Source organism: Lactuca virosa, chromosome 5 (assembly GCF_052849685.1).
Source record: "Lactuca virosa cultivar CGN04683 chromosome 5, Lactuca_virosa_CGN04683_v6, whole genome shotgun sequence".
NCBI lineage: Eukaryota > Viridiplantae > Streptophyta > Magnoliopsida > Asterales > Asteraceae > Lactuca > Lactuca virosa.
In genome coordinates this window covers 437,945,250-438,017,338 of record NC_136430.1, presented here as the reverse complement: position 1 = coordinate 438,017,338, position 72,089 = coordinate 437,945,250, and the positions used below count along the sequence as shown (strand labels likewise).

At 37.7% G+C, this 72,089-nt stretch overlaps 1 protein-coding gene, 3 long non-coding RNA genes and 2 other non-coding genes across 16 annotated transcripts; 5 read left to right on the top strand and 1 right to left on the bottom strand.

The window, feature by feature from the left end:
* The first annotated feature begins 21,217 nt into the window (after positions 1–21,217).
* On the top strand, positions 21,218–21,324 carry LOC145117907 (small nucleolar RNA R71). The gene has a single exon (XR_013712900.1). It is a non-coding gene; the product is annotated as a small nucleolar RNA R71 (small nucleolar RNA).
* A 5,569-nt stretch (positions 21,325–26,893) lies between these two features.
* On the top strand, positions 26,894–27,000 carry LOC145117897 (small nucleolar RNA R71). The gene has a single exon (XR_013712890.1). It is a non-coding gene; the product is annotated as a small nucleolar RNA R71 (small nucleolar RNA).
* An 8,580-nt stretch (positions 27,001–35,580) lies between these two features.
* LOC145117348 (uncharacterized) lies at positions 35,581–37,004 on the top strand. The gene is made up of 4 exons (XR_013712611.1): positions 35,581–35,659; positions 36,326–36,506; positions 36,628–36,727; positions 36,938–37,004. It is a non-coding gene; the product is annotated as an uncharacterized LOC145117348 (long non-coding RNA).
* Positions 37,005–37,252: 248 nt separating this feature from the next.
* On the top strand, positions 37,253–38,850 carry LOC145117347 (uncharacterized). The gene is made up of 4 exons (XR_013712610.1): positions 37,253–37,360; positions 37,518–37,600; positions 37,802–37,863; positions 38,506–38,850. It is a non-coding gene; the product is annotated as an uncharacterized LOC145117347 (long non-coding RNA).
* Positions 38,851–44,531: 5,681 nt separating this feature from the next.
* LOC145113789 (auxilin-related protein 2-like) lies at positions 44,532–49,751 on the top strand. The gene is made up of 10 exons (XM_079049841.1): positions 44,532–44,730; positions 44,805–45,399; positions 46,919–48,044; positions 48,136–48,280; positions 48,349–48,437; positions 48,523–48,588; positions 48,693–48,782; positions 48,907–49,083; positions 49,294–49,440; positions 49,524–49,751. The coding sequence occupies exons 2-9, from the start codon at positions 44,813–44,815 to the stop codon at positions 49,330–49,332; spliced, it is 2,319 nt and encodes a 772-aa protein (XP_078905967.1). The 5' UTR covers positions 44,532–44,730; positions 44,805–44,812; the 3' UTR covers positions 49,333–49,440; positions 49,524–49,751.
* Positions 49,752–53,109: 3,358 nt separating this feature from the next.
* On the bottom strand, positions 53,110–65,590 carry LOC145113787 (uncharacterized). 11 transcript variants are annotated; one of them, XR_013710856.1, is made up of 19 exons: positions 65,367–65,590; positions 65,193–65,250; positions 64,750–64,811; positions 64,069–64,144; positions 63,533–63,610; positions 62,663–62,746; positions 62,419–62,499; positions 62,240–62,326; positions 61,699–61,765; positions 61,474–61,629; positions 61,004–61,075; positions 60,761–60,873; positions 60,580–60,645; positions 60,437–60,510; positions 59,110–59,643; positions 58,956–59,027; positions 55,078–55,151; positions 54,298–54,414; positions 53,110–53,308 (listed from the first exon to the last, which is right to left on the bottom strand). It is a non-coding gene; the product is annotated as an uncharacterized LOC145113787 (long non-coding RNA). The 11 variants fall into 11 exon arrangements; XR_013710848.1 differs by lacking the exon at positions 53,110–53,308 and having other exon boundaries at positions 54,191–54,414; positions 63,533–63,725; positions 64,501–64,811; XR_013710855.1 differs by lacking the exon at positions 53,110–53,308 and having other exon boundaries at positions 54,191–54,414; positions 62,663–62,765.
* Between the last annotated feature and the right edge of the window lie 6,499 nt (positions 65,591–72,089).

The following is a 72,089-nucleotide window of genomic DNA, read 5'->3' as shown; positions in this document are numbered from 1 at the left end:
AATCCGAGACAACGAACTTCAAGGGATCCGAGTTCCCGCTGATGATTCCGAATCTCTGGATCATGACCTTCCTCTCTCTTGAATGCATCACCAGATACTACCCCTCTATAATTTCTCAATAATAACTTCTCACTATCATCTACTATGCTCTAATAACTTATGCAGGAAACAAACAACTCATAATAACATGAACAAGATATAGAAGGAAAAGACATACCGGCTGTCACCTCTGGCGTTGTCCTGATCTCCTCGGCCACAAGCTGATAAGCACGCCCTGGAGCCTTCGGAGGCTCTGCTCGACCCTGACCCCCGTCAGTAAGTCTCAAAGTGGCTGGTGTTGGGACCTGCACTGGCCTGGCAACCAAGAGAGGACACTGGGCCTTCATATGGCCCACCTGATCACAATGATAACAAAGTCGGACTCCGGCAGCTGTAGCCTGCTGCCTACAATCCCTGGCTATGTGGCCCTCCTTGCCACACTTGTGGCATCCAGAAGAAGATCGACAAACTCCATCATGTACCTTACCGCACTTCCCACAAGTGCGACTCCTTTGGCTTTCCTGACGATAATCAGTGGCCCTCATCCGTTTCGGCGCAGGCTGCGACTGCACCGGGGCCTGCCTCTGCTCCCTTAGCTGGAGCTCAATCTCTAGCTCGCGCCGCCTGGCGGCCTCCTGTAACTCCAACAAAGTATCACATCTCTGCGTGGACACAAACTGTCTGATGTCCCTCTTGAGCATGCTCAGATACCGGGTCATCTGAGCCTGCTCCGAAGCAAACTCAGGGCAGAACATTGCCCTCTCCGTAAACATCCTGGTGATCTCCGTCACCGACTCTGAATCCTGTCTAAGATCCAAAAACTCCTGAGCCAATCTCTCCCGCTCAACCCGCAGAACATAACGGGTACTGAACATGTCTCGGAACTGATCCCAAGTAACCGCAGCCCGCTGCGTGTCAGAATATGATCTCGTAGTCAACCTCCACCAATCCTTCGCCCCGAGCCTCAAAAGGTTCAGAGCACACCTCACCATCTGCTGTGACAACCCTAAACTTTTTCCGTTATCCTTACCCAGTTTCCGTTTATAAAATTTGGGTTTTTATTTAATTACGTTCACGTTAGTATTATTTTTGGTCTAACGGAATATTCTAAACTCAGTTCGATCGAGTTTCGTATTCAAAAACGAGGTTTTTCTAAGTCAAAGCATAGCATTCGGGCCAAATAACTCTTCGAGAGGAATTTACGGCCGCAAACTTGGTTTACGACCGTAAACTCTGTTTACGACCGTAAACCCTATTTACGGTCGTAAACCCTCCACCCTACCCCTTGGCCGTAAACTCACCCCTATATAAGGGATGAGTGGCCTTTATTTTTCACTTTACACACTCCAGAAGCTTTCTCTCTCTACTCTCTCTCTTTCTCTCTCTACAAACTTCGATTTTGCTCAAAGACCCTAAAAAATGTAAGTGATTCTTCACCTTGATTGTGTTTCTATCTCACTCCTAGTGGTAAATCCTTGCTCTTATCTCATGAATCTCATCTTTTTCTAGATTTTCTCTCTCACCAAGAACACCAAGAACACACACTAGTTTTCTTGGACTCTATCCACCCTTTTAAGCTTCCATTACGTAAGTACTCTAACCGTAAACCCAGGGACCGTAAACACCTGGACCGTAAACCCAGGGACCGTAAACACCTGGACCGTAAACCCAAGGACCGTAAACACCTGGACCGTAAACACCTGGACCGTAAACCCATGGACCGTAAACTCCTGATTACGACCGCAAACTCCCCTCTTCAAACAAATGTGATTCTAACACTTAGTTTTAAGTGTTTCCTAGTTCCTAAGGTGGTTTCCTTCCATAACGAATAGTGTTATGCCATCACCTAATGTATATATGTACTTTTACATGCTAAATAGGATCCATTTGTGTCCGAGGCTCTATTTGACACTCAGCAACTCCTAGCAACTTACACTCGAATCCCACGTCAAACAGTGAGTTTATACCCCTTCGCTTTTTCCGAGTTTTTCATGTTTTCAAGGGGGGGAATACAAGCAAAAGTACAAGGAAAATTGTGCTCAAATTATCTCATTTTGCATAGAATGATTTTATGTTCAGTATGCTTTTAACTCAGAAAACCGTTTTACCAATCGATTAAGAAATCAACTCGTAGAAACAGTTTTCAAAACTAAAGCAAGGAACTTGTAAATCTTTTCATAGAATGTGATATTTTCTAAAGGATTTATACAAACCATAAACAGGATTTTCGATACTATTACTTGTAAGTTTGTCATCTTAGGATTGGAGACACGTCCTTGGTAACACTCCACCGGATTCGTGAGTGTAGGACTAGCCCTTATAACCAGAATCTCTTGTAGGGAGAGCGTAACTATTGTGTATAGATCTATACGGGGCTAACTATCCTGCACCTCGCTGCTAGCTACAGTGGGACCGTCAGGTCTACGGGTGACAAAGTGATAAAAGATACTGGCCCCGTTTCGTGCCATATCCAGTTTAATGTATGGTTATAAAACTCGCAACCTAGATAACAGAGACTTACTTTTGTAATAATGAAACAAGTGAACTAACCTCAAAGTAATAACCGATTTGATTACTAGAGGGTATTGATAATACCCTTAGGTTCTAGTTCACTACCTACTTCTTTATTAGTTTTATTTATGTAATAAGGCTAATACGTCTCACAGAGAGTAAACAAGGTTTTTCAAGGAAACTACATCTAACGATACAAGTATGGTAGATACTTGTACACCTCATTTCAGAATCGATAACTAACTATCAACTTTTAAGGAAAATATAGGATTTTCCTGGGATAAATAAATCTTTCGTAAACAGGCTGTTTAACTAATGGATAATAGAACTCCTTTCATAAGAAAATATAGGATTTTCTTGGGAAACACTTTTCAAAGGATCAAAGAAGCATTTCTTTTACCAGAACTAAACGCTAATGAACTCACCAGCTTTATTCTCATATTTTAAAACTGCTTGTATTCTCAGGGCATCAATAGACAGGTACTCCTGCCGACTTCTGGAGAAGACGGAACATTCTGAAGTCACGTCTTTTCCTTTTGCTATATTTACTGATATGTATAAACCATGTTTTGAACAATGTAAATAATCATATTATAATGTAATGGTCGTGTTTACTTCGCTTACTATGATACAACTGTTGTGATACTACACATGACGTCCTCCGCCCCGTAACGTTTCCGCCATCGGTTTCAGGGTGTGACAGATTGGTATCAGAGCTATTGTTTATAGTGAACTAAGTATACTGAACCTTACATGGTATACAACTATAAACACTAAGGGGCTGAAGTGCTCTGAACTAAAAGTATACTTTTTAAAATACAAGTATTTTCTCAAAAAGTATACAAGTATACCTACGTACCAGAATCGGTATCATAAGTAGAACAAAACAAAAGTATTTTGGGTGTTGAACACCGCGGTTAAACTTGGGAGTGACTTTGGTGTTGCAACAGGCCTAAAACTTACCCAGTATCAATACAACTTAAAATACTATAGGAGTATTTTATCCAGAGCCGAATACATTGTAGGAATTCATTCCTAGTGTTGCTACCTATTCGTTTCTTAACGATAACTTACTTGCATTAGTAACCTTTCTTTGCTTATCGCTTGGTAGAACACTTTATTATCAGGATGAGATATATTCTGTTTCATATATCTTGAGGACTTACCATCCTCTTCTTCCTGATTGTTTCTAGAACAAGATGCCTCCCCGAAAAAGACCCATAAGAAGAAATGACGACACTCCACCACCACCACCGCCCCCTCAGTTCGATCATGTTATGTTCCAAGCAGCTGTTACTGCTGCTGTGGCTGCCGCGATGTCATAGATGAATCCTGGTGGATCTGGTGGTCAGGGAGGTGGTACGCATCCCCAAAATCATGAAGGTGGTCAGGGACACCAGAAGGAGTGTTCCTATAAGGACTTCATGGGCGCGAAACCCACATCTTTCGACGGCAAAGGAGGAGTTATTGCCCTGACTCAATGGATCGAGAAAATTGAGTCCATTTTCGAAATATGTTCCTGTTCTGAGGTCAACAAAGTAAAATTCGCCGCTTGCACTTTCGCCAACAGGGCACTGACCTGGTGGAATGGTCAGGTCAAATCCCTAACCCTACCAGTGGCAAATGCTATGGGTTGGGAAAGTTTAAAGGAACTCATGATAGCCGAGTACTGCCCACGAGGCGAGATGCAGAAACTAGAGCACGAACTCTGGAACCTGAGGATGAAAGAATCCTACATTGCTGCCTACACTTCTAGGTTTGAAGACCTAGCGCTTCTTTGTCCGGGAATGGTCACCCCGGATAGCAAAAAGATAGAGAGATACATATGGGGACTGACGCAACCCACCAAAGGAAATGTCCTGGCCGCTAGGCCAAACACCTTTGACAGCGCTAAGTGTCTGGCGCAAACTCTCATAGATCACGGAGTTGATCTTAATAAAGTGGCAACCGCTCCTGAACCAGCAAAAAGGAGTGGTGAGAAAAGAAAGTTTTGGAAGCAGCGAAAGGGCCAGTCTTCTCAAGAGCCCTCGAAGAAACAGCAAACGGTGGCAGTCCACACTGCTACTACTCCTGCTGCTGCTCCTGCCACTCAAGCACCTACCAGTGGATATACTGGTACCCTCCCTTGGTGCAATAAGTGCAGTTATCATCACCGCATCCCTGGTCCATGTCGTGAGATGCTCTGCAACAATTATGGTCAAAAGGTCCACCTGGCTCGAGGCTGCAGAAACCCAGTCCAACCAACCGATCAGGCCTCTGGAGCAGGTGTCGGTAAAGCCTGTTATGGCTGTAGGAAATCGGGAATTTCAAGAGAAACTGCCCCAAGGCAACAACAGCAGGTGGCACAGGGAGAGTGCTAACGATGGGTCAAGAAGAGGCAGTGGATGACCCCACCGTTGTTTCGGGTACGTTCCTCCTCGACAACTCTTATGCATGCATTCTTTTCGATTCTGGTGCGGAGAGAAGTTTTGTTAGCCATGCATTCAAACATTTTCTTAGGCATAAGCCTCAACCATTAACTGAAACATTTACCGTCGAGATGGCTAACGGTGAGAAAGAGAGCACTAATGATATATATGTAGGCTGTACTCTTACCCTAAACGATCATGCTTTTCCCATCGACCTTATGCCAGTCTCCATAAAAAGCTTCGATGTCATCATCGACATGGATTGGTTGAGCCCCAATCATGCTGATATCCTTTGTTACGAAAAAGCTATCGGCCTCAATCTCTCCTCTGATGAAACTCTCATGATTTACGACGATAAACTCAGTTCGAACCTCTGTATCATTTCATGCATCCAAGCCCAGAAACTCCTGCGAAAGGAGTGTTATGCATTCCTAGTCCACGTCAATAACGAGAAACAGGAAGTTAAAGACCTCGAGAGCATCCCCGAAGTCTGCAACTTTCCCGATGTTTTTCCCGCAGATCTCCCGGGAATCCTTCCCGAACGCCAAGTCGAGTTTCGCATCGACTTAGTCCCCGGAGCTACCCCTGTAGCTAAATCACCATACCGACTAGCGCCGGCAGAAATGCAAGAGTTATCCAGTCAGCTTAATGAGCTGCTCAGCAAAGGGTTCATCAGACCGAGTTCCTCACCCTGGGGAGCCCCGATCTTGTTCGTGAAAAAGAAGGATGAATCCTTTCGAATGTGCATCGATTATCGAGAGCTAAACAAACTCACCGTCAAAAATCGTTACCCTCTTCCTCGAATCGACGACCTCTTCGATCAACTTCAAGGAGCCAACTACTTTTCCAAAATAGACCTAAGATCAGGGTACCATCAACTACGATTCCATGAGAGTGATGTTCCTAAGACAACATTTCGGACTCGGTATGGTCACTACGAATTTATAGTGATGCCCTTCGGTCTAACCAACGCAACGGTGGTATTCATGGACCTGATGAATCGGGTGTGCCGTTCTTTCCTGGACAAGTTCGTAATCGTGTTCATCGACGATATACTTGTCTATTACAGAAGTGAGGAAGATCATCGACAGCACTTAAGATCGGTGCTGGAAACCTTAAGGACGGAGAAGCTGTACGCGAAATTCTCCAAGTGCGAATTCTGGATTCGAAAAGTAACCTTCCTAGGTCACGTGGTAAGCGAGGAAGGCATACACGTGGACCCCTCCAAAATCAAGGCGATAGAGAACTGGTCAGCACCGAAGACGCTCACAGAAATCCGTCAATTCTTGGGTCTCGCTGGCTACTATCGCAGATTTATCCAGAATTTCTCCAGAACTGCCAAACCCTTAACCACTCTAACTCAGAAAGGCGTACCCTTTTGTTGGAGTGAGAAGCAAGACACTGCGTTCCAAACATTGAAGCGGGCCCTATGCAGCGCACCTATCTTGTCCCTGCCCGAAGGGACGGAGGACTTCGTTGTCTACTGTGATGCATCCAATCAGGGCCTAGGCTGTGTGCTCATGCAACGGGGAAAAGTCATTGCTTATGCCTCAAGACAGTTGAAAGCACACGAAGTCAACTACACAACGCACAACCTGGAATTGGGAGCAGTGGTCTTCGCATTGAAGATATGGAGACATTATCTCTATGGAACCAAGTGCACTATCTTCACCGACCATAAAAGTTTGCAGCATATCTTCGACCAGAAGGAGCTGAACATGAGGCAACGGCGATGGGTTGAGTTACTCAGCGATTACGAGTGTGAAATCCGCTACCATCCCGGCAAGGCCAATGTGGTGGCAGATGCCCTCATCCGGAAGGAGTACTCAGGTCGTAGAGTGAAGGCACTGACCATGACTATCCATTCCCATTTATCCGCACAAATCAAGGAGGCTCAGTTAGAAGCCTTGAAACCAGAGAACATGTTGGGTGAATCCCTGAGAGGAATGGAAAAGTACCTAGAGATCAAGGGAGACGGAGTCTATTATTTCATGGACCGGATCTGGACCCCAAAGTTCGGTGGTTACAGAGAGGTTATAATGAACGAAGCTCACAAGACTAAATACTCCGTTCACCCAGGTTCGGACAAGATGTACCTCGATCTCAAGAAACTATATTGGTGGCCGAACATGAAAGCAGAGATCGCTACCTTCGTGGGCAAGTACCTGACTTGCGCCAAGGTGAAGGTCGAATATCAGAAGCCCTCAGGTCTACTCCAGCAGCCAGAGATACCTGAGTGGAAGTGGGAAAGAATTACTATGGATTTTATCACCAAACTACCCAAGTCTCTGAATAGGCACGACGCCATTTGGGTAATTGTCGACCGGCTGACTAAATCCGCCCATTTCCTGCCGATCAAGGAAAACTTCAAAATGGAGAAACTCACGAGAATCTACATCCGAGAGATAGTTCGACTGCATGGTGTGCCTGTGTCCATTATCTCCGATCGAGATAGCAGGTTCACTTCGAGGTTCTGGCAGTCACTACAGAAGGCTCTTGGAACTAAGCTGGATATGAGCACAGCTTACCATCCTCAAACAGATGGGCAGAGTGAGAGAACCATCCAGACCTTGGAAGACATGTTGAGAGCATGTGTTATTGACTTCGGTGAGTCGTGGGACACTCATTTGCCCTTGGTCGAGTTTTCCTACAACAACAGTTACCATACCAGCATCAAGGTTGCGCCTTTCGAAGTCCTCTATGGTCGCAAGTGCAGATCCCCTCTGTGCTGGGCTGAGGTGGGCGACACGCAACTAGCCAAGGAGCAAGTCCCTGACGACACTCTCACTGGTCCAGAAATCATCCGCGAAACCACCGAAAAGATAGTACAAATCTGAGAATGACTGAAAGCCTCTCGAGATAGACAAAAGAGCTACGCCGATAAAGGACGAAAACCCTTGGAGTTCCAGGTTGGAGATCGCGTTATGTTGAAGGTCTCACCCTGGAAAGGCATGATACGCTTCGGAAATCGTGGAAAGCTTAATCCAAGATACATAGGACCCTTCGAAACCCTCGCTAGGATCGGTCCCGTAGCCTACAAACTTCGTTTACCGCAAGAACTTAACAACATTCATCCTGTCTTCCACGTTTCGAATCTTAAGAAATGCGTGTCCGACTAAACCCTTACGATTCCTCTCGACGAGATTGAGATCAACGAGAACCTAAACTTTGTGGAAGAACCAGTCGAAATCATGGATAGAGAGATCAAACGAACGAAACAAAGTCGCATCCCGATAGTGCAGGTTCGCTGGAATGCCAAGCGAGGACCTGAATTCACTTGGGAGCGCGAAGACCAAATGAAACAGAAGTATCCGCATCTCTTTTCTAATCCATGATTTGTATTCTATGTTCGAATTTCAGGACGAAATTCCCTCTAACGGGAGGATGATGTGACAACCTGAAACTTTTTCCGTTATCCTTACCCAGTTTCCGTTTATAAAATTTGGGTTTTTATTTAACTCCGCTCACGTTAGTATTATTTTTGGTCTAACGGAATATTCTAAACTCAGTTCGATCGAGTTTCGTATTCGAAAACGAGGTTTTTCTAAGTCAAAGCATAGCATTCGGGCCAAATAACTCTTCGAGAGGAGTTTACGGCCGCAAACTTGGTTTATGACCGTAAACTCTGTTTACGACCGTAAACCCTATTTACGGCCGTAAACCCTCCACCCTACCCCTTGGTCGTAAACTCACCCCTATATAAGGGATGAGTGGCCTTCATTTTTCACTTTACACACTCCAAAAGCTTTCTCTCTCTACTCTCTCTCTCTTTCTCTCTCTACAAACTTCGATTTTGCTCAAAGACCCTCAAAAATGTAAGTGATTCTTCACCTTGATTGTGTTTCTATCTCACTCCTAGTTGTAAATCCATGCTCTTATCTCATGAATCTCATCTTTTTCTAGATTTTCTCTCTCACCAAGAACACCAAGAACAGACACTAATGTTTTTGGACTCTAACCACCCTTTCAAGCTTCCATTACGTAAGCACTCTACCCTTAGCTTGTTGGATACAAGAATCTCTTGCTGGACATCTAGAAATCATGACCAAAAGAGTGTTTACGGTCAAAGGCAATCTCCCTTGACCGTAAAATCTATTTATAGGGTGCAAAGTTGCCACAACACCCTCCTAAGCTTAGAAACGAGGCTTAGAACACTTCCAGAAGGCTAGAAAGGACCTTGAAACACCGAAAATCGCATCTTTTTCGTCAAGTGTTTACAGCCGTAAACACCTGGACCGTAAACCCAGGGACCGTAAACACCTGGACCGTAAACCCAGGGACCGTTAACACCTGGACCGCAAACACCTGGACCGTAAACACCTGGACCGTAAACCCAGGGACCGTAAACACCTGGACCGTAAACACCTGGACCGTAAACCCATGGACCGTAAACTCCTAATTACGGACGCAAACTCCCCTCTTCAAACAAATGTGATTCTAACACTTAGTTTTAAGTGTTTCCTAGTTCCTAAGGTGGTTTCCTTCCATAACGACTAGTGTTATGCCCACACCTAATGTATATATGTACTTTTACATGCTAAATAGGATCCGTTTGTGTCCGAGGCTCTATTTGACACTCAGCAACTCCTAGCAACTTACACTCGAATCCCACATCAAACAGTGAGTTCATACCCCTTCGCTTTTTCCGAGTTTTTCATGTTTTCAAGGGGGGGAATACAAGCAAAAGTACAAGGAAACTTGTGCTCAAATTATCTCATTTTGCATAGAATGATTTTATGTTAAGTATGCTTTTAACTCAGAAAACCGTTTTACCAATCGATTAAGAAATCAACTCGTAGAAACAGTTTTCAAAACTAAAGCAAGGAACTTGTAAATCTTTTCATAGAATGTGATATTTTCTAAAGGATTTATACAAACCATAAACAGGATTTTCGATACTATTACTTGTAAGTTTGTCATCTTAGGATTGGAGACACGTCCTTGGTAACACTCCACCGGATTCGTGAGTGTAGGACTAGCCCTTATAACCAGAATCTCTTGTAGGGAGAGCGTGACTATTGTGTATAGATCTATACGGGACTGACTATCCCGCACCTCGCTGCTAGCTACAGTGGGACCGTCAGGTCTACGGGTGACAAAGTCATAAAAGATATTGGCCCCGTTTCGTGCCATATCCAGTTTAATGTATGGTTATAAAACTCGCAACCTAGATAACAGAGACTTACTTTTGTAATAATGAAACAAGTGAACTAACCTCAAATTAATAACCGATTTGATTACTAGAGGGTATTGATAATACCCTTAGGATCTAGTTCACTACCTATTTCTTTATTAGTTTTATTTATGTAATAAGGCTAATACGTCTCACAGAGAGTAAACAGGGTTTTTCAAGGAAACTACATCTAACGATACAAGTATGGTAGATACTTGTACACCTCATTTCAGAATCGATAACCAACTATCAACTTTTAAGGAAAATATAGGATTTTCCTGGGATAACTAAATCTTTCGTAAACAGGCTGTTTAACTAATGGATAATCGAACTCCTTTCATAAGAAAATATAGGATTTTCTTGGAAAACACTTTTCAAAGGATCAAAGAAGCATTTCTTTTACCAGAACTAAACGCTTATGAACTCACCAGCTTTATGCTGATATTTTAAAACTGCTTGTATTCTCAGGGCATCAATAGACAGGTACTCCTGCCGACTTCTGGAGAAGACGGAACATTTTGAAGTCACGTCTTTTACTTTTGCTATATTTACTGATATGTATAAACCATGTTTTGAACAATGTAAATACTCATATTATAATGTAATGGTTGTGTTTACTTCGCTTACTATGATACAACTGTTGTGATACTACACATGACGTCCTCCGCCCCGTAACGTTTCCGCCATCGGTTTCGGGGTGTGACAGATTGGTATCAGAGCTATTGTTTATAGTGAACTAAGTATACTGAACCTTACATGGTATACAACTATAAACACTAAGGGGCTGAAGTGCTCTAAACTAAAAGTATACTTTTAAAATACAAGTATTTTCCCAAAAAGTATACAAGTATACCTACGTACCAGAATCAGTATCATAAGTAGAACAAAACAAAAGTATTTTGGGTGTTTAACACCGCGGTTAAACCTGGGCAGTTATGTAATCATGTCTAGGGTCAATATAGCCTGATCAACTATATTTATTCGAGACATGACCAACATGTGCTTGGGAGTGACTTTGGTGTTGCAACAGGCCTAAAACTTACCCAGTATCAATACAACTTAAAATATTATAGGAGTATTTTAGCCAGAGCCGAATACATTATAGGAATTCATTCCTAGTGTTGCTACCTATTCGTTTCTTAACGATAACTTATTTGCGTTAGTAACCTTTCTTTGCTTATCGCTTGGTAGAACACTTTATTATCAGGATGAGATATATTCTGTTTAATATATCTTGAGGACTTACCATCCTCTTCTTCCTGATTGTTTCTAGAACAAGATGCCTCCCCGAAAAAGACCCATCAGAAGAAATGACGACACTCCACCACCACCACCGCCCCCTCAGTTCGATCATGTTATGTTCCAAGCAGCTGTTACTGCTGCTGTGGCTGCCGCGATGTCACAGATGAATCCTGGTGGATCTGGTGGTCAGGGAGGTGGTACGCATCCCCAAAATCATGAAGGTGGTCAGGGACACTAGAAGGAGTGTTCCTATAAGGACTTTATGGGCGCGAAACCCACATCTTTCGACGACAAAGGAGGAGTTATTGCCCTGACTCAATGGATCGAGAAAATTGAGTCCATTTTCGAAATCTGTTCCTGTTCTGAGGTCAACAAAGTAAAATTCGCCGCTTGCACTTTCGCCAACAGGGCACTGACCTGGTGGAATGGTCGGGTCAAATCCCTAACCCTACCAGTGGCAAATGCTATGGGTTGGGAAAGTTTAAAGGAACTCATGATAGCCGAGTACTGCCCACGAGGCGAGATGCAGAAACTAGAGCACGAACTCTGGAACCTGAGGATGAAAGAATCCTACATTGCTGCCTACACTTCTAGGTTTGAAGACCTAGCGCTTCTTTGTCCGGGAATGGTCACCCCGGAAAGCAAAAAGATAGAGAGATACATATGGGGACTAACGCAACCCACCAAAGGAAATGTTTTGGCCGCTAGGCCAAACACCTTTGACAGCACTAAGTGTCTGGCGCAAACTCTCATAGATCACAGAGTTGATCTTAATAAAGTGGCAACCGCTCCTGAACCAGCAAAAGGGAGTGGTGAGAAAAGAAAGTTTTGGAAGCAGCGAAAGGGCCAGTCTTCTCAAGAGCCCTCGAAGAAACAGCAAACGGTGGCAGTCCACGCGCCGCTGCTCCTGCCACTCAAGCACCTACCAGTGGATATACTGGTACCCTCCCTTGGTGCAATAAGTGCAGTTATCATCACCGCATCCCTGGTCCATGTCGTGAGATGCTCTGCAACAATTGTGGTCAAAAGGTCCACCTGGCTCGAGGCTGCAGAAACCCAGTCCAACCAACCGATCAGGCCTCTGGAGCAGGTGTCGGTAAAGCCTGTTATGGCTGTGGGGAAGTCGGGCATTTCAAGAGAAACTGCCCCAAGGCAACAACAGCAGGTGGCACAGGGAGAGTGCTAACGATGGGTCAAGAAGAGGCAGTGGCTGACCCCACCGTTGTTTCGGGAACGTTCCTCCTCGACAACTCTTATGCATGCATTCTTTTCGATTCTGGTGCGGAGAGAAGTTTTGTTAGCCATGCATTCAAACATTTTCTTAGGCATAAGCCTCAACCATTAACTGAAACATTTACCGTCGAGATGGCTAACGGTGAGAAAGAGAGCACTAATGATATATACGTAGGCTGTACTCTTACCCTAAACGATCATTCTTTTCCCATCGACCTTATGCCAGTCTCCATAAAAAGCTTCGATGTCATCTGCTCAGCAGGGCACGAACACGTGAAGAAACATCCCTCCACGTCCGACAACCATCTCATTGCAACAATCGGATCCTGAACTCCGTCGAAGGTAGGGGGCTTCGTATTATCGAAGTCCCGGTACTAGAAGCCCCGACCGGCTCCTCCCCCTGCCGCTGTAGCTGCCGCGGCAGCCGTCTCAGTAAGAGCTGCATAACGATCATCGAAGTACTCCCTCATAGCGGACTTAATAGTCCCAAACAACTCCGGAATCTGACCCCGGACAATCTCGACCACCTCCTCGCGGATGATCTCCCTGACCCGATCCTCTGTTAACATTGGCCCCTCCTGACCGATAATCTCAGGTGCCGTTGGGGCCCCCTGATCACCCTGACCTGATCCCGATCCGGATCCAGTCACAACACGCCTCGTAACCACCATACTGAAAATAGAAGAGGAAAAAATATCAGACAATCCGCCTAGATAACCGGGGACCAAATCCCTTCTAAACCCTAGGGGTTGTGACTTCCTTGCTACGCGTATGGGTCCTGTGCTTTCAGTAGTACATACAATGTAAAACACAATATAGTGAGAAAACTCACCTGACTTACGCAAACTTAACCTCACTAGCATTCTCCTCAAATAAACAACTGTCATGAACTACCTAATGACAAAAAGAGGTCCAATTTCAGTCTAAATCCCTTATCTATCAACTTTGACCAAAAGTTAACGACTAATTGTTCAAAAATTCAACGAGATCAACTGTCAGGCCACCTACACGTCGTGTAGGGCATAGGGTACGAACCACGTACTCTTGAATCAACTACATTCCAAAATAGTCAGGTTCCAGAAAAACAGACAGAAAACGTTTTCTTGTAAGCGACGTGTAGACCAAGGGCTTCGTGTTGCATACACTGACATAATGATTTCCTTTAGTCTAGCTTTAAACCTTTAAGTCAGAGACTAACTTTTAGAATATTGTCCAAACATGTTATTAATGGATAAAGTGTCCAACTCTATCTATGTACTAGATTCTAATATGTCCACACTAATCCTAGATCAATAATAAGCTCAAAATGATTAGATATATATATATATATATATATATATATATATAGGTATATTACATTATAATTACAAGAGAAATTAATGTTATATATATATATATATATATATATATATATATATATACACATACGAATACAATCAATCTATCAATCTAAATCTTTTGCCCATCAAAAACATAACAAGTGGTTGTGCCAAAAGATGGCCAAGTTTACATACTCTTATGTGTTATTCTTTATTGTTGTTTTTGCAGGTTTGTTAATTCAATTCCTTCAAAATGATTTGCGAAATTTTTACTTTAAATTTTATAATCCACTAATATAATATCTTATATTTCAACAATAACTTTATATTTATTTATTTTTATTTTAGTTGTAGCTTCGATGGTCAGTGGAGAGGAAACCTGTAATTACATCATGGATCCAAAAGTTGTGACTCTTGTGATCAACGATGTTATCAACAATTTCATAAAGTAACTGCAAAGTGTTTGTATAATGATGTAGAAAAACATGGATATTGTGTTTGTTACTTCACATGTACTTTACCTTAAAGGTTTATGACTCTCCTCAGTAAGATTTGGAGAAACAATTACTAATAGTTATGAACTTCTAGATCTTTTTAACTATATCGAATAAAATCATCTATGAGTGGTTAGATTATAAATCGACAAGTATTTATATGAACAAAACATTTTTGGATTATTTTGATTTGTGTGTCTCATCTTTGCACGGAGATGATGCTAATACTTCCAATGGCTATTTGATTTTATCTTCTCTTGTTATTTTATAATTTCACATATCATTACTATATCCAATAATAAAGTTGACATTCAAAATTCATTTAGACTTAATTCATTCAAATAGGTTTTTACATAGGGGTTTGTAACATCCAAAATTTTCAAATAAAATTTTTATTTTTAAAATCAGGATAAAACAACAAAACACCATTTTTCAAAAGAAGTAAAACATCCATTGTTTTAAACCATAAAACGTCCTATCAAATAAGAGTCGTATCAAAGCATTATATTAGCAAAAATCTCAAAACAAAAACAACAACGATGCACTTGGTCACGCCATGCTTTTCTCTTTATCTCTGAAATTGCCTGAAAACATTTAACAACTGGTAAACACAAAGCATAGCGAGTTATCCAAAATATCACCCATCCACTTTACCCCCCTCCCCCCCCCCCCGGTAATAAATTGAAATCTAGTCTCCAAGCCATCAACCCGACCTCTACTCACACAACTATCAACCATAGTAAATCGGTATCTGGGTTTCAAGCCATCAACCGGGCCTCTACACATACAACTATCAATTAATATATATCAACATCTTCGCACACATCCATCAACCACAATACATACAATGTATAACACAATATAGTGAGAAAACTCACATGAATTACACAAACTTAACCTCACTAGCATTCTCCTCAAATAAAAAACGTTCATGAACTAGCTAATGACAAAAAGAGGTCCAATTTCAGTCTAAATCCCTTATCTATCAACTTTGACCAAAAGTTAACGACTAATTGTTCAAAAATTCAACGATCAACTGTCAGGCCACCTACACGTCATGTAGGGCATAGGGTATGAACCACGTACTCTTGAATCCACTACATTCCAAAATATTCAGGTTCCAGAAAAACAGACAAATCGTTTTCTTGTAAGCGTCGCGTAGACCAAGGGCTTCGTGTTGTATACACTGACATAATAATTTCCTTTAGTCTAGCTCTTAAACCTTTAAGTTAGAGTCTAACTTTTAGAATATTGTCCAAACATGTTATTGATGCATAAAGTGTCCAACTCTATCTATGTACTAGATTCTAATATGCCCACACTAATCCTAGATCAATAATAAGCTCAAAATGATTAGATATATTGAATGGTTCAAAGAGATTCATGCATGTTCTCATTTCCTTTACCAATTGACAATCTCGATGAAATCTGTCTCAAACAAAACTGATATTTTTTTTCTTTCATCCTCGAATACCATTCTGTCATCAGATGCTAAAAATTGTTCTCTAGTAAAATTCTTAGTTGTAACTATTCAAGAGGCTGAATCAATCATCGATCAATTGTTAAGATCCTTATTTTATATTTAAGGAAGTTTGGGAGTAGCTTTAATTTATTTGGTTGCATGATAAACTTTCCCCTTCGTCATGTACTAATGTTCATTTCTATGACAAATTGTGATGCCATTAAGGGTTGGATTCAAAACATCTATATAGAAAATTCGTATTGAGGACTCTAAGCCTACTAGAACCTACCAGGGAGTGTCAATGGAGGAAGAACAAGAGAAAGTTTTTGTAAATTCAAATAAAAATATGAAATCTAAAAGTAAGTTGATGACGAACACAAAGTGGTCGATGAAATGTTTAAATGAACTAATACACTTCCTTCCTCTATGTTAATGTATGAAACCTTGTTGTACTTTGTAACCAGCAAATTTCTTTTTCTATAAAAACTTAATTTAGCTAAAAAAAACCAATCAATTCTTAGGAACATAGTTTTCTATCCGTCATCGTTACCATTTTGTAACACAAAAAAGGAAAAACTTACATTTTAACAAGTGACTTTAGATAATTTCTTATTCTTTTTTTTTATGCTATGAACTATAACCAAGATGGCTAGTTTTAGGTTGGTAAATTTTTTATATCCACCCCTGTAACTTTCATTTTATGTTAAATATACCCCTATTCTTTCTCCAAGATATGTAAAATATCAGTTTGTTTTTCTTATAGACGTTATATTTAGCTTTGAGAAATGTATGTCTGTGATTTAAGATTTCAACCTATATCTCTCGACTTTCCAGTTCTTAGTAAGTGCTCAATCTATAATTTTGTCCTATAATCTTCGATTGTCTTTTCTGTAAAACAGTACATGGGAATTTTATTTTAAGATTATGTTCATATATATTTAATTTGAAATTTATCTTATATTCCACCCAACCTCGTGAGGTGAGTGATGTTGAGTTTAAATCTACTATAAATCAAATAAACATGGCAGCAGAAACACATAACTTCAACTCTTGTTACCAATCACATCATGACCAAACACTTTTACAATTATAAAAGGTCTGTGCCATCGAGATCAAAATTTTCCCGGTAATATCTTTAAGTGTGAATGATAAAGGTAAGCCTTTTGACCTAGAACAAAGTGTTTTTTGGTTATGTGTTTGTCATGAAACGCCTTTGTCTTCTCTTTGTACCTTTTAAACATTTTGATTATCTCCTTAATGACCACTTCCATCATAGGAGGTTTCAATTTTCTTTTAGCTTCTCTCCTAGGTTTGCAATCATCTTCCATGATAATCTTGTGCATTCATATATTAGGGCTTATCCCATTTATGCTTGCTATTTTCCACCCTATGGCCTCTATGTGATCTTCTAAAACTTGACGAATTGGTCTTCTTCAAAATCTTGCAATCGAGAGGAGATGATCACCAAAAGAGAATCGTCTTTACCTAGGTACGCATACTTTACATGGCTAGATAATACTTTAAACTCAAGTGTGGGTGGGTGGATAATGGAAAAGGGCATCTTGTTGGGAGAATGAGACAAGGCAACTTGAGACACATCTTTCTTTATCAACTTACTAACTTTCAAAGTGTTCACAATCTTTTAACTACGAATGCCAATGTATACATGTCCAACTTTTCCTTCAAACTCTCACAATCAAGGCCCATGTTGAGTACCATCTCCAAAATATCCCCATGAGATAAATCAAACACTTATTAGGTTATTGCTTCTATCACATCAACCTAATACAATGGAGAAATGTAGCTAGGGTACTTCATTGCTTTAAAGATGTTGAATTCAATGGTCTATCCATCAAATTCCATGGTGATCTTACATTTATGGACATCAATTATCGTGTAAGCGGTATTCATGAAAGGTCTTCCAAGGAGAATTATAGATGATTTGGAATGTGTATTATCTTCAAGATCAATAACATAGAAATTGGCGAGAAAAACAAGTTGATTTACTTGTACTAACACATCTTCCAAGACTCCTCTTGCAAAACACGCTTGACTTGTCCAATTAGATGATTACTCTGATTTCTTCCATGGATCCAACATTAAGAGTGTGAAAGACCGAATATGGCATCAAACCGATCGAGGCCCCAACGTCTAACATGGAACCTTCAACATGCAAATCGCCAATAGTGCAAGGGATAGCAAACATTCTCGGATCCTTACATTTGGGAGGTAATTTCATTTGGATAACCGCATAAACGTTGTCATTGACTTTAATCTTTTCATTCACCTTGAATTTCCTCTTGTTGGTGCACGTATCCTTGAGAAACTTTACATAACTTGGGATTTGCTTAATGACATCCAATAATGGAATATTGATTTTTTAAGATTACACCTTATGATCTGATGAGTCAAACACTACACGTTGACCATCAGCGCCAACGCCAACTCCAGAATGATCAGCGTCAATGTGAGCTGATGTGTGTGAAATGCACTGGTTTTAATCTTACTTTTGAGTTATAAATTAAGCACACGAAGGCAGTGAACCTGACTTTTAGTGGTATAGTTGGGTAAGTAGAGTGTCGAACTCAGGGAACGGTAAATTAAAACTAAAGACTAATTTTATCTAAATTAAATAGTAAATATGGGTTTTCTCTAGTTTTACAAGACTAGAAACTTACTAATACTACTTAGGCTAAGAACTAGAAAATAAAAGATTTAACTGAATTTAATAATAAAAGGGACTTCTGTTTAGTTCAACTCAATTGATCCTATGGTTGATATTATGGTAATAGTGCAATGGATTAATTCTTCTATTGGCTACCGATTCAAGTGATTAGCCTTGCGTTCGCTACGATAATCCTTAGAAAACAAACTAACTCAAACAGTGATCAGTTGTCTAATTTAATTTAATTCACTAGATTATTTATTCGGGTTAATTTAGACTTATAATAGCTAACTAAATTGGTCCTTTAGTTAACCTCTTGCTGATGGTCATCAAACAAGCTCACACATGAATTTACCTAATTTTACTTATTAATTCTAGTTTCGCGTTCGTTAGTCCTAGACATATGATAAAGTGGTCACATAAACATATGGGGTTGATAATTAAAAGATGTTCATACTATTTAATTATCTTCCTATTAACAGAAAATTAGTTATCATTCACACACAAGGTTCTTTAACAAGCTAAAATTAACAAAATCACCAATATTTAATTAATCCTACCATTAATCAAACCATAATATCAATTTTGTATCCCCAAACAGAAGTTTAAGAGTTTTAGCTCATGATTGAGGTAATTAACAGCAATAAAACGAATTCTAATTGTCTAACCATAATTGAGAAACAATAGATTAAGTAGAATGATGAGAATGTGCCTCAAATCTTCTTCGGAATTGGATTCTAGGTTGTATCATCGTTCTCTAGGGTTCTTCTGGCTCTTCAATCGCAGCTTGCTTCTCCCCAAAGGTTCCAGAAGTCCTTCAATCGGATTAAGACCCGCTATTTATAATTATCACAAAACAGGGGCTACTCGGCGAGTAGGTCGTGGACTCGCCAAGTACTAGTGTGAAATCCATGTTCGGTAAGGAATCTTGACTTTTCTTTCGGGAACATTCTAATGAACTCGCCGAGTACATGCGTGGACTCGCCGAGTAGGTGTGTAGTTTTCCCTTTTTCTTCATTCTTTGGTCTCTAATTGCTTCTCCTTTTTTCCTTTCTGCTTCCAAGCATGTCTTTTGGACTGAAAACACAATATAAGCATTATTAAGTACCTTTTGTCCATATTATGCATATAATTAGCCAAAAATGAATAGAAATATATGTTAAACACATGATTAATTATGCACATATCAAAATACCCCACACTTGACTTTTGCTTGCCCCCAAGCAAAACTGAATTTTAACACATTAGAATCACATAGGACAACTCAAGTCAAACCCAGCCATTATGCCAAGACCGCAACGCGCACATTTGTGTCTAAAATTTTCCTAATGACCCCCCATACTCTAAATACTCACAATCCTCATAAACATTCGCCCACTCACCCCGAACTATGCTCATTTTATGCATCCCTCCGAATCCATCCTCAGAAAACCTCTTAACCTCAAGGTGTTTTTGGTTGAGTAACCCAAGCATACATAATCTAGATAATTACAATGTATGATACCACATTGGAGCTCTTTGGAATTCTTCATTTCTTTGGCATTTGATCTTTGATCTCTTTGAATTCACCATTTTGTTGTTTGGTTTTTGGTATCTTCAACTTTTTGAATTTCTTGGAATTTTGGATCTTCTAATTTCATATTTGACTTTGATGCTCCAAAAATTCTTCAAACTTTTCTTTTGTAATTCTCTCTTTTTTTTCATGTAACTCACTTTTTTTCACTCAGTACCTACATGCTTAAGCAGGGGCGCTCAACTTCAACCTTTATTGATTAATGATAACAATTTTCCTGGATACATTTCAAGTACACGATGCTAAACATATTGCATCCTTCGGGCTAAGCGAGGCTATGTTTTTGTCCCATGATTTCACTAGAATAAGGGGGCCACAAATGCACTATAACGTATATAGGCTCAACTAAACATTTGGGTCTTCATACAATCATCCACACAATTCTAACATGGAATCCTAATTACTTTTTACCAAAATTTTCTAAATTAAATCCTAAGTAACATTTTTGGTATGCAATAGTGCAATTTTTTTTTTTTTAAAAATAGACCTAAATTATGATATTAGGATTCTAAATTTGCTAAGGTTCAACCAACCCCCTACCCCACACTTATTTCATGCAATGTCCCCATTGTATGCTATGCATGATAAAGAAAAATACTAAAGTATAGAGGGAATTGGAACAAACTCCCCTGGGATAGCAGTGGCGAGGCTGATCATCTTCAATTTAGCTCCATCTTTGAATGACTTTAAACATGGGAACAGCTCATCCATGTCTTGGGTGTCATGTCGCGTGTGGTAGACTTGCAAATGACTCAAATATGTAGGATACAGCTCCTAGAAACCTCCAGCAATGATTCTCTATGAAAGAGTTGGATATAACTGCAACGAACGTGCCCAAAACAACTCTGGAATCCGAAAAATGATGATGGACTCGGCGAGTAAGTCGTGTACTCGGCGAGTATGTTGCTAACTTGCAGAGAAGTCGTGTAATTGTCCATGCACTCGCCGAGTAGGATATGTGCACTCGGCGAGAATTCTTCAATTAGTTGCTTTATCACTGGGAGTGCCTTCTTCGTGAGTGGACCTTGCAAGTCAAGTAATTGCCTAGTGGTAACATTTACTCCATCATAGAAGATGGAGACTTCTTGTTGACTATTGAGGTCATGATGTGGGCAATTCCTTAGCAGGCTCTTGTACCTCTCCCAAGCTTCATATAGTGATTCTCCAGCTTGTTGTTCAAAGTTAGCTATGGCTTTCTTTAGCTTGGATATCTTGGATGGCGGGCAGAATTGATCAATGAACTCTTCTTTCATTTGGGCCCATGTAGTGATAGATCCTGGGGGCAATGACTTGAGCCAATCCTTGGCAGCACCCTTCAAAGTAACCGGAAGCATGCGAAGTAGCTGAGTTTCCCGAGGCACATTTGGAACATTGAAATAATCAGCTACATCATTGACTTCGTCCAAGTGTTTGTAAGCGTCTTCGTGGTCTTTGCCTGTGAAGGGGATCTCCTTAAGTAGAGCCAGGATGTGACCCTTGAGCTCAAAAGTAGCAGTAGCAGGAATTGCGGGTTGCACAAGTCCCGGTCCGGTATCATCGCGTATCCTCTTCTTCCATTCCCCCATGGGGACTTCATCAATGTTAGCCATGAGAATAGCTAATTCGTCGTCGGAATCGGAAACGTGACCGAATGTAGGGTCTTCTTCTTCCTCGGTCTCGTACTCGGCGTCTTCTTTAATTGGGTTTTCGATTGTCAAAGAGGCGCTGGATGCTCCTGATTTGCTGCTCTTCTTCTTTTTTTTTTAAATTTTTTAAAATTTTTAAACCACCACCCCACACTCTAGGCATTGCTTGCCCTCAAGCAATCATTTATAACATATTTCCAGAAGAAGATGAATGAAAAAGATCCTAAGAAATTAAAAAGAAAGTAAAGGAAAAAGAAATGCAAACTCTAAACTCGGGTTGCCTCCCGGAAGCGCTTCTTTTTAAGGAGTCATTAGCTGGACTCCTCCCATTCCACGTGGCTGCAATCCCTTCCAGCAACATCAACTCTACCATGCCTTCATTCCTTGGAACTCCTTCTTCATACTTTTTGACTCTATGTCCATTGACCTTGAACGGGGTGCCATCTTTTAACAATAGCTCTATAGAACCATGTGGAAACACCTTCTTTACCAGAAAAGGACCATCCCATCTTGACTTGAGTTTGCCCGAGAAGAGTTTTAACCTTGAATTAAAGAGCAACACCTTTTGCCTTTCAAGAAATTCTTTATTTTCCTTGATCCTCCTGTCATGCCAATTCTTAGTTTTCTCTTTATAGATCAAAGAACTAGTGTATGCATCATTTCTAAGTTCCTCAAGAGCATTCATTTGCATTAACCGGTTGTTCTTGAGCTCCTCCATGTTGAAGTTGCACATCTTTAAAGCCCAAAAAGCTTTATGCTCTATCTCCACCGGTAAATGACATTGCTTTCCATAAACTAACCTATATGGTGTAGTACCAATAGGGGTTTTGAAAGCTGTACGGAAGGCCCAAAGTGCATCGTTTAGCTTATCCGACCATTCTTTTCGATTGCTCCCCACCGATTTCTCCAAGATTCTCTTTAAAGCTCGATTTGTCACTTCGGTTTGTCCACTAGTTTGTGGATGGTAGGATGTTGAAAATTTATGGGTTACCCCATATTTACTTAGCACCTTCTCTAGTTGATCATTGGCAAAATGAGTGCCTCGGTCACTTATGAGAGCTTTCGGGACCCCAAATCTTGAAAATAACTTCTTTAAAAACCTCACCACTACCCGACCGTCATTAGTTGGCAAAGCTTGTGCCTCCGCCCACTTGGATACATAATCCACCGCCACCAATATGTATTTGTTGCCTTTGGATATGGGAAATGGTCCCATGAAATCGATCCCCCACACATCAAATACTTCGCACACTTGGATACTATGTTGTGGCATTTCATTTCGAGATGAAATGTTTCCCACTCTTTGACATGCATCACATTCTTTGACAAATTGGGTTGCATCTTTAAAAATCGTGGGCCAGTAAAACCCAATGTCAAAGATCTTCTTAGCAGTGTAATGTGCTCCATGATGTCCACCCGTGGGCCCGCTATGACATTGCTCCAATATTTTCCAGCTTTCATTCCCGAACACGCATCTTCGTATGATTCCATCCGCGCAGCTTCGGAAAAGATATGGTTCATCCCAAAAGTAATACTTTATCTCGGAAAAGAATTTCTTCTTTTGTTGACTTGTGAGATCTTTTGGGATGTAATTGCTAGCTAAGTAATTAGCTATATTTGCAAACCATGGTTCTTCTCCCACAGTCACCATAATATACTCGTCCGGAAAATCATCTCCAACTCTATCTTCTGGCAATCGCGGGTTTTCAAGCCTTGACAAGTGGTCAGCTGCTACATTCTCCATTCCCTTTTTGTCGCGTATCTTTATGTCAAACTCTTGAAGAAGTAGAACCCATCGTATCAATCTTGGCTTGGCATCCTGTTTGGCAAACAAATACTTGATAGCGGAGTGGTCAGTAAAAACAGTTGTTTTAGATAAAACTAAATAAGGGCGGAATTTATCAAAAGCGTACACCACAGCTAATAATTCCTTTTCCGTGGTGGTGTAGTTTTCTTGGGCTGGATTTAAAGTCTTGCTAGCATAATATATGGGTCGGAAGTGCTTATCAACCCTTTGACCAAGGACAGCTCCTAATGCAAAATCACTAGCATCACACATTATTTCAAATGGTAAATTCCAATTTGGTGCAACAATGATCGGGGCATTAGTCAATTTTTCCTTTAAAAATTCAAATGCCCCTAAACACTCTTTAGTAAAATTAAATGGTGCATCTTTTAGGAGTAATTGTGTTAGAGGTCTAGTTATTTTAGAAAAATCTTTGATAAAACGCCGGTAAAAACCCGCGTGTCCTAGAAAACTTCTAATACCCTTCACATTAGTTGGTGGAGGTAATTTGGCAATGGTGTCAATCTTTGCCCGATCCAATTCAATTCCCGATTTGGAAACCTTGTGGCCCAAAACTATACCCTCCTTAACCATAAAGTGACATTTTTCCCAATTAAGGACTAAGTCGGTCTTTTCACACCTAGCAAGCATTAGGTCAAGATTTGTGAGACAATCATGGAAGGAAGATCCAAAAACAGAAAAATCGTCCATAAAGACTTCCATGAATTTTTCCACCATGTCGTGGAATATGGCTGTCATGCACCTTTGAAATGTTGCGGGTGCATTGCATAGCCCAAAGGGCATGCGTCGATAAGCAAAAGTCCCACTTGGGCAAGTGAATGTGGTATTTTCTTGGTCCAATGGGTCTATGGGTATTTGGAAATAACCCGAAAATCCGTCTAGGAAGCAATAATAACTATGGCCCGATAATCTTTCTAACATTTGATCAATAAAGAGTAAGGGAAAATGGTCTTTACGAGTGGCATCGTTTAGTTTTCGATAATCGATGCACACTCTCCAACCGGTTACCGTTCGTGTCGGAATAAGCTCATTCTTTTCGTTGGTTATGACCGTCATCCCTCCTTTCTTGGGCACCACTTGAACCGGACTCACCCACGGGCTGTCGGAAATGGAATATATAATCCCCGCATCTAAAAGTTTGACCACTTCTTTCTTGACCACCTCTTGCATATTTGGGTTTAGTCTTCTTTGGTGCTGCACAACCGGCTTTGCTCCTTCTTCCAGGTTAATCTTGTGTGAACAATAAGAGGGACTTATTCCCTTGATGTCGGTAATGCTACATGCTATGGCCCGTTTTCGCTTCTTTAAAACTTGCACTAGTTCTTCCTTTTCAGAGTTGGAAAGGTCAGAGGCTATAATGACTGGCTTTTGATGGCCATCTTCAAGGAAGGCATACTCCAAATGTTCTGGTAACTTTTTGAGCTCAGTTTTTGGGTTCTGTTTGTTGTACTCGCCGAGTGTAGGTAAGGGACTCGGCGAGTTGGTAGCTGAATTTACGAATTCTGTTTTTTTTTTTCGCTTAGACTCGGCGAGTAGATCGGCCCTACTCGGCGAGTTGAAGTGTCAGATTGCCTCACCAATTCTTCAAACTCAGCTTCTTCCAGCAGCCTCTCGATGTCCATTAAGTCTTTTTCTGCATCAAATTCTTCATCAAAAATTGTGAACTTGCTGGAATCTTCACTTATGCATTCCTCCAATAATTCATCAAGCATGTCAATTGAGAATGCCGTGTCGTCACTATTCTGTGCATACTTCATAGCTTGATCAACCCCAAATGTGACTGAATCTTCTCCTACCCGCAAAGTGAGCTTCGAGTCCCTCATGTCTACTATAGCACTTGCCGTGTTGAGGAAGGGTCTTCCAAGGATGATTGGGACTTGAGGATCCGCCTCCATGTCTAGAATTATGAAATCAGCGGGAAATACAAACTTGTCCACTTTGACCACTAAGTCTTCACATATTCCTCTTGGGAAAGTGATTGTCTTGTTAGCTAAATGAATCGCCATACGAATTGGTCTTGGTTCCGGGAGATCCAGCTTCTTGAAGAATGAATAAGGCATTAAATTTACACTTGCTCCTGAATCAGCCAAGGCATGAGTGGTAGCCAAATTGCCAAATTGGCAAGGTAAAGTTAAGCTCCCCGGGTCACCCTTCTTCTTTGGTAGTTTGTTGAGCATGGCGGCTGAGCAATTCTCATTGAGGACTACCTTCTTCACTTCCTCCATCTTCCTTCTATTAGTGAGAAGTTCCTTAAGGAACTTTGCATATTTGGGCATTTGTGCGACAGCTTCGATGAAGGGTATGTTGATTTGAAGAGCCTTTATATGATCTAGAAACTTCTGGTACTCCTCTTTCTGCTTCAATTTCTTAGCTCGGGCTGGGTATGGCAATGGCGGCAGGTAAAACTTTTTAGGGGTCTGATTGTTCGGATTTGGCAGTGGACTCGCCGAGTCCATATTCTGTACTCGGCGAGTAGAGCTGTCAGATTGAAGATTTTGATTTTCTGCTTGATTTTCTGCTTCCTCCTTCTGTGATTCTTTGGGTGCTTCATTCTGAATAGGGGCCAGAGGAGTGATTATTTTCCCACTTCTTGTTGTGACTATGTTTATGTGCGCGCCTCGTGGGTTGTTTTCGGTTTTGCTAGGAAGTTCGCCCGGTGATCTTTGGTTTATTTGTTGAGCAAGTTGCCCTAGCTGCGTTTCTATGTTGTGGATAGATGCTTGCTGGTTTCTAAGCATGGTCCTTGTTTCTTGAATTGCAGCATCATGATCACTATGTCTCTTTTCTGAAGCAGCTACAAATTTGGTAAGCATTTCTTCCAAACTTGGTTTTCTTTCTTGTGATGGCTCCTCCTTTTGGTAAAAACCCCTTCCCTTTTGCTTGAACTTCTCCTCCTTAGCCTTCTTGTACTCGTCATAAGGGAGCCACTCTTTCTTTGGTCTACGCCAATCTTCATCATATCGGTCCCCACTTGAGTAACAAACTTGCACCTTTTTGTTGCCATTCTCATCCAAGTCGCAGTCTCTAGTAAGGTGAGGCCCATTGCAATTTTCGCAACCCACCCGAATAGCATGTATCGTTTGGTCCATTTTATCCATCCTCCTATCCATGGTTTTTAGCATAGCCATAACTGCTGACAAGTCTTCTAAAGCCGCATAAGCGGCGCCCCTCGTCACATCATTTCTTGGATTGTGGTATTCTCTAGAATGCTTAGAGAATTCTTCAATTAGTTGCTTTATCACTGGGAGTGCCTTCTTCGTGAGTGGACCTTGCGAGTCAAGTAATTGCCTAGTGGTAACATTTACTCCATCATAGAAGATGGAGACTTCTTGTTGACTATTGAGGTCATGATGTGGGCAATTCCTTAGCAGGCTCTTGTACCTCTCCCAAGCTTCATATAGTGATTCTCCAGCTTGTTGTTCAAAGTTAGCTATGGCTTTATTTAGCTTGGATATCTTGGATGGCAGGCAGAATTGATCAATGAACTCTTCTTTCATTTGGGCCCATGTAGTGATAGATCCTGGGGGCAATGACTTGAGCCAATCCTTGGCAGCACCCTTCAAAGTAACCGGAAGCATGCGAAGTAGCTGAGTTTCCCGAGGCACATTTGGAACATTGAAATAATCAGCTACATCATTGACTTCGTCCAAGTGTTTGTAAGCGTCTTCGTGGTCTTTGCCTGTGAAGGGGATCTCCTTAAGTAGAGCCAGGATGTGACCCTTGAGCTCAAAAGTAGCAGTAGCGGGAATTGCGGGTTGCACAAGTCCCGGTCCGGTATCATCGTGTATCCTCTTCTTCCATTCCCCCATGGGGACTTCATCAATGTTAGCCATGAGAATAGCTAATTCATCGTCGGAATCGGAAACGTGACCGAATGTAGGGTCTTCTTCTTCCTCGGTCTCGTACTCGGCGTCTTCTTTAATTGGGTTTTCGATTGTCAAAGAGGCGTTGGATGCTCCAGATTTGCTGCTCTTCTTCTTGCTGAAAACGGACTTTAGGTTCTTTAATGGCGAATTCCTTGAAGAAGCGGATTCTCCAACGGATTTTCCTTTGTTCTTCCTTAGGGCGGATTCCGGGTCGTCTAGAGGAGGGATCAAAGGTGTATCAGATCCTCGGGTCATGAAACAACTGCAAATAAAGCAAGAAAAACGCGTAAAAAGAACAAAAATAAAATAAAAGCTAAAACTGTGAACAGTGATGGACTCGCCGAGTTTCGTCGAGTGCAATCGGCGAGTTCAAGGTAAAAACAGAAAAATTTTCTACTTCATTTATTAAAACAGAGATTGATCAAAACCTATACTAACTACTAAATTACCTAATAATTAACTTTGTGTAAGATAAATCCCACACAAAGGATCGATAAAAATAGAAATTAGTGCTAATTTAGAACCGTTCCCCGGCAACGGCGCCAAAAACTTGATGTGTGTGAAATGCACTGGTTTTAATCTTACTTTTGAGTTATAAATTAAGCACACAAAGGCAGTGAACCTGTCTTTTAGTGGTATAGTTGGGTAAGTAGAGTGTCGAACTCAGGGAACGGTAAAGTAAAACTAAAGACTAATTTTATCTAAATTAAATAGTAAATATGGGTGTTCTCTAGTTTTACAAGACTAGAAACTTACTAATACTACTTAGGCTAAGAACTAGAAAAACAAAGATTTAATTGAATTTAATAATAAAAGGGACTTCTGTTTAGTTCAACTCAATTGATCCTATGGTTGATATTATGGTAATAGTGCAATGGATTAATTCTTCTATTGGCTACCGATTCAAGTGATTAGCCTTGCGTTCGCTACAATAATCCTTAGAAAACAAACTAACTCAAACAGTGATCAGTTGTCTAATTTAATTTAATTCACTAGATTATTTATTCGGGTTAATTTAGACTTATAATAGCTAACTAAATTGGTCCTTTAGTTAACCTCTTGCTGATGGTCATCAAACAAGCTCACACATGAATTTACCTAATTTTACTTATTAATTCTAGTTTCGCGTTCGTTAGTCCTAGACATATGATAAAGTGGTCACATAAACATATGGGGTTGATAATTAAAAGATGTTCATACTATTTAATTATCTTCCTATTAACAGAAAATTAGTTATCATTCACACACAAGGTTCTTTAACAAGCTAAAACTAACAAAATCACCAATATTTAATTAATCCTACCATTAATCAAACCATAATATCAATTTTGTATCCCCAAACAGAAGTTTAAGAGTTTTAGCTCATGATTGAGGTAATTAACAGCAATAAAACGAATTCTAATTGTCTAACCGTAATTGAGAAACAATAGATTAAGTAGAATGATGAGAATGTGCCTCAAATCTTCTTCGGAATTGGATTCTAGGTTGTATCTTCGTTCTCTAGGGTTCTTCTGGCTCTTCAATCGCAGCTTGCTTCTCCCCAAAGGTTCCAGAAGTCCTTCAATCGGATTAAGACCCGCTATTTATAATTATCACAAAACAGGGGCTACTCGGCGAGTAGGTCGTGGACTCGCCGAGTACTAGTGTGAAATCCGTGTTCGGTAAGGAATCTTGACTTTTCTTTTGGGAACATTCTAATGAACTCGCCGAGTACATGCGTGGACTCGCCGAGTAGGTGTGTAGTTTTCCCTTTTTCTTCATTCTTTGGTCTCTAATTGCTTCTCCTTTTTTCCTTTCTGCTTCCAAGCATGTCTTTTGGACTGAAAACACAATATAAGCATTATTAAGTACCTTTTGTCCATATTATGCATATAATTAGCCAAAAATGAATAGAAATATATGTTAAACATATGATTAATTATGCACATATCATGAGCTATATGATCTTGGTGATCATATGTATATTAAGAAGTTATGTATGATCTGTAATCTTAGTGATTAGGATCAGACCTTTTCGTAGATTTGTATACATCCCTTAATTAGTGTGATATTCGTTATTGTAATCATATATAATCAACATTAGGATGAAACCCTAATAGAGCTTGGTGTCATCTCTGTGACCTCGTTCTCTTTGTGAGAATCCTTTTTCTTAGTGAAAATATCTTTGTGATCGTCTTGTTATCTGTTCTTTGTTTATTCCTTATTGTTCATATTTGAGTGTATCCGATCGATACAAACCTTCAATTGGTATCAGAGAGGGTTTTCTAATACATTCAAGATTCAGACGTTCAAGCTTTCTTTAGTAACTCGAAAATCAAATGAAGAAGAAGAAGAAGAAGAAAATAGTCTAATGTGTAATCAATATGGTGATTACACATGCTTGGAGCATGGGACAACTATTGTTTTAATTCAAGTATTAAGTTGATTAGTCGAAACATTATACAATAAATAAAAGGTGTTTTATTTATATTCATAAGTTCTGAGACTATATTGGATTCAATTATTCTTGTGTTTCACTTTGCATGTTTTGACTTCCCGAATAACTAGGTTATTCAAACCATCCACAGTCGATCATACTTTGGAAGTAGGTATTGAGGCAAGACTGTCATGAATATGACTGTAGATTGTCTAGGTGTTTTAGACATAGCACAAGTTTGCTGCAGTGTTCATGAGTACTCCTGGAATAAGATTCGAGTATTGGATTAAACCCACGCTCATCTAATCACTTCATGGATTTTATCACGAGTGATTGTGAGACGATAATATCTTATATTCTTGAAACCAAGACATGTGAGTTGTAATTTACAAGTCGGTTGCACATTGACATATGTAAACGCACCAGTAACTTGTTGTTATAAAACATATTGTTGTGTGTGATTGATGAGTAAGTACAAGCAAGCATTTGAGTCGAAGTTTATCCATTCCTTTTACCCAATGTGGGATAAAAGTGATATTTATGGGCCCCTCGATGATTTAGTGATGACAACCCTAAGTGCTTGGGCAAGCCTGCACAGATTTGATTTGTTCAATTAGTCGGTCGTCATAAATCGGAAATTGGGAAACAACAAATGGACAGAGAGAATGATTACAATCCATGTCTCATGTCCATATGATATCTAGAATGGAGGAATATATGATCCCTTATCTAATGGACGCGCCATTGACTAGGTCAGAGTTCGACAGCGGCTTTAAGAGCTACGATTGCTAGTCGGGATTTTGGAGTCGTACTTGCAATAATAGTTATTAGACTTATCCAAGTGGGAGACTGTTGGATTAGGTGTCTAAGCCCATAACTATAATTGGTATGTACTTGAACCGAGAGTAGCATGGTCCATTTCGGGTTGCATATCACCAGGACAATTTGATAGGATGGATACTTGAGTAAGAGGTTACTTATGATTTATTAATATATTATAAGTTCTAATATATTAATATGAAATCATATTATTTAATTAGTATTGATCAAAAGAGACTAATTAAATATATGGGGATTGATTTGGTAAATCAATGATTCTTATAGTGTAGGCCAATTGTTATTTAGGATGGGCTAAACCAATATGGTAGTCCATGGATAGTCCATGGAGGTTTAACCCATGGAGCCTAAGTAATATGAAAGGTCATGGGCATTAGGGTTTGCATGGATGTAATCCTAGACTTTGCCACACTATAAAAGGACTCCCTTAGCACCCAAAATCGTGATTAGAGCCGATTTTGGAGCTAGCAACATCACTCTCAAGTTCTCCTTTTTCCTAGGTGTGTTGTGAACCGTTTGAGGCATCACACTTGGGGTGTTAAGTTCTTAAAGGCCAAATACAACAAGTTCTACAAGCTACATAAAGAGGTAAACTCCTAACTAGTATTTTATGTTGTTTATGTCAATTGTATGCTAGTTGTAGGCTTAATGCTTTGGAAACAATATTGCATGTATAATTAGAGAAAACATAGATCCAAAGCATTTAGGGTTGTATGTACGCCATAGGATGTTGTAGTATACAAAAACCCAACATCAAAAGGTTTGATTTTTGGAAAGAAAGTGGGCGATAATCCTGAAGGGACCAATAAACCGGGGGAGATTTGTAACACCATGGTTTCCAGGTATTTACACTTTTAACCTTGTTGTGTTAATTTTCGGCACTTTGGTCCAAACGCCAGGCGTTTGGCATAGGACGCTAGGCGTTTTATGATGGACACCAGACATTTGCACGCAGAGACCAAACCCTAACTTTTAGAGTTTGCACCCTATTTAAAGAACATTATGGCCTCAAAACCCTTCACAACTCCAACCTCCATCCTCATTTCGAAAACCCTAAGTGTTTATGAGAGTTTGAAGCCTTGGTTCATCTTTTTGGTAGCATTTAGTGTTCTTGATAAGAGAAGGAAGATCTTTGGAGTATTGTGGTTGCTCTCTAGCTTGTGGATCTAGACTCTTGACATCTTGGATCATCATTTTGAGGTATAAAGTTTAGATCTTGATGTCTCATTTGTTAGATCTTGAATTAGGGCTAGTTTATGTTCTTTTTGGTCCCCAAAGACTTGATCTTTGTGAGTTTGGAATGCTCCAGAGGTTTGGACTGTCCTTTCAAGCATAATTATGAGTATAGAATCATAAAAATGCAATATTGGGTCTTCATAATCTTCCATGCAAGAGTTTTGGAGCCTTATAGTTGATTTTGAGTTAGGATCTTGGTGTTGGGATCATTTTAGCCATGCATGGCCATAAAGTTTGAAACTTTATGGCTTTTGACGTTCCATTATGATTGGATATGAAGTTTAGACATGAGATCTTAAGCCATTAAAACATTGGTTTGGAAGTTGGTAATCAGCAAGCAAACGCCAGGCGTTTGCATGGGAACGCCCAGCGTTCGGACGCCAGGCGTCATAGGGTGGAACGCTAGGCGTTCTCAGCAGAAGCCCAGTGGATCAGTTTTGGGCCTTGGGCCATTAGGGGTTTTGGGCTTAGTTTAGTTGGGCTTGTATATAAAGGGCAAAATGGTCTTTTTCCCTCATCATGATGAGGAATGGACTAGACCATGGGTTTGGCTTGAACCCTAATTATTGATTGGGTTTGTTTCTGGTTTTTGTTTAGCGTGAGGAGCAGTGTTCGTCACGGATCGAGTGTTGTTTCAGTTATCATCAGTAGAGGTGAGTCTCTTTACTATACTCGTGGGTCGAATGCACCAATGTCGGCCCACTGAATTATGTTGTAGGATGATAGCTATATTTGTGACTACTACTGATATGACTGTATGTTTTGTTATATGGGGTTGATACGGACCCGACACAACTATGTGTTGTTATATGGGGTTGATACGGACCGACACAACTATGTGTTCTTATATGGGGTTGATACGGACCCGACACAACTATGTGCTGTTATATGGGGTTGATACGGACCCGACACAGCTATGTGTTGTTATATGGGGTTGATTCGGACCCGATACAGCTATGTGTTGTTATATGGAGTTGATACGGACCTGACATAGCCATGTGTTGTTATATGTATATGTGTATGGTATGTGAAATTTTGGGGAAATCACTAAGCTTTGTGCTTACGGTTTTCAGTTTATGTTTCAGGTACTTCCAGTTCGAAAGGGAAGGGTCCGGCGTGACTGCACTGCATCCACCCAAGTTTCCGCAATGTGATGATTTTGGGATTGTACTCTGATAATTGTTTTTACATTAATATACTTTTGAATGATTGGTATTACTAAATGGTGTTTTATGGTTGAATTAAAAACAAAATTTTTACCTTGAAATTTTGGGTCGTTACATTACATACCATGAAATCGATTTTGGTAATTTGATGTTATTCTTTCCTTGGTTTTTATTTGCAATACATGTTTATATAAAGGAATGTTATTCAAAATGCTAAAAGAGAGGCCTCTTTTTCGTATTATCCTGATCAAAATACCGTCTTAAGTGGAGAAATGACTCACTCATGCAAAACTCAAAACATTTATAATATAATAATCTTGAATGAGCTTAGGCCCCGTTTGATACGCATCTTTCCAGGTCCAAATAGATCTTTCTGGCTGAATGGACCGGAAAGACTGTTTGATTTGCACAAAAGAAGGAGTCTTTCCCGGTAAGATATGTCTTTCCCAGAAAGCCCCAAAATCATATCTTTCTGGCTGAATGGGCTAGAAAGACAATTATACACCAAACCCCGCCTCTTTCTTTCTTTATTGGATTATTAATTTTTTTAAATAACTTTTTTTAAATTTATTTTTTATTGAATTATTACTTTTTTCATCATTCAGCACAGTCAATCAGATGTACAATCAAACAGCATGGTTTCTTTCCCAGTAAGAAAACTTTTCCAGACAGCACTTTACCAGACAACACTTTCCCAGACAGAAACTATCAAACGGGACCTTACTTCAAAACAAAATTTAAATATGAAGCAAAGTAATTGGAGTTTAGTAGATGAAATGTGTGAGAACTTGAAATCAAAACTAATTTGGTTGTATGAATTTTATTTCAATGTTATAAGATTAGAATTATTAAAATATCAGTGTTGAAAAACTATTTTTTAAGTTTGTAAAATCAATTTATTTGAATTTCAGTTTATTGCAGCAGCCTGCAATTACAGGCGGCAGCCGTTTGCTCCACCTCTTCTGATGCAGAGGGTTACAGAAGTGGTCCACAGACTTCATACATTTTCGCTTCGAAAAAACAAACAACACCTTAAATTAAATTTAAGGGTATTAAATGTCATAAGGGAAGACTTGAATGTAATAATGTTGAATAAGGATATTGAAAACTAAAATAAAATAAGTAGAGGGAGGTATGTTTTCATTTCCAGAATTACCATTAATTTAATGAAAAAAGAGACCTTTGGGTGTTTTTCCAAACTGCGGTAGATTAATGAAAAAAGAGACCTTTGGGTGTTTTTCCAAACTGCGGTAGATCAGGGGCCAAAGTTAAAAATCAGAAAATTAAGCCTCCGTCCATCTACACCTTCTATGTGCATCCGTATTCCTGAAAGAAATTTGTTATGTATCCCTTACGTATTCAACCCTGATGGAGTCCTACTAAAAAATACACCCCTATGCTCTACCCATATACATATTCAATGTGAGTTATACGCGACAAATACATATGAAATGGATAGACTAGAATTTGTGAGTAAGGGTGAAGGCCTGCGACTTGGGTTGTGCGTGTTCTTGGTCTTCAAATTAATTAATTTATAATAATTAAATTTCATTAAATATGAAAATTATAATATATTAGGGTTTTAAATTAATATAAAAGGGTGTAGGTGACATTTAGATTATTTAAGGGTATTAAATGTCATAAGGGAAGACTTGAATGTAATCATGTTGAATAAGGATATTGAAAACTAAAATAAGATAAGTAGAGGGAGGTATGTTGCCATTTCTAGAATTACCATTAAATTAATGAAAAACGAGACTTTTAGGTGTTTTTACAAACTTCGGTCGATCAACGACCAAAGTTAAAAATCAGAAAATTATGTCTCCATCCATCTACACCTGTTATGTGCATCCGTATTCCCAAAAGAAATTTGTTCTGTATCCCCTATGTATTCAGCCCTGCTGGAGTCCTACTAAAAAATAGACACCTATGCTCTATCCATATACGTATTCAACTGTGAGTTATATGTGACGAATATGTACGAAAGGGATAGACTAGAATTTGTGAGTGAGGGTGAAGGCCTGCTACTTGAGTTGTGCATGTTCTTGGTCTTCAAATTAATTATTTTATAATAATCAAATTTTTCTTAAATATGAAAATTATAATATATTTGGGGTTTAAATTAATATAAACGGGTGTAGGTGACATTTAAATTATTTAAGAATAATAAATGTAATAAGGGAAAACTTACATGTAATCATGTTCAATAAGAGATATTGAAAACTAAAATAAGATAAGTAGAGGGGGATATGTTGCTATTTCGAGAAGTACCATTAAATTAATGAAAAACAAAATTTTGTGGTGTTTTTTTCAAACTGAGGTAGAGTAGGGGCCAATGTTAAAATCAGAAAATTAAGTATTCATCCATCTACGTATTCAAATCCCCTACGTATTCCCTACGTATTCATCTATGTGCATCCGTATTCCCTACGTATCCAAATCCCCTACGTATTCAAGCCCTGATGGAGTCCTACTAAAAATACACCTCTATGCTCTACCCATATACAAATTCGCTTTCAACTGTGAGTTCGTGAGGGATAGACTAGAATTGTAGAAACAACAGTGTTAGGACTTCATTCAAATCATGGTAAGTGATCGACCAAAATACATTCCTTTTTTTCTTAATTAACATGCTCAGGGTTCAGTTCCTGGTTCGTTTATCCTTGACAAGAATCGCACCCGTGCATGAATCTGTAGTACAGTACTATTTCTATGTAATCTCCATACTCGTTTGATTTCATTGAAGAAGCGCTCTTCTTCTTAAACGAATATGTAAATTTAAATGTATATCATGTGCTTGATGAAATATTCTTTTTGACTAGATAGCCACATCTGTGCAATCGTTGTTGATATCATAGTTTAGTGATTCATAGAACATATGCGGTGGTATGGCTCTAGAGTCGAGGATGCCAATTTTGTTCCAATATTGTATACTCTATATATAGGTGCAATACATCTCTTCTGATTGATTGATTATATATAGTCCAAGTGCTGGGGAACATAAGTACCTACTAGTTCATGTGGGAAAGACATTCAGGGAGCAAGTACTCCTGTGGTTCACTTTTCATAAGATCCCTCAAGTTGATTCTTCCTAATATAGTTTTTAGTTCATATTACAAATTCTTCAAATGATAATAAGAGGCCTTTTGTTGCATCCGGACTAGAAAATAGAAATCACACCCTATTGCCGGTTAATATTCTATTTTCTTTTTTCTGGTTGAAATTAAAAAAAATACTAACTACCATTATCCAGGTTTCTGACTGTTAGAGATACTTGAAGACTGCGTGGGAAAGATGAGTACAAATGGTGCCAATAATAATAAGTGTAGCAACGGTGTCATGGGCTCTTCTGAGCATGGGTTGCTGCACAATGTTCTTATCTCAACGGAATGGACTTCTGTTGAACAGTCCTTGTTGGAAGAACTGCTTGTCAAGTAAGTTAATCTTTATAAACTATAAAGTTTGATTATCTTTTTGACGTAAAGAATCATATAATTGTTGTGATTTTCAGTCAATTGTGTTTGTAAGAATAATAGGGTATGATCTTTTATGCAGATATGCCTCGGATCGTAGAGAATTGTGTTATAGAAAAATTTCAAAGGAATTACAAGACAAAACATCACGGGATGTGGCGTGTCGTTGTCAATGGATGACTGTATGATCTCTATCTCTCTGGAACTACCTTTTTTTTTTTTTTTTTTAAATATGCATTTATCATTTTGTATATGATTTATGTTGTGTACATTTTTAATTGATATATAATTCTCTATTGGTATTACAACTTGTTTATATTGAAATAACAGTAAACCAATGGGTGGTAGTACTATATCTAATTATATAGGCTCTGATTTTTATATCTTTCCAGAAAAAGGAAATTGGCAAAAGAAGGAAAGACGAGGAGGGTTCATCAAGGAAGCAGAATAATAGAAGGGTATGCTTTACTTGTCTATGCCAAATGCAACAATTCTACTTGTTTCAACTCTTTCTGTTTATTATCAAATTACATATCAAAGAAAAAATGAGAAAAAAAATTATGTTTTTGTCAGTTTTGGTGTATGAAAACATTAAAGAATAGATACAAGAAATCTTGTTTGAGCCTTAGTAAAAGTGATTGTTTTTTTTAAAACTGTCTTAAGACATAATTGTTCATGTTCCTTTTCTTTTTTTCATGTCCAGGAAAAAACTACAGAACAACAAGTGAAGCCATCTTCTCATGCTGCAAATCATGCCAATGGTCTTCCATCATCATCCTCTTCCATAAACAATGATGATGGCATCAATTACAAAGGTTGGTGGATTTTATCTGTAAAAAAAAGGGTAAAATATTAGGACAGACAATTTATCTGTATCTTTATGCAGCAATGAAGAATCTTAGCAATTATGTCTTTGATGCTACTTTTGGATTTTGGATTTTCATTCTTAAAAAGTTTAACTGTTGCTTGCAGTTATTGATGGTGAGATAGGGAAGCTTCTTGAACAGAATGCAATGGCTTTGCATCAAATTTCTGTAAATTTTACTACTTTGAAGGTAAATTTCTATTTTTTTAAAACTTGAACCAAAAGTTCAAGGCCTTATCATGGGGCTGAAGATTTTGCTTTTAAAAATGTAAAAAGGTTCATATACATGTATTGGATTGGACTACGAGTCAACACAAAAGTCAAACTTGGACTCCCTAAAACTTTTAAGGGCATATATGTCTAATATGGTTGAGTTTCTCTTATGTGGCAGTTACATGAGAACATCAATCTTTTTCGCCAAGTGAGAAACAATATTGATAAAATCTCGAATGAGTAAGTCATAAGCTCTCTATGGATCTAGGATTTTCCGTGTATGCACTGTTTCTTTTTCCGTACATTACATTTTGGTCCTTGAGTATAACCATTTTTTGCCAGTTTTGGTCCCAAAAAGGTTTCTCTTGTAATTTTGGTCCTTATTTAAGGTTCTTGTAACGTTTTAGGTCTCTGTTCTAAATAATATAACTATTTTTGGAAACGAAATTGCAAAAAATCAACTGTACTCAGGGACCAAAATTAGTTATGCTACATTGCTACTTGGAAAATGGACAAAAAACATTACAAAAATCCCAAATAAGGACCAAAGTTGCAAAGAGAAAACTTATTGGGACCAAAATTTAAAAAATTATCTGTTTCATCAACCAAAAAATGTAAATTAAATAATTCTAAAAATGATGGCACAAATTAGGGAAATGGAAGAGAAAAGTAAATTGGGCAAATTTGTAAATAGTTAGGACTTAACGGGGGAATACCTTTGTTCCTAGACTCTATAAAGTGTTTTTTTTTTTTTTTTTTTTCTTATTAGGTGTTGTATGTAGATCAATAGATATGAGATATTGTTGTAATATTTCGTTTGTTCCCTACTTTTTGTTTTTTTTTTTTAAGTTAAAAAATCGAAAAATTTATATATAATGGCAGGGTAAAGGACATGCCAGAGGTAATGAAGCGGATGCCACCACTACCCGTGAAGCTCAACGAGGAACTTGCCAAGTCTATACTTTATCGGACGCAATCTTGAATTTTTTGATAGAAAAAATTAAAAAGAAAATCTTTTTTTTTTTTCCAATACATAGATCTTTATTTCCTTCTCTTCAGACCCCTCAGGTTCTTGAGAATATGATCTGGAAACAGATCGTAAGGATGAGTGCTTTTTCTGGTTTTTGGTCATCTGGATTCTTGTTGGTTTGTTTTTGGGTTATTGTGGAGAGAGTTGTGTTGGAAGGATTTTTAATCTGTGTATATATATATGATAGGGTATAACTTTAACTGTTCAACTTAGCCTGGTAGAAGTTTAAAATGAGGATATAACTTTAACTGCTTGTGTGGTTGGTTTATGAGTCAAATAGTTATTTATTTTATAAAAGGGGGCTAATGGAGGATACTTTTCACTATTCTGTTGATCTATGAAATATAGTAGAGTTTATAGACATATTTCATCAACACAAAATCAGTGAGCAAACACACAGACAGCACAAACTACCGAAACCTAATCTCAATTAACAAATCATGCTAACCACAGTTTTTCTATTAAGATCGAAGAAATACATTGCAGAATCACAGCCATACGATAAGATATTATGATCTTGACTGCAGATGTTTCATTGATGATTTCTTGAGGTAAGTGAACCAATGTTGTTTTCAGCCTTGTCAAACCACTGTAAGATACATGAATGATGAATTCATATTAGTTAAAATGTGTAGAAGATACTGGTGTGAAATTATTAGTTAAAAAATGTGTAGAAGAGAATGGAAGCAAACAAATGCATTAAGTTCTCAATTTCAAAGAAGAAAAACAAACAGATGGTTTAAATTACCTCTTCAGATGTCATATGTGTAAATTGAGTGTTATATCCCGAGGGCAAAAAAGGAATCTATTACAATGGTGAAACATATGGCAAACTTTTGAGGGACAAGCACCATGACTGGTGGAAGCAAGAAGTATACCAAATTTCATAAAATAAGCTCTATCAGATGCTTATTTCAAACCCCAAAAGAGTTGTGAATTTCTTAAATAAGCTATCAGGTGTTGATGCCTAATGAACCCCACCCCCGACAAAGCAAACAAGATGTCTGAAGTCAACCAGAAAAATGATAATAAAAACATAAAACAGTTAATGTTTTAGAACTCTTGCATAATAATGAATGGAATACACCAATAGTTTGCCGACTCTTGACTTCGATCACGTTATGCCTTTATAGTTTTCTCCACAGGGATCAATGCCACTTGAGCTCCACTTGGTTAATATTCCTAGAGAATTTAAAGTTTGATACATTGCTACTAACAGGGGTAAAAGGTAAGCTCCAACTTCGATTACTTGATACGAGCCGTAAAAATTCAACATAACATATGCATGCGTCGATTACATAGAAAGATTTTTGTTATACGTACCTTGAAATTAGGGCATCCAAAAAACCTTTACCCAGATTTAAGGGAGTCCAAGAGGTAAATAATAGAACTTCGACATTACGTCACATTTTGATTTCAACATTTCATATGAAGCCCCCTCCGATAGAGAAGGTGATGAAGCCATTAAGAAGAAGCAGGATGTAACCGAATTAATATAAATTTGCTCATTTAGGGCTTATTAAGTGAAATGGACAACCACACAAACTTTTCACAAGCATTAATGCATTACCTCCTAATTGTCACTACATTTGCGATTATTTAAGTTGAAATGCATAACATCCGCTTGTGTTATTTATGGAAATGTTGTTTCCTATGTAACTTTTTTTTTAGAACGGCAAATCTATAAACTACTCCTAATTCCACATATGTCTCCAATGAGACTTGCACCCTCAACCTCTAGGAGGGAAATCAACACCCGGTACCGCTGGGCTAGAAGCCTTTTGGTTCCTATGTAACTCTTATCGTTAAAAACGAACATTCATGCTATTTACAAGGTTTATTTAATAGACGCAATGTTTCCCATGAAGTGGTTGCATCACATCGTATCTCGTTTTGAATGGAACCAACAATCATTTTGTAGTAAATTAGTGTTTCTAGTTTGTTTTTGTATAGATACTCCTTGGAATAGGAACTTTTTTATAGGTCAACACACAATGGTACATACACTGAAAACTACTAGAATAACTACTAAGAATGGAATAAATCAAAAAATAACCTTTTGACCACCTTCTTATATTTCCATTTCTAGTAGATCCTCTTCATCGGTACATCTATTCATTTAGGATCTACTTTCCCGGATAGATCTTTGAAAGCATGTTGGAAGAACTTTATGTGTTGCAAAAATAGATATCTATATAACTATATTGATCTAAATTGCCAACATTGTTCTCAACATACCCCTTATGGTTCAACATCTACCATTAGAGACATTTTAAACCCCCAACACAATACCTCTTGCAAACAAGCCAAGTAATTTGAACAATCATAACATCCAAATAAACAACAACGAGGAAGAAGAGAGAAAAGAAAGTCGATGTCTTGGGAAATGAGAGAAGATATATAGGGTTAAGAATATAATCTTGGTGTTTATTATCATAACATCTCTTTTTACATGCAATTAAGTCAAAATTATGTAGTAATACTCATTTATGTCTGCGTAGTTGAATGTTTTTGTGGGGAATGTGCAAAAGCACAAGTACTCGTGAAGAAAATTGTTGATGAACGCATTTCGTGAATAATATTTAACAAAGATGATATGAATTAAAAAAACAAATGTAATTACATGAAGTCATAACACAATAATTAGAGAATGAACTGTTACATCTACAAATGAAACAATTGTTATTTTCTAACTATGGCCTTATCGAAGAGGACACAGAGAATTATACAACCTTTGTGGTGTCTTAGGTGGTGTTTGTTTTGGAAGTGGTAAAATATCTTTAGTCTTTTTCCGTATCTGCGGCAGAAGACGTGGACCAAAAGTATTTTTCTATGCCTTCATACAAGAAGTGATAAAGAAGTCTTTTTGAGTTCTTTTGTCTTCCAGAAAACAAACGGTATTTTTGGTAAACATCTACCCACCCGCAGATGTAAGTACCCAAAAAGTCTTTTTGCCAAAAAACAAACAAGCCCTTATTCTCTATGAGAATCGAGATATTCAAAATATGTAAGCCCTATGTTTGTCTTTACTCTATGGTAACAAAACCACATTGGAGATATTAATTAGGGAACATATTGTAAATATTAGTTCACGAGGGAGATAAACTCTTATATGAATTGAATTAGGATTCTCACGACTATTTAGCGATATAAAATTATAAATTTGATTGTAACGTTGCACTGTAAATCAGGAACAAACAAATAATCAATACTCACCCAATGCAAATAATTAATACTCGTAAGGAGAAAATGGAATCACGAATCAACTTTCTTTAGTTGCATGTGCGAAGAATAATATACTATCGCTATAATTTATGATTTATTTTATGTCAGTTCAAACATACTTAGGCTATGTTTGGCGTACTAGCTGAAAAGCTAGCTGATAGTTGAAAAGCTAGCTGTTAAATAAAAAGTTAACTGATAAAAAATAACGTTTGGTAAAACTAGCTGAAATATATAAAATTACATAAAAGGACATGTAGGAGTGTGTTTCTATAATTAATTAAGGGGTGTATTTAGAAAATTTAAAAAAAACTCCTAAAAAGCTAGTCTAAGTAGCTTTTCAAAAGCTACTTTTTGGCTTACCAAACACGACAACATAAAAAAGCTCGAAAAATGAGCTAGCTTATCAGCTAGCTGTGGCGCGCCAAACACAGCCTTACGCCTGGTTCCCGAGTTTAACAAAAGAAAAGAAGAGAAGAGAAAAGAAAGTCATGAGAGAAAAGAAGAGAAAAGAAAGGAAAACAATATTTTCTTTTGTGTTCCCGAATTGGAGAGAAGTGGAAGGAAAATGAATCATTTTGTTCTTTCTTTCCAAATCCTTCCAAATCGGAAGGAAAGTTAGGAGGGAAAATGATTCTCCCATTTCTCTCCACTTCCTTCCACTTCCCTCCTTTAATGAAACTCGGGAACATCAATTTCTTTTATTTTCTTCTCATTTCCGCATATTTCTTCTCCTTTCTCTCGTTAAGTTGAACTCGGGGTGTTAGAGTTTGTATTTTTGAGTTTTTTTATGAAATTTATAACTGTTAAGTTAAAATCCAAAAAAAGGAACAATTTAATAAAAGTATAATGGGTATTATTACTTTCTCACTCATATAAAAAAGTCAAATATAACAGCTCACTCGCACACACATATGAAGGTACAACAACCAATTAAGGATACTTTTTTTAACGGCAAATACAAATATATATTACAATTCTCCTAAATTATTTCACCTATGTTCACAGTAAGACTTGAACATTCGACCTTAAGGAGGGAGGATAACATCGGATACCGCCGGGCTAGAAGTTTTTTGGTAGCAATTAAGAATACTTATACAGTTTCTTAAAGAGAAATTAAATATCTTTTTATTTCTCTTTTTAATTATCTTCCTATTTCCTATCTATTTAAAATGATGACAAATGTTCTCAAATATAATTAATTTTATTAAATATGATACATACTACCATTATATATATATATATATATATATATATATATATATATATATATTACGGAAATTGTTTCTTATGAATAGTGAACTTCCATAATTTTTGTCTATTTTAGTCCCTGGACTTTATGTTGTTTTTTTGGCAGAATTGGTCCCTGTACTTTGGCAACTTTGGTCCTCATTTTTTAGCCATTTTAACACTTTTGGTCCTTGTAATCGATATTTTTACATTTTTTAGGAACCTTTTAATATTTAAAGTTTTGCCACAAAACTTTAACAGTTTGACAACTTTGATCCCTTTTCTATTTAGGAACCTTTTAATATTTAAAGTTTGGCCACAAAACTTTAACGGTTTGACAACTTTGGTCCTCATTTTTTAGCCATTTTGACACTTTTGGTCATTGTAATCGATATTTTTACATTTTTTAGCAACCTTTTAATATTTAAAGTTTGGCCACAAAACTTTAACGGTTTGACAACTTTGGTCCTCATTTTTTAGCCATTTTGACACTTTTGGTCCTTATAATCGATATTTTTACATTTTTTAGGAACCTTTTAATATTTAAAGTTTGGCCACAAAACTTTAACGGTTTGACGACTTTGATCCCTTTTCTATTTAGGAAACTTTTAATATTTAAAGTTTGGCCACAAAACTTTAACGATTCGACAACTTTGATCCCTTTTCTAAAAACTTGCTAATTCCTACCGCTTTAATTCTTTAGCCATTTTGACACTTCTGGTCCTTGCAGTCAAAAACTTTTACATTTTTTCATAAAAACATGAACAAAACGGTCTGTGGCAAAGCTCGGGCTTGTCATCCTTACACTTTCTTTGTCTGTCATATTTATCGATTCGGAAACAACATTGAAAGCTTCTGGCCCCCGCGTAGCGGGGGTAACCTTTCTAGTTTTATATGTATAGAAAGATAAATAAGAAGAAATTATAAAAAGATATTTAAGTTCTCTTAAAGTAATATAATAACTCGAGATAAGATAACTCGAAAACCCTATAAACAACACTTTTTATGAGTAGAAAGGAAGTAACGAATAATTAATGATTTTCTTTTATTTAATAATTAATGATTTCTTTTATTTAATAGATTTTTTGGAAACGGCAAATGATTAAATGGAAGCCTACTCGCATATTTCAACGAGCACCCTGGGTTCGAGCTCCTTTACAGGGCAAACTCAGCCCCCATAGGGGTTTCCAGGGAAAATTTCTCCACATGTGGCACAAGTTTAAGAGGCACCCAAATTAGGTTTTACAGGGATTGAACTCCCGACCTCTGACCCCACGTGGGTATTAAACCCGGTACCTCTTCCCAGCTAGGCTGGAAGTCATTGGATTTTATTTAATAGATGATCTGTTGAAAATGTCATAAGACAATAAGGTCAACACGCAAATTGACCAAAATATCATGATTTTCTCGCGAGAAAATAATACCGAATTTAAGAAACGTTATGGAGAAAGTGCCAAGATTGACACAGACGGAGGAACGACGAAGTGAAATCAAGGAGCGCACACAAAAAGAAATTCCGCCGTGAGGATCAACGGCCGTCGATTCAACCTCCGCCGCCTCCTCCTCCGTTGTCCGACGCTAATTCCGGTGTCTCCATATTTGTGACGCATTGCGAGCTTTTTAACGTACATATTATATAATTTCAACGTCAATTACCTTTGCAATAGTTTGACATTTGCATTTCTGTTGCGAGACCTAGTGGATCAAATGGATGAGTTCAGTATGTTAGCGAAAGATTTTGGGTTTCGGCCTCAAGGAAAATCTGCTCCGATGAAATCGATTGGTGGAGATCGCCGGAGCCGAAATTCACCGTCATCAGCAACATTCGCTGCCGATGGGAAGGATATTTTTAACGACGTCTTTGGCGGTCCGCCTAAATACACCAACAACAACTCGAAATCGACATCTTCAATGTCTGATTTCGATTACGATTCGATTTTCAAGGACTCTGTATCGCCTAGTAATAATGAAACTAAAACGAAACCTACGTCTTCGAATTCGCCGGTTTATGATAAGCCTGTGTATGATGACGACATTTTCGATGGATTGCCAGGGATAAAGAGCACGCCAGTATCTTTTTCTTCCCCGGGGAGGTACGATGATAACATTTTTGCATCAATGAGTAGTTCACCGCCTAAACCGAGTCCACAGAGTGGTCATTTCGATGATCTATTTAGTAGTTTAGGACGAACAGAGAAGGCTCAACCGAGCAAGAATCAAAGTAATAAGAGTCCAGGAGGTTTTGATGATTTGATCCCTGGCTTCGGAAGCGGCAGTCCTGCATCTGGTACCAGGTATTATGCTTTGCTTAAGCAGTTGTTTAGTTGTTCACTTAATGCTTATGAATGGACTACTCGTTTATACATATTAATCAATTAGTTTACCTCGAGCATAAAAAGCACAATCACTAATATTATGAAAATTATTTGTACTTGGCTTTGAGATTGTATAACCATCAAGTGCCATTGATGTATAGTTTGGTTGTCCAAGGAATCAGTCATTGAAGTTAAATCAATATTTGGTACTAGAAACCTATATGAGTAGCCGGGTAGGATTATGTATTTTAGCTTTACGAATGAAGGTATTTGTGTGTATCTAGTAGCCCCATTTGAGAACAGTGTCCTAAGCTTGTCAGAAGTTATCATATTTGCAGAACATGTTGAAATCAATGGCGCAATTCTTAAAGCATTTGTTTCTTCATACTAGCTACTAGTGCATTAGATCACATGTCAGGGAATAAAGATATACTAAGCAATCTCTTTTTCTTCAGTCATCCTCCAATTAACATAGCCAACAGCACCACTATTTCTGTAGTCTCAGTAATCTTAATCCTAATATCAGTTTGTCCAATTTTCTTTACATTCCTACCTTTCTTGATAGGCTTTTATCTATAAGCAAATTTACTGAAGAAATTAATGGCTCCATTTTATTTTTCTTCATTGTTGTGCATTTCAAGAGAATGGGAACTCTTGAATAATGGGAACATGCCGTGAGCTTCATGATCTGTGTGAGTTGGATGCTCCATCTTCTACCCGCATGATTCTGTGAGAATGCTCTTCAGGATATACATAGCCCACAAGGCCATTCATCCTTGAAAATTTTATAGAAACTCCAACCATGAAATGGTTCACTTTATGTCTTGCATTTTAAGTCATTTTTAGATGGGTAATTGTACATCTTATCCATCTAGTAAGTCTTGGTTTCACAATCCTTTTGGTATTGTTCATTTTGATCTGTTGAAACCATCGGTGGTTCTAAATATATTTTTTATACATTGGATGATGAACTTTCGTGTTACCAGGTTCTATATACTTCGTTCTCGAGCTGATTTTTTTTTTTTTTTTGTTAAATGTTGTACATATGTTCAAAATCAGTTGGGACTCCAAATTAAAACTTTTTGTAGGTTGTAGCGACAGAACAAAGGAATACTTTCCAAGGAATTTAAGAATTTCATAAACATGGTTGGGGTGATATATTAATCATCTTTTGCATACACTCGCATCTCCCTAGATAAAGAAGATCGGTGTGAAATTTGAACCATCTCAAAATCATGACACCAAATATGAGTTTGTTGGTGAGTGTTGCAAGACTGTTAATCATCTTAACTGCTATTGATGATTTATGTTTTAACTGATATAACTATGAGAGTGTAAGTATGCAACATGTACATTCTTTTGTTTCACATAAGTTTCTGATAAAAGTATGAAAGTGCATTAACATGGTTATCTATTTTCATACTTTTAGTTGTATGAGTAGTCAAACATATTGGTGACAGATGAATAATCTAAGTTGGGTATTATACTTTTGTAACAGATGGAATTCAGATCCAAGCCCAAAATCAGCTATCAAAAGAAAGGAAAAATCTAATGCAGCAGATGACCCATTTGCAGTGCTAGAATCTATGTCAACCCCTGTTGCTTCAGCTTCATCCCAGGGTCTTTTCACAGACCCACTAGAAGAGATAAGCAGAATTGGTAAATCCAAGAGCACAAAAAAAGGTGGGGATGTGTTTGGTGACATAGACTCCCTTAACGGTTTCAATAAATCTTCTTCACCTTCTTCATCCGCAAAGGAGACAAATAACAGGGGAAAGTGTTCAGAAGAAGGCTCCAGTATAGGCAGTGCACGAAGCTCTATAGAAGAATCATTCTCACAGAAGTCACCTTTTGAGGATCATCAAAGCGTCTTTGACATGCCAGCTGTTTCTAGAAACTCTCCCACTTCACATACCGATACAAGTTCTCAGGCGGGCCCATCCCCAAAATCAGAAGAGAATGACATATGGCTGACTGTGTCAGAGATCCCTCTGTTCACAGCGGTTACTAAAGCTCCACCACCTTCAAGACCCCCTCCTCCTATACCAAGTCCAAGGCAATCATCTTCTCCGTTAGATGAGCTTGAGAGTTTTGTAAGGGAAAAGGAACACACGAATGCTTCTAGAAGTAAAGAAGTAGATAGAGAGGAACAAGAGAAAGAGAGGGTGAGGGAGAAAACCAGACAAGCTGTAGAGAGGGCTACAAGGGAAGCTCGTGAAAGAGCTGCATCTGAAGCTCGGTTAAAATCGGAAAGAGCTGCTGTTCAGCGAGCTCAAGCTGAGGCTCGTGAGAGGGCGGCTGTTGAGGCTAAGGGAAGAGCAGAAAGAGCTGCTGCTGAAGCCAGAGAAAGGGCTTCAGCAGAAAAAGCTGCTTCAGAGGCCAAAGAGAAAGAAGCACGTGAGAAAGCTGCTGTTGCAAAGGCTCAAGCAGAAGCAAGACGTAGAGCAGAGCGTGCTGCTGTTGAAAGGGTCACTGCTGAGGCTCGTGAGAGAGCCGCTGCAGAAGCTCGAGACAGGGCTGCCGCTGCTGTTAAGGTGAATCAACAAAAGAATGATAATGATCTGGATTCCTTTTTTAACATGGGTTCCCGACCAAACAGTGTGCCAAAATCAAGGACATCTTCTGTGAGTAGCAAATGATATACATCTTTATAAAATAAGTAGTATTTTGGAAATAATTGTTTGGTTATGATTATCTGGTGTATATAATACATAGGACTCTGCAACTGATCCACTGTCTCAGGAGAGACGAGTCCCAGAAGTGGCCCACAGGGCTTCTTCCAGTGCTGGCGCTCCTTTCAATGTGAGGAAAACATCTCCCACCACCAATTTTGTTGACGATCTTAGCTCAATTTTTGGAGGTATAATTTCATTACAAGTTAGCTCTGTGAGGGAAAAACTTTTGACTAACAAAAAGCTGCTTCGCCAGGTGGAGAATTCCAAGATGTTGAAGGGGGGGAAACTGAGGAACGAAGAAGAGCTAACATGGAAAGAGACCAACGCATCGAGGAACGAGTGGTAACATATTTTCATGATATTTTTATTTTTCAATGACATTATCTGAAGTGGAATGAAGAATGTACATGATTTGTTTTGTTTATAGGCTAAAGCACTGGCTGAAAAAAATGAGCGAGATATGCAATCTCAGAAGGAACAGGAAGAAAGACAAGTGAGTATTGTATTTGTATTGTGCACATCTCCTATTTTATTTTGTTGCATCTTTATTTGGTTTTCTGACTCTGTGTAACCTTTTTGTGGTGTTTATCTCAACAGAGGATTTCTGCAACTTTAGATGTTGAAATCAAGCGTTGGGCTGCAGGGAAGGAAGGAAATCTGCGAGCAATGCTATCAACGTTACAATATGTATGTCTCCTTATCTAACTTTTTTTTTTTTTTTTTTTTTTTTTAATGATTCAAGAATTTCAAATCCCTGTATCCAATATTTATTAAGTAATAAGACATCTTAATTCTGAGATTTCCATTCCAGGTTCTTTGGCCTGAATGCGGTTGGCAGGCTGTTTCATTGACTGATTTGATCAGTGGTGCGAGTGTTAAAAAAGCATATAGAAAGGCTACTTTGTGTATCCATCCTGATAAAGTGCAACAAAAAGGAGCTACTCTTCAACAGAAATATGTCGCCGAGAAGGTTTTTGACCTCCTTAAGGTACTCTACTGTTACCCTATTTTCTGATATGCTTCTATTATAATCAGGAATCAGGATCAGGTATAGGTATAGATATGTACTATGTAGCCTCTGGTATTCTATATATTCTACTAACAGTAATAGGATCAGACCAGCTCTCCATATTTCAAAAAGTTATTTTTAATTAACGGATAATGATACTTGGATTAACATTAACATGAATGATATTAGGAGGCTTGGAACAAGTTCAATTCAGAGGAGCTCTTTTAGTCTGTCATACAATTAATCCGTAAAATATATACACAGTCTTCACGTGAGCTGGGATATCATTGTACATGTATGTGTGTTCATTGTTGCATATTGATCGTATGCAAAAAGGTGATGCCATCTCTTCTGCCTTTTTTTTAACCTTTTTGCATCTCTTTCGAGATTCTGGTGTTAATTTTCATATAAATCTTCAGGTACATTTCTTCTTGGATTTCATTTTTTGTTTTTCCAATTTAATTGTATAATTTTCCCCCTTTTAGTCCTATTCTTTTGTTCATCGATTGACCTAGGATGATAGAGATTACTAATTCCATAGGATGGATAGCTCTTTATTTCTTTTATTATGTTATTCAATTTATATGCATTGTTCATATCATCAGGTAACACGAATTTTATTGTAAGGCATGTACTTTTAAAATCAACATTTAAGAGTTTATGTTATAAATTTAAAATCAAATAAGGGATTTGGTTATCAAAAGTCAATTTCTGTTTACGTCATTGGATCATTGATTATATAGACTTCTGATAAAAATTATTAAATATTAATATAAAAAAAATTAAATCGACTAAAAAAATGCAATTTGACTTGCAATTTATAATAATGTCGTACATTTTGCAAGTGCTAAGTAATGATGAATAAAGTTAACAAATTAAAATCAACTTAACCTATCATCATTCTTTGTATCTTACTCAAAACTAAATTCATAATAATGATAATCCTAGCTATGGGACAATTTTTTTAAACCGAAAGATTTTTAACACTAGTGCTCAAAAGATACTGGTTTTTTAGATCCCGGTTAAATTCCAAACATTTCTCTGTAAGACGATTATTGTGACTAAATAATCAGTTAGTTTAAATAAGTATCAATAACTAAGATTATTTTCACATCTGTTTTCAATAATTGGCTTTCTGTATTTATAGAGCTTTTGCTAAAACTATCAATCCGTATCGGCATTACACAATCTGTAAGGTTGTATGGGTTGCGGGTCAGCATATGGGCACACACATTTTGTGAACAGCCGTTGTTAATAATTAGATAATTCAGGATGGCCAACTTTTTAATTAGTTATCACCAAATGACCATGCGATTTGCAAATAATGGTATGCGAGTTTCCTAAACACCTTTCTAACAAAGGTGATAAAAGGGAACTCGTGGATAACTTGCGGTTTAATGTGGTTTCTCATGAGTAGCTCCCCCGTGACTAATTTCAATCTTTCCTCATGCAACTTTCCCGCCATGTTAACGAAAAGTAGTTCGATGATGGTCAACCAAGTACCCCCTTTCGCAAAATCCTATATTTTTAGTCTTCTACAATTAGGTTGAGTTTCAACGAAATGACCAAACTTTCTTAGAATAAATTAACAATATTAACGACTAGGAAAATTACTAACAGATGCATTACCAAACTTCCTACTTTTCAAGTGGTTTGACTACTTCAAATAGTTCAGTGACTTCGAGCCCACCACCTGCTTTGTACATTTAATCGTCGAATAAGCCAATATATGTTTGTTACCCATTCATCTTGATCCCGAGAGGACTATGAAAGCATGCATGTTGGGGGGATTTTAGGTGTTGCAAAAAATGGATGTAACTATATCTATATGGATCCTACGTACCTATATTATGGAAATGCACCTTGCAGTAATCATTAAGTGTCCAAATTCCTGCTTGCCAAACTCCACAACCTCCAGGGGCGGATTTAGGGGTGGTCCAGGGTGGCACCGGCAACACCGAACTTTTCCGGCCGCATTGGAAAAATTTTCGAAATTTTTAAAAATTTTTATTTTTTCTACTATCGTGCAACCCCTAATTTTCCCGTGCAACCCCTACTGTGAAATCCTGCATCCGCCCCTGACAACCTGTACAACTTTCTTGGAAGATACACTACCAGGAAAAAAAAAAGGGGGGGGGGGGGGGGGGGTCAATACCTACAATTTTAAAAAGGTTGTAAAATTTTAAAAAATTCCAGTTTTTTTGGTCGGTATGTAGAAAAAACCCAATACTAAACCTATGATAATAATCATATTCAAACATAAACCTAATTAAACATTACAGTAAAAATGTGAAAAAAGTTTTTACAAACATAAAGCTAAGAAATATCACTGGATGGATTACAAGAACCATTGAATTGTCTTTTAGACATCTCCATTTGTTCTTGTAATTGCTCTTGTACTTGTCGCATGTTATAAACTTCCTCACAAAACCTGATCACCTAAAAAATGATAAGACTGCCATATATAATTGGTAAATATACTTGACTTTTAAACCATAATAACAATATACTTTAGTTTATTATAAATCCAGTTAATAACAACGTACTACTTAACTTTTAAAACATATGTAGTTTCGTTTATTATCAATTTAACTCATGATAACAACATACTACTTAACTTTTAAACCATAATATCAATTTACTTTAGCTTATTATAAGAACATGTTATCAATTTAATCCATTATTATTATTATTATTATTATTATAGGTAATTAGTGAAAATAAAAAATAAAAAATAGTTAATTTAATGCTCGGAAAATGAAAAAAATGTTGGTAATGTTTAGGTAATTAGCGGAAAAGACATCGCATAAATATGTATGTGTACGTGTATGTATATGTATGTGCATGTCTCTCTCTCTCTCTCTCTCTCTCTCTATATATATATATATATATATATATATATATATATATATATATATATATATATATATATATATATATATATATATATATATATAGTGGACGGTTCACTTGAGATTAAAATAAAATTAGAGATCTTGAGATTCAACCTCAGTACATATTTTTCATTTGCCTCTAACGTTCCAGCGTACCGGCAGCAACGAAGTATGTCTAATTATAAATGAGTATATGGCAGATAGGTATAATCATATATGATTATACATGTTTATATGTATATGCATAATCATAAATGATTATACATATATGTTTGTTCACAGATTGAGTAATCATATATGATTAGGACAGTTGGTGGCAAAAGAGGTGGTGGCGGAGGTGGCGGTGGTATAAGTGGCGGAGGTGGCAGTAGCGGGGTCGGGTGGTGACAGAGGTGGTGGCGGTGGCAATTGTGGTGGTGGGGATGGTGGCGGAAGAGAAAGGAACGGGCGACGCTATAAAACCATTTATGATTATAACTGACCCGTCACGCCGGTACGCCGGAGGGTTAAAGCGACATATGTGAAATATGTGGTTGAGGTTGAATCTCAAGATCTCTATTTTATTTGAATCTCTCTCTCGTATACCCACGTAAAGCGACGGTGGCAAATAGATTGTTTCGGCAATTAGTTCATTCGACGAATATTTTTTTTCCACAATTAGTTTCCCTTTCGGAAACATGACATATTACAAGGAACACATATTGTATGTTATTTTGGAAAATAATTTTCTTAAGGGTTATGACTTTTCGATTTTTAGTTTTAGGCCTAGAGTTTGACTAAAACTAGTGGTATAGTTGTTAGAGGTGTGATCCTATGTGGAGAGTTTGTTATGGAGATGGTATGGTCTACATTAAGTGATGAAAGTTGTTAGAAAATGGTAGTTATGCCCTTTTATACATATATTTCAATGGCTATTTTAGTTTTTTTTTATCGACTAATAGGTAACATGTTTCGGTTATCCACTTTCCTATCTCTAAAGTATGATGTGATTAATTTAATTGGATTTGACCGAACCGAACCACATTCAAAAAATCAACAAACCAACATCAAGGGCAAAATGGTCAAAAAAAATGTATATGCAACAAGGCGCTGTTCTACAAGTAACTCAAGATGCTCTTAAAACACCGTATAATTAGAAACGATAGCAAAAGAAGACTTAATCTTTGAAGTGTAGTTCTAATCACCACACAAAAGCAATGTACTTTAGAAGAGCATCCAACAATAGCAACAAACTTAACCAACTTAAGCAACAACTCCTTGTATGATTCTTGTTTTTTTCTACCACCATATTCTTGGATTCATTTCATGACCTATAAACACACGCACACAATTAGAGAGAAGGTATTTTAACAACCGCCAATCAGTTCCTTACACAAGACCTCATCATAACATATTGATAGCCATGACAACCATGAAAAAGCATGATCAGATGCAGCAGCTGAAGCATCAGATAAAAAAAGAATGAACTCACAAAGATGATCAAGATTACCAAACAAAACATAATTACATGCACCAGCCGACGCATTTGCTAAAAATACCTATAATGACTATGTAAAGCTCCAAAATTGCTCCTAAAAGTACCCGTGGATTTAATAAAAAGTAAATTAATTAGATTACACAACTGAGACTTTCTTAATATTGTACAACATGACATCCAAAAAAAAATCCGTTTCATTTGAACCAGGGGCGGCAAGAGAAAGAAAATGTGTAAAAAAAAAGGGAAAGTGTCATTTTACAGTCTTTATGATGTTTAGGGAGCAAGAAGTTAAGTTTAAGCGTTTGAAAGAATAAAGCATGTTGGCAGAGCAAAGTTATTATGGGAAAGTATGGTTCGTTAGGCAGGACTTCATAACCTTATGAAGGCGGATGGTATATGGAAAGTTGGTGTTCACTTTGCCATTTTATTAAACAGTACATGGGCCATCAGGTAGGATTTCATAACAATCATGTTGCTTGACACCCAATTCTCCAACAGGAATACACTTCAAAACAATCATAACCGTCAACTGGCATTTTTACAAAATTAATATTTTGATAACGTCCAAGGAGTATATAATTGTGAAGTAATTCACATATTGAAGTAGAAAAAAGATTAATGTTGTTCCTCAAACCTTGATTTAACTTGGGCTTTTTTTTCATAAATGATTCTTTTTGAATTAGATAAAAATATTTAGGTTTTTTTATAGATGAACTTGAAGGTAATGTAAGTTATTTTGTATTATGGACAATCTAGAAAATTTAGCATTTTATTGGGTTTTGTTCTAATAATACCAAAAGCTATAAAAATAATTTATCCAACCCAGTTCAGTAAAATTCAACTCTGTTCCAATTGAGTCTCATCTTGTCCAATTTAATTGGGGCTTCTTCATTACCACCACCACGTTTTCCAGCAACATCATTCTATTGACAAGAACACCTAAATCAAAAGATTGAATTTATGAAATCTTAAATGTAAAACTTTAAAAAATCCATAAAAATCAAAGCAAATCGAGAGACCATTTAGTATTTTTTTCTACTCCTGTCTTTGAATATATATTATTTTTAATCCATCTCACTATAATAACCTTTCCAATGAATATATTACTTGAATTTATCAACCGTTCAATTCCATACATACCATCATCGGTTCGAACATCATACTATCAACAATCATTCCTTTTACAAATATCACTAATAACAATATCATTTGCAGTTCTAGACAACAAAAGGAGTACCAACTATGCATAAATAAGAACTTAGCAAAATATATTGCAAAAAATGATTAAAGCTTTACCATCAGTCCATCACCTTGTTAAGCTTTTAATTTCAAATGTTTTTCAAACCTTGGACCATTAGCAAAGGACTACAAATCACACCATTAACAAAAATGTGTCTATCTCTCTCTATTGATCAAAATGAACCCTAAAATAAAATGGTAATGTCAAAAGATAAAAAATCACAACTTGTTATGCTATTTAAAGCACCAAATCAAAATCTAGCTTGTAGCAATTAACAACCTAAAAATCACATCAAAGTTTTACAGGTATTTACAGCTGTTATACATGAGTAGAATATCATATTTAGAAAACTACTGTTTTACCTCGTCTGCAATGAATAGCGTAATCAGGTAAATGATGTATGTTTTCAGATTTGTAGTTGTGTGGCATTCGATATCTACAATCATATGATCAAAACCGGAGTAGTAAGAAAGAAATAAAATAAGTAAAAACAAATCATTAAGAAGTCAAATCTGTGATAATTTTAACACCCCTTTTAGGAATCAAACATGTTAGAACTGAAAGCCGTTATAACACAAATGAGTAAAAAACTAAAACAATAATGAAACAAAAAAGTTGAACCTTTAAAAGAGAAAAAAGAAGAGATGGGGAGTTTAGTGGTTAATGACGCCGATTGGTGGTTTAGATCTACGATTTGCAGTGAGATTTAGATAGGAAAAGGGGAGAAGGGCAAGGGACAATAACGATGGTGGTGGTGAATTGTTTTGTTAGAGAGAGACAGATAGGGGGAAAGGAGGTGGTAGCGGTGGCTTTTAACAGAGAAAATAAATAAGAGATAGAGAATGGGGACAATCTAGGGTTTCTTAGAGAGATAAAGAGGGTGGTGTTGTATGGTCATTGATCGATGGTAGTGCACTGGTCGCGATGTTGTTTAATGTGTGGTGGAGCGTGGGGAGTAGCGTCCCTAGTCACATAGATCGCCATATGAGTCACGATCCCCGTTCCGAACGTCCCGTTCCCAAACGCAGTGCGTTTGCGTTCCAGTCGGTGGCCGATTCGCTCTCCGATACGGGTACCCTGCGATCCCGTTTAATCTTCAAATCGGTCATGGAACCATGAAATCGGCGATCCGGATTGCACAGAAACGTGATTAGGATCGCCAATTTTGGACTTGGGGTCGCCGATTTTGGTTTGAGCGGGAAATTGCTTATCTCTGAAAAAACGTTTGACGCTACGATAGAGTTATCGATCTCATCGATTCCTGGTATGTTTCTTCGATTCCTACATCCGATTCTTCCAGTGAATCTCGATTCCAATAATTATTTAAGATGCCTCTTATCCCACATCACTACTCACCAGTTCACCCACATTACTCTCTCTATTGCTCGGTTCTTTTTCTGTTACGCTTCTTCATCACAGACCCTTTACAATATACTCTTTCTTTATTGATTCCTACAACCACCACCTGAAGCTTTTGTTGATCTTGAGAATGAGGACCATGGGTACACCGTACCGAAATATACGATACACCGTATCAGAACGTACCGGGACGTACCGAAATGAACCTACCCCCGCCGTATCCGATACGTCCTAACTGCCGAATCGCGTTCCCGATCCTCGTTCCCGTACCGGACCGTATCGCGAACTATGTGACTATGGTGGGGACATAGTGGAGTGTGGGGATGGTGGTGGATGACGTAGTAGAGGTTGGTGGCGAAGAAGGATAGCAGAGGAGCGATCAGTGGCGAAGAAGACGGAGAAAGGGGGGAAGGTATGGGTTTAGGGAAAGAGATGATGGAATATTGGGCCAGAGATTGGAGTAATACAGAAAAAGAATTTCCTCCACCACTAGCACAATGCCATTTAAATTATCACATCTCGTTGAGAACTGAAAAGAATTTAACAAATTAGATAACACGGACAATTGATCAGCTTCTCTCCCTTTGCTTCTTAGTGTTCTCGACCAACTCCAATTCCACCAAGTTTCCATATTAGCCCCCCTTTTCACTCTATCAACAACCTTACAATCTTTATTTGTCTCTAACACATATAAATTAGGAGAAAGATCTTTCAAAGCTACATCCCCACAACATGTATCCTTCAAAAAGAAAGTTTTGTCACCAATACCGACTACTCTTTTGAAAAGATCATTTTAATTAACACCTTTATCTATAAGTTTGATGTTGTGAATGCTTTTAATACATGAAAACCAAAAGGAATCGTACCCGTTTTTCAAGCGCCACCACCATTTACCAAGTAGAGCCAAATTAGCCGAGTTGAGAGAACCAACTACTAGACCACCTTCAATTTTTGGCTTAATGACAATATCCCACGCAACCCAATTCATCTTACTTTTATCTTCATCACCTCCCCATAGAAACCTCCTTCTAATCCCTTAGAGGATACCTAAAACCTTTTTTTGGAGCTCTAAAAAGTGAAAAATAATATAAGGGAAGGCTATCGAGCATTGAATTAACAAGTGTAAGTCGACCGCCAAATGACAAGGATTTCGCTTTCCATATAGAAAGCCTAGCCTTCAATTTATCAACAATAGGACCCCAATTTTTTGCTAGCTTCATATTGGCTCCAACCGGGAGCCCAAGATAAGTAAAAGGAAAGGAGGCGGGTTCATATTTCAAAATGCCAGGAAGTCTTTCTACCTCAATATTATCAACCCCAATACCATACACCTTACTTTTATGAATATTCACCTTTAAGCCAGACGAGAGGAAGAAGCAACAAAGTAACCTGTTGAGGTTAATAAAATTTATTTCCAACAAGTCTCCTATAAAAGTAACATCATCCGTATACATGAGATGAGAAAGAGAGGTACCCCCATTCGGAAGTATAATACCCCAAAAGTAATGAACATCGCAAGCTGCTTCCATATATATACACATGAAGACCCTCCATCACGATTATAAAGAGAAAAGGGGACAAAGGATCGTCTTGCCTAACACCTCTTCTAATATCAAACTCCAAGGTAAGAGAACCATTAATCAAAACAGAATCCCTTCCCAAATACAGACAACCCATAATCCATCTTCTCCATTTCCATCCAAACCCCATTTGATCCATAACAGAATCCAAAAACTCCCAACTCAAAGAGTCAAAAGCTTTGTCAAAATCAACCTTAAAAATCAAGGTTTTCTTCTTCACTTATTTTGACCAAGTATAGACTTCATTTAGCAGAAGACAACTCCCATTTATTCATAAAATTCTCACAGGCTAAAAATCTGTCAAGCTTGCTGAAGACTTTTAACATCATCACTAATCCAAGTGAATTTCCTGCCCCCTAAGGCATACTCGAACAACTTGGATTCCAGAATAAAAGAGTTGAAGTCATCCATAGAAGCATCACATCCCCTGTTAGAGAATCTTTCATCCTTGTATCTGATTTCGTTGAAATCTCCCATTAACAACCAACAGCCATTAAAAGAACCTATAATATGTTTTTGAGATCACACCACAGCCTTGACCTAGCATCCGCATCAACAGGAGCATAGATGTTTATAATGTTTTTTATACCCTCCATTCCTTTCCAATGCCCAAAAACTAGAACAAAATCAGAATTTTTAACAATCTTCACCTGATTAAATATATGAGAATTCCATAAGCAAGCTAAACCTTTGGAACGACCTTGCGATTTAACCATAACAAAACCAAAATCAGATTTATCCCAATAAAGATCAATTGGGAAATCATCAACAACTTCCAACTGTGTTTCCTGTAAACTAAACTGATAAAATTAATTTGACGACATCACTTCAATTCCTTAACCCAATCCGCCTTATGAAGGCCTCACTCCGGCCCCTCTCAAATTAATTCATCGATGATCCTACACCTTCAATGATCGACTTTAAAGCCTCAAAAGAACCTTCCAAACAGTAGCCGATATCCTTGCCCATCACCATCGTTTTCTCCAGTTCACCACAAGTAGAACATCTTTTACCTTTTATCTTTTTACTAAAAGGACTTTTGGCCTCTCAAAAGATAAGCCAAACACCCCCTAAGATGGAGATTGAGGAATTTTATGGTTAGATGATGAAGGAGAAAGAGAGTTTATGCTTAGATGATGAAGGAGAAAGGGACAGGGGCAAAATAGTCATTTTACTTGGACTTCATGGACAATTTGTAAGAACATCAGTACCACGGACAAACCTTGCAACAGAGCTATACTATAGACCACTTTTGCATGTATATTATTAAGCAATCAACAAAGTATAGTTTGGTTTCTTACCTTGGCTCCGTATAGATGAAGGTGTTCAACAACTGCCATTATAACCTTTTTGCTTTAATGTATTCTACTTCGCTGAAACCATGTGATAAGTTTTAATTAGTATTGTAGTTTGTGAGGGTAGAAACACAAGTAATTCAAGCAATCATTTTTTTACCAAGTTGTGCAGTGGGTTGTTGAGTAGTTCCACCAGCTAAGAAAAGGAATCACAGATTCCAACAGAGTTGGAATTCGAGATTCCTTTACAAGACATGTTTGATTGACAATTAGGACAGAATTCAGTTCTGTTGAATTTCTTGAAATATCATGTTTGAAAATCATAGCTATGAATTAGAATTGTGGATTCCGGTGGAATTGGAATTCATAATTCCATTCAATGGTGCATTTGGTTGAAAATTTGGACCAAGTTCAACTCTGTCAAATTCCTTCGAATTTCATATTTGATGGATTTGAACCATTCCATAGGGGCCAGTGGAAGGATTTCAGTTAGATTCTTCCTTTTTTATTAAATGACCAAAATACCCTTGTTATATAGTGAGATAGAGGGAGGACCTTTGATAATGCAAAGAGTTGAGAGTGCATGCCGTTTGATCAAAGTTGAACTTTGGACTTGATCTTTCCATTAAAGTAAGAAAACACCAGAAAGCTTATGATTGATGAAAAACATTATTAGAGAGAGGAGATCACTGTCCTGTGAGGAAAAAAATGTTTATTTCAAGTATTAGCAAAAAACTGTGTGTATGATTAAAAACACAAAAAAAAAGTAACATTTAAGTTTAGTTGAACTTTAAAAACACCAACCTTGTTAAAAAAATGTTTATAAAAATGAATGATTACTTTCAAGTAAAATGATTTTTTCCCCTTATCTTCATTTTCTCAATCTCCTTACTCATAAATCATAAAAACCAAACCACATTCAATCAAAACCAAAACTTAAACCAAAATCAAGATCTAAAAAATCTAACCTGATAATCTTTTTAGTTTGATGCTCATGTTTTATTTTTCTTTTGCAACTTGTTGGTACCCTGGATCTTAATTTTGTTCAAGTTTTAGTTTAATTTTTGGTTTTAAGGTGGAGATTGAGGAATTTTATGGTTAGATGATGAAGGAGTAAGAGATAGAGGCAAAATAGTACTCCATGGACAATTTGTAACACCATCAACGTTAGGGACAAACCTTCCAACAAAGCTATACTTTATAGACCACTTGTGCAACAAATGAAACATCTAGATGAAAACCAGAACTTTTGAAATATCGCAAGGACAAAATTGTAATTTACTCTATAAATAATAGGGACATGTGACCTGGCAATAACCAAGATCAAAGTTGTAGAACAATATATCATGCAAAAGGCGAATGTTTGGATTATCATCACCCTCATGGAACGACAATGGCCTGTCAATCCTTACCTTTAAAGAAAATACTTTTAAAGAAAAAAAAAACAAACATTTTAAATAACTTGAATTGTGTGGTCCTTTTCATACCACATCTTTCTCGATCAAACCCTTCCTTTCTCCAAATTTTGTAAACCTTTTAGCCTGTTCCAGGGGGAAATACTCTACAAGATGAAATTGCAATAAATATAATATGTTGGGTGAAAGACGTTGAAGGGCAAAATAGTCATTACCTGCCATTGGTTTTTTTGAAAGTCATGTACTCTGATGTGTTTTAACTGAGACAATATACCACCTCTCTGCATATGTCAAATCGTATAAATAAGATCCCAATAAAAATTCCCAAACCTGGAATTACTTGTCATTAACAGATTTAGTTAAAATTAGCCACAAGGGTAAAAGCGTAACTTGTACCAAACTATAAAAACTTTTTTTCGCAAGCTGTATTCCACCTCCCCATAGAATATTCTTTTTTTTAAAGCATTTGGATCCATGACTAGGCCTTCATAATCCAAAAAGTTTGATCACTGTAAAACATATATAGAAATAACATAATTTAATATTTTTCTATTAACTTTTATGAGTATACAAAATTGTATCGAAAAGCAACGTACTTTACTCATTTTACCAATATAGGCAATGTAAATTAATTTTTACCCTAAAAAAATTAAAAACAAATGTGTGTTCCTCTTCAACCACCAAAGGATGCTTTAGCGATAATTTATCAAACTGCCAAAATAAATGAAAAATAATTTTGTCATGATATAGTAACAATTATATGAGAGGAAAGCCTAATTACTTTTTATTGAAAGTAGCTTTTCTTATATAATGAATTTCACATCAATAACTTTTAATTTAAGTGAACTTTTAACGTAAAAAAATAGATTGATTGAATTATACACCATATGAAAGCATTTTTTTATCAAGTAGAACATAGATATAGACACAAACTCCAGAAACAATAAGACATCATTATCCAGGTAGCACTTTATCAGTGCAGCACTTATTGAAAAAAGAAAGAAAGGGTTATGTAAGGAAGAATAAACAACTTTTTTTTTCCTAAAATCAGTTGGATATGCTAACACATCAGATGTTGTAAGAAAGATTTAAAGTACAGATTCAAGAACCTGAAGGCATTTTGAGAGGCCGCTGAGCCAATTGAAACTCCTCCTTTCATTTTGACCATGATTTTGACTTTGAGTATTTGACCATGACCATCAAAAACCCCTGACCAATGATTGTCTTCTGAGTAACTTTTCTTCTGTTTTTAAGTAGCAATACAACTGGTGCAGTTTGAAAATCAGATTTTTCAGAAAAAACAAATGATGATGAAGAAGAAGACAGGGTGATACCCAATCAGAAGAGAAAGAGAATTCAGATGTAAATAGTTCATCTCAGGAACATCCACAAGCTTTACGTCTGAAACACATATAATAAACATCAATATTGCTTTAAATGCAAGAAATAGCAATCTACTTTCATTGATTTGTTTATTACATAGCATCCTACTTTCATTTTTCCTAATATAGCATTGAACACTGCCCAATTATAGCATTGTCATCCATACAAAGCAATTTTCATTGCTTTGATTGGATAGAATTTTTAAAGTACGATGTCCTAATAAGAAACGGAAGTACGATGCTATAATGAACAACCTATAAAAATAGGTGACCAGAAATAGCAATGTACTTTCAGTGATTGCTTACTATATATAGCATCCTACTTTCCTACACAAATGAAAATACAGTGTAAAGTTTTGTTCCCTATAAAGTCAAACTTAATTTGGACAAAGATCATAAACTTGAAGATATGCATAACTGAAATGAGCATGGGCAAATTAGAACAAAATAATGGTGAAACAATTGGCATTTTATAAACCAATTTGATACTTACACATCCAATGGAAAGAAGTTAATTTCAAGACTTCCAACAGCAACATTTGCAATCAGGTTTTCATGGGAAACTGCTACATCCTCCTTACTATATATGTAGGGAAAGGAATAAGTAGAAAGAAAAGAATCAACTTTGGTGTACTTGAAAAGAAAAAGCATAAGTGAATAGAAAGTAGAAACCTTTCATGTCCCAGTTGTATAACATATTGTAGCAACATCATCTGGTTTTGGTGGACGAAAAGAGTGATGGTTGTTACTACCCTAAATAGCACCAATTCATATGCAAATAAATCAGTAATCAAATGCCAGAAATCATGAAAGTTTAACTAACTCAATTCAAAGAAACTCATGTCACTGAAGATGTTATAAAGTTAGCGAAAAATCAAACACTAGATTGTGATTCAACAAAAGGATTTGAAGTTACCTGAGTAATAAGTTTTGAAAATGATACAATCTTAACTTGTGCAGAAGAGTGATTAACAATATATAAACTTCACCGCATCCGAAGCTGCAAGATTGGGCATTAACTGCAGTTTAATACATTTGAAGCATAAAGAAAGATGATTTAAGAACTCTGACAATATAATGGATGACAAACCAAGGGTGTCATATAAAGGGACAAGGATGTATGAATATGAATGCATGATCAACAACTAGCCACTCTGGTCTGTTGATAAAGTATAGACCAATAAGGGATCCTGCTGCAATGCTATACAATTGAACTTATAAGACACAATATACCAACAAGGAGAAATTGTACCCTTGTTGTTCTACCACTACCACAGCAACAAAATCAGTAACTATGGTGATGAAATGTAGAGCAAAACAAGAGGGTTTACATAGAATTGAAATCTAGAGTTGATAAAAAAAATGTACATTGAGTTAGGCAATTAATTGTCTCTCGAGTTGATGATTGAATTGAACAAACTATTATCAAATCCTAACCTTTGTGAATGTCCTTCAAAACAAAATCCCCATTAACCCCATGTGTGAAACGTATCAACCACTCATGTCTCTAATTTCACAATCTTCTCCTATTAAACTAATTTCGTTTAGAGTTTTTAGAAATCTGACTGCATAAATGCATACTCACATTTAATCCAGGACTTGATAGCCAAACCACAATAATTCCCCTAAGGATATGCATTTTAGAGAGAGAGTTACCAGTAAAAAACTCCCTGACTGAGAAGGTGATGTGGTGTTGCACCTTTTTATTTTTCAAATAGACTATCAAACAATGAAAAAAAAAAAGAGTAGTTACATTTGTCAAATAATGAAAAAAAAAAATTATTACCTCATCAGGAGTTTCCTTGTGTCTATCACAGTACAAATTCATCAACTTCTTTAGCTGAATGTTGTGCATAATTCTATCCTACAAAATGCAACAAAACTCTTGCATTGGCTTTGATTGATGACTACATGTCAAAATTTCCAACATACGTTTCATTGCCACATTCAACCTTCCAAGAAAAGCATATCGCATGTGTCTGAAGAGGGTAATAACGTAAAACAAATTTATAGTTCGAAGTAAAACCCTATAATTGGTAGAAATGGCTTAATAGGTTAGATATCGAAACTATAGTGCTATATGAGAGAGTATAAAACTATAATCGATAAGAATTTAATCATACAATGTCATACTTGAAAAAAAGAACATTAAAAAAATAGCGACATTGAAAGCATAATGCTATAACTGAAAGTTGTAGTGCTACAGATAGGTCCCTTCATGAGACACTAATATAGCAATGCTTTTTTCATTATTACACTATTAGAGAATTTGCATCCATATTGATTATTAAGTAATCAGCAAAGTAGAGTTTGGTTTTGTACCTTTGACCATATAATGACCTTTGGCTTTTTCTTTTTTTTTCAAAATTGCTAGGAGCTCTTGTTTTCTCTAGTTGTCCTATTAACATAACCATGAAATAAGATGTGTCAGATGATAATGATTGATACATGTAAAAACAACATAAACTCGGATTGGTTATGCAACTTTACAATCTTCAAATATTTATGGCAGCCAAAAACCAAGGTAACCCTACAAACTTGATAATTCAAATCTTGAAAAAGATTTTAGTTTCATCCTTATTTTTCGTATGAAAACTGCAATTCCAAGCGATCCATTACTAATTAAGGATAATACAGGAATTTAAGCATCAAAAAGATTTTATACAACATGTAACAACTAAGCAATTCTCATATGTTTTTTAGGACCAAATCACACAAAATAGCCTGATAAATCTCATGGATATTTTATTATACCTTGATACAGGGTTGCTAGGTGATTCTTGGTTCAATATGATTGCCCCTGCCTTCATGTTTGTTTCTAAATAAAACGTATTAAACTAAATCTATAAACAAGAAATTAGAAAAAGGAAAATTATTTTCTGTTACATATATAACCCCCTCACATTCACTGATGTTTTTTATACAAAGGTATGTCAAAATTGGTCTGTTAGTACTTGGTATGTGCTGTCATGTATTCGAAAACCTAGGCTTACCAAGACTTACCAAATACAAGCATTCATATTTTGATGTTGCGATCTGTTTTTTGTATTCCACTTTGAATGATTCTGTTACACAAACATATAATTGTTAAATATTAAACAGAGTCGTAATTCTAGAAAGTATAATTTTGTTATGGGAAAATAAATAATGAACATAACAGATCCTTCAGTAGCATAGTCACTGTTCAACATATATGAATCAAAGAATGATGATTTCACAATATTGAATTTTTAACAAATATAAAGAACAACCATGACATAGCCACAAAAAAAAAAGGATTTGACTAAAACATGTTGATCTGACAAAACAAGTCTTCCATAAGAAAGTGACAGAATGAATGACATTCTCTTACAACCAACAAAAACAGATTTTATAGAAGAAAAAAAAAACAGCAAAAAAAGGACGAAGAACCCAACAAAAAGACCAAAAAAACCACGGAGACACACTCTGTAGTTTCCTTCTCTTCTAAGTTGCAATGAATCTATCTGGTGCAGTTACTTAAACCTATAACATCAGAAAAACCTGCCATCAAAAAGCTGAAGAAGAAGAAGGGGTGATACTAGAAGTAGAAACCCAAAAAAGAATAAAAAACAACAATTAACCTTAAATCGAAAACTTACAGCGATCTTGACAATTTTTGTGAGTCTCCTGTAAAGGATCACGGTGTCTGGGTCTCCCTGGAGTGGAATTGCAGAGATCGCAATGGGTCTCCGGGGGGTTTGGGTAGCGGAATGGCTGAAGAACAAAAAGTATAATGCGCAATTACTGACCCAACCCTTTCGAGTTTTACTTATATCTCCGGCGAAAGAGGGAGCTGGGTTATATTTGCGTCTGTTGAAAGCGAAACGACTGAAGAACGTAGATATAAATGCGCGAATACGAAACCAGACTCTTTGGATTTCCAACGGTTATTTATTAATAAAAGCTTTCCAAAATTATAGATTAATTTCTTAAGCTGTTTAATTTCTGTTTTGTTTAATAAAAGAACTTTAATTTATTAATAGTATGTTTTATATTAATCCTATCCTATATAATAATATTTAGCGTGGAATTCAAGATTGTACATTTGCCTTCTATTAAATATTAATTCTTTATAATAAGATAAGATTTAAACCTAAAATCACTTGTATGTATAATTTACGTTTTCTAAAATCACTTGTAACACTTTTTTTCTTAAATTGGTATTAAGACATCAGATTAAAATATTAATTGTACACAAATAATGATTCATAATCAACTGATTATTATTAACTTGTTTAATAGTATGACATTAAATTTGAGTTATATGTCAATGTGGAATGGATTGAGTTAAATCGAATAAATTTATGGGAAAATTGTAAAACTGGTGTTTATGGTTGTTATTTTTTTTTTATGATTTTGATAAAAAAAAAATTAGATTTGCACCCATGTTTCTAATTTGATTTTTTTTTTCGTGATTTTTGGTTCCTTGGAAAATTGAAAGAAATAACTATTTTGCCATTTTTTATTTTGTTTTTTCTATTTTCTTTAAATTTAAAAAAGCAAAAAATACTCTCTCTCTCTCATGTTTTTTTGGTATAATCTTGTATTTTATTTTCGGTCCTCTTTGTAGCAAAAGGTTTTTTAAAGGGATAATGTTGTTGGAACCCAGATTCACACAATATGAGATGACAATGCGGAAATTAAGAACAGTAGATGAATCAATCTCAGATAAACGAAAAATCAGTGAAATATTTCTGCATTCATATGATCATCAGATCTGATTATAATGAAGAAACCTCAGATGAAAAAAAAATGAACTCTCACTTTCTCTATGTACAGTAAAAACGAAAATATTGTAAAAAGGAGGCTCACTCAAAATAAAAAAACGACCTAAACTATTTATAGTCCTAGGGTTTAAAATCTGAAAAACCCTAAAACTAATAGGTTAAAAATAAAAATTCATCTGTCAAACATTTTAATATCTAACACTAAATCCGTAGTAATTCAGCAAGGCATTAGATTTGGGAGTTAAACGTCATAATTCTTGGAATATTGGGGGTTAAATGTAATTAAGGAGTGATTATGTAAAGATTTCTAAAGGCAGGGGGCGTTTGGTAATTATTGGACTTAAAAAGAAAGGATTTTGGAATGTTGAGGGCTAAATGGTAACTTTTGGGCTTGTGTTGAAAGGATTATGTATGGGAGGGACCAGTTGTGTCATTTCTCGTCTGAAGTTGGGAGCATGGAGACGAGATATAAACCCGATACCCTCCCTACCCGTTGGAAGCATGTGACTCAAGAAATCCTAACCCTAATAAGCTTCTCCAGCCGCCAACCTCCTTCCTTCACTCTCAGTCGCCGTCGCCGTTGTCAGAGCCGTGAACCACCGAGTCAAGTTCCACTATCGCCGGCCGTTAGCGCCACTGCAACCGATGTCTTATGCCGTTGCTGCTCCGCTGCCAACGAAGCTGTGAACCGCAAGGACCGACGAACCCGCTACTCCCATGGACCGGTCGAACTGCAACGCCCTTCTCCGTCTTCTTATGTCGTTGCACGGCTGCCGTAGTCGCCATTCCGGGCGGCTGTTGCGACTGGCGTTCTTCTTCGACTGCCATGCGCCACCGGGGGGGGGGGGGGGGGGGTTGGGATTGAATGTATTTTCCGGTGTGAACTCGCGTGTGTTGACGTGTTTGTTGGGCAGGGGATCAAGAGAAAGCATCGCCACTAACGTGAGGTGGTGGCTGTCATCGCAAACCACCTGTAACATCCGGATTCCCAAGTATCTTATTTTAGTTATTTATTTTGGGTTTTATGGAGGGACTCGGCGAGTAGACGCTCAGACTCGCCGAGTAGGATCGCGAGTTCTTGACTGGATTAATGACCGGACTCGACGAGTAGATACGTGGACTCGGCGAGTCCGCGCTGTAAAGTGAAACCCTAAATCCCCGGGCCTGTGCCCTATTTAAAGGCCTTTATGGCCTCCATTTGCGGCCAATGCACCCCAGAGAAACCCTAGAGAGAGCAGTGAGAGAGTTGAGAGCAAGAAGAGGCTAATACATCACTTTTGGTGTAGTTTTGCTAGAAGGAAGAAGGAAACACCCATCTAGAGCGTGAAGGGAGCTTGGATCTGGGCTAATCATCTTGAGAGTTCATCTCTGGAGGTATAATCCCTTCTATTTCATGTTGATATGATAGATTTCATGATTTTAGGGATTTTACCTCCATTTTATGTAAGATCTAGTGAGTATGAGGCCCCCTTTGTGTTAATAGCATCAGATCTGGACCATGAGAGGTCCATAGAGTCACTATCCCTCAGCTTTATGCAAGCAAATGAAAGATTGGGGACTAGGTTGCCATTTTTAGAGTTATTTCTCCATTTATGACTTGTTGTGGGCTGCATGCACGTAAAGATTGCACCTTTACGTGACATTTGAACATTTGAAGGGTAGATCTGATAGTTAGGGAAGCAGATCTGACCTTAGGAGGTCATTTGAGGATGAACATGGAGGCAACTCGTCGAGTCCATAAGTGGACTCGACGAGTCGAGTCGGGGTTGCCTCGCGATTCGTGACAGGTGTAACCCGTCGAGTGGAAGGATGACTCGACGAGCCAAGAGAGGCTGAAAGGATTCAGAGGACCCGCATGGACTCGCCGAGTCGCCCTTGTGCACTCGACGAGTCGGGTCAAAGTTGACCGTTGACTTTCGTTGACTTTAGGGTTCTGGTCAAGACTGATTCAGGAGAGTTCAGGGAAGGGCAGAATGGCCTTCTACCCAATCTGTAGAGATGAGATCATGAGTGAATATTGATCGGGGATGTTATCTGAATAATAGGAGGAGGCTAAGTCGGGACGTTGAGCACGAGAGTTTATCCGATTTCATTGAGGTGAGTCTTCTCACTATACATTACCTAGAGTGGTATTTATGTGTAGACCAGAGGGTCTTGTATGCTATGTGTATATATATGAGTTATGTGCATTGTGTTGTATGTATGTTATGTGTTGAACAGACCGGGCCGGAGGGCCCAACGATATAGACCGGACCGAAGGGTCCAACGACACAGACTGGACCGAAGGGTCCGACGAGCTATGACCGGACCAGAGGGTCCAACGAGCTACGGGACTGGAGAGTCCCGCTGAGACACATCGACCGGAGGGTCGTATTGTAGCCTCGAGTGGCGTATGTGTTGCATGTGGTATTTTGGGGAACTCACTAAGCATTTATGCTTACAGTTGTTGTGTTATGTGTTTCAGGTACTAGCGAGGATCGCGGGAAGGCGCCGGCATGATCCGTACACATTGAGAGGATTTATGTATTTGAGGATCTTGGTTTTTAAAATGAAAAATTGTTTTGGAAATTTACGTCGTTACACCACCGCCTGCCGCCACTTCTACTTCCTTCTGCCGCCTTCTGTCGTATCTTGACACCACCAGCCACCGTCAGAGGTGGCTGTGAGTGTGTGTATGGGTGTGTATTCGAGTGTACCTGTTGTTTTCGGTATTCATGAGGTTTTATGTGTGATGGTTTGGCCGGAAAACCCATCACCACCACCATGAGGTGGTGGCTGCCACCTCACGCCGCCATTCTGCCACCACCTTGGGTGGCTGTGTGCGCTTGGGTGTGAATTGGACTGTTATTCGGGATATTTTGATGCGTTTTGGCCTAATATCATAATCACCACCGCCCGAGGTGGCAATGGGTGGTGTCCGGCCTAATGGAACCCTAATTGACCTAATGAAACCCTAATTAATCTAAAAACCTAATTTGGAACTTTGTTGGTGCGTAGTTGGGTTAGAAGCCCTAATTAGGGTTTAGAAAACCCTAATTGTGAATATGTTAGTTTGGAAATATCGGGACCTGCGTTTTGGACCATTGGAGTGATGTTATGACTCAAGCTCGATTACATCGTATGTTGGCCTAGTGGAGTAATGGACTTAATGGATTAAGTCCTTAATGGGTTAAGTAAGAACACTTAACCTGTAATTCCCGTGTTTCTAGGCTAGGCATTAATATTGACATGATAGTCTAGGTTAACCTTTGTGACTCATTTTGGAGAAATGAAAAGGAATTATGTGAAAATTATGTGTTTTATGTGTTTTATGCTTAATTATTAGGATTTAAGTAATTAAGATTAAAAATGAGCGTCAAAAATAAATATTAGATAAAGCCAATATTTATTGAGAAAGTTGTAGTAGTCGCGACAAGGATTACGGATATATAAAGAATGCCGAAATCCGAGTTATAACGAAGAAGTTATGACCTGTCGGAGTTTCGCGACAAACTGGCACGGTGTCGAATGTCGTAAAAAGTGAGTTTTTGATAAACTACTTTTTAGCCTTAGTGATCTAAACGAAACTCGTAGTATTCGCTAAACCAAGAGCATAAACGAAGTTTCGCGACAAGAAGGTTTTGACAAACTTTTATCATGTTTTGTTTTGGGGACCAATTCCACAACATCTTTTAAAAAGATTTCTCTGATTTTATTTCAAAGAGCATAAATTAAATCGACCTTTTCTGGCCGAGAAATTAGGGGATGTCACAGTTGGTATCAGAGCATTAGTTTAAGCGAATTAGGAATTTGTAGGATTTCTAGATTTAAACTTAGAATGCTAAGTGATGATTGTGAGATGAGTGTCTACCATATTTTAGACACGAGCACTATTTTATTTTAGGAAAGATGCCTAAAATGCCCTTATGTGCTAAATGTTATATGTTTGCCATATATGCCATTATTTGTTCGGATCTATGGTCTGTTGCCGACCGGATCTGGAAACCTTATGTGTGTAGGATTCTAAACGTATGATTACGAGATTAGAACTAACATGTAAACGTTTCGGAGTGATAAGGGAATTGACATGTCTAACAAGGATAAAGACCTAAATTCGCCTTATTCGGCATATAGATTATAATGGCAAGAACCCGAAGTGGAGCTGGAAATGTAAATAGAAATCAGCAACCTCAACCCCAAGTGGTGGAATAGGTGCCTATAGTAAGAGCTGCACCAGAACCCATCACCATGGCTGGAGTACGAACTATGATTCAGACCATGTTGGCTGAACAAAGGGAGGAATTGAGGCAAATGTTGCTGAACAACAGGGATGAACCTTCAGTTCCTGTTGAACAACGTGAACTAAATGACAATCGATCTGAAGAAGGGAACAACAGCAGATCGGTTGGTCATAGTGAACCGCTTGTGGTTGGGAGAAATAACCACGAGGGTAGAGTGGAGAGAAATGGGTGCAAGCATAAGGACTTTATGACTTGCAAGCCATCGACCTTCACTGGAAAGAAGATCATGTCGGAGTAATGGACTGGATCTCGGAAATGGAGTTGGCTTTCATGACTTGTGATTGCCAAGGCAAGTTACAAACTACCTTTGCAGTACGTCAGTTCAGGGGTAGTGCTGCTCGTTGGTGGAATACATTGGGGAAAACCCTAAGCCCTAATGAGCCACTGCAAATGACTTGGGCAGAGTTCTTGGTGCACTTTAAGTGCAAGTACTGCTCGGCCCAAAACGTGCTTGAGTTAGAAAACCAATTTCTAACGTTGAAGAAGGGGAGTATGACCGTTGATGAATATACGAATAACTTCATAGACAAAATGGAGTTTGCTTTGCGTATTGTCCCAGATGAGCTGGCGAAAATTGACAGGTACGCAAAGGGACTTCCATGGGAGTATGCGGTGCTAGTACGTCAGGCACTTACTTTGGAGGCAGCTATCTGGGCTGCCAAGTCTGTTGAAGATATGATTAAGGGGAGAGCCGCCAACAAGGTTGAAGTTGGCGAGAAAAGAAAGTTTGAAAAGACTTCAGGGTCCAACGAGAAAAGAAAGTTCTCGAAGGCTGGAGGAGGAGAAGGCGAAGCAAAATGGTGCGAGAAGTGCAAAAAGAAGCACTTCGGGAAATGTAGCGAAGAGGTGACCTGCTACAAGTGTGGAAAGACTGGGCATTATGCCAACGAGTGTCCGTCCAACAAGAGGATGTGCTATCGATCTAACGAGGAAGGGCACATTTCGAAAGACTGCCCAAAGAAGAAAGAGGCAGCAATGCCCAATGTTCCACTGAAACCAAAACCAAAGGCATTCCAAATGATCATTAATGAAGCAGATGGAAATACAAGGGATCAGGAGTAAGGACCTTATATTCTCAAAGCCAAGATATAAAGTAGCAATGCAGTTAGTAACTTATGGTGTAGCCTATTAGAGGCGTAGTATAGGGTAAACTCGAACCTCTGTGTAATTATTTTAAGAAATAATATAAACCCTGGTTTTGTCATCTGATGAATTGAATGACTATGTGAAATTCTTGTATGGTGACTTGGAGAACTGCGAGACAATACTTGGGACGAGTAGGAGTAGGTGTGAATGGTCGTAGAGGCCTATACTA

Coding starts and splice junctions, on each gene's coding strand:
- LOC145113789 (XM_079049841.1), top strand. CDS start 44,813: ATGGATGAGTTCAGTATGTTAGCGAAAGATTTTGGGTTTCGGCCTCAA. Junction 48,281..48,348: donor TCTTAGCTCAATTTTTGGAG/GTATAATTTCAT, acceptor CTGCTTCGCCAG/GTGGAGAATTCCAAGATGTT. Junction 48,589..48,692: donor AGGAACAGGAAGAAAGACAA/GTGAGTATTGTA, acceptor TTATCTCAACAG/AGGATTTCTGCAACTTTAGA.